This window comes from Gossypium hirsutum, chromosome D11, assembly GCF_007990345.1.
Source record: "Gossypium hirsutum isolate 1008001.06 chromosome D11, Gossypium_hirsutum_v2.1, whole genome shotgun sequence".
In the NCBI taxonomy this organism is placed as follows: domain Eukaryota; kingdom Viridiplantae; phylum Streptophyta; class Magnoliopsida; order Malvales; family Malvaceae; genus Gossypium; species Gossypium hirsutum.
Window position 1 is genome coordinate 69653636 of NC_053447.1, and position 60948 is coordinate 69714583.

The window sequence follows — 60948 nt, forward strand, 5'->3', positions numbered from 1 at the left end:
TCGATTCATTTCTAGTTCAAACTATTTTGAAATTTGCCAATTGAGTTGTAGAGTCTAATTATTTTAGATTCTTTTTTTTATTTATTCATGTTTAATACTTGAACTTTCGTCATTCGAATTATTTATTCAAAAAAAATTATCGTTCTAAATTTGAGTAAATTAAATTTAAGCAGTCATTGATTTAAATTGAATTAAATTTAATTTTCAAGTTTTTAAATTTGAATTAAATTAATTTTCAAAATTTTCAAATTTGAATTAAAATTGAAATGTGTAGTTAGATTGCCAATAAATTTTCAACTTTTAAGATTTTTGTTTTTTTCATTATTGTTGTTGTTTTGTGCCTTATTTTACCTGTTTACTAGAGAAGAGTTTAATCATCTTTTAATGAAGACAAATGGGGTAGTCTGCCCCTTCCCTAGGGTTCAATAATATATGATATTTGGCTATTAATATATTTTCCTTCTAAAGATTAACAAAACTCTTTTTATAAAAAAATAATTAATACCTTCGGTCATCTAAATAAACAAGAATTAAACAGTCTTTCTCTCCTCTCACTACCCACCCTACATGCTATCTATCATTTTAGATACCTAAAACTAACATTGAATCGCTCTGATCTGAAGCAATCTTACTCTGCTAGCTATAATCGAATCTTCTAATCTCCTCTGGCACCGTATTGATGGACCTCAATTGACTTGAAGAGTGGATTGTCCCTCCTGTTCCACTAGTCTCTAAATCACCGTCGGGTCATCCTCCACCCACCAAACATCACATTTTCGGCAAAACCCCTATTTGAGGTGAGCAACCTGATTGCCCCATCTTGATATGCTAAAATTTACATATCATAAAACCCAATACAATCTGTTTCGCTTCCTATATGTGGTTAATAATTTTTGATTGATCAATGTATGTCGCTTAAAGATTCGTTATAACCACCAAGAAATCCCCCTCAACCTCCATTGTCGAAATCCCAACTCCTATGGAAACCTCAAGAATTTTTTTCAAATAAATAAGATAAATGATTTGCATTTTATTAATTCGGTCAATTTGAATGATTTAATTTTATACGTTAAGAATTGAATAAATCAACTAAATAAGAAAAATAAATAAATTGCACAAATTATAATGCTAAATCAAATCAACCGATTCGTTTAATCGAGAATATTGAGTTTTTTAAAATTCTCCATAGTAAGTATTTATTTTATTTTAAGTTTAGGTATGTAAATGAATTTTGAATTTAATAATTAAAATTTACTCAATTTATTCAATATAAAAATATTTTAAATTTAATTCTATTTAACGTATAAAATTAAAGCCCACAAATCTCTACCAAAAATGCATTTGACTCGTATAATTTGCCAAAATGAAAACAATAGTTCCGATCACAAAGAAAGCTAATTAAAAACTAAAAAAGGCTTTATTCATTTATTGGCCCCTAAACTATACCCCAATTTTCAGATAGATCCTTAAAAGTCTTTTTTTTTTGTGAAAATGGTCCTAAACTATCAATTTTGTACCCAAAAGACAATATATCAGCCAATAAAAACATAATCTGTGGTATATTCTTATCGGATGCCACGTCATACGCTTTTTGGGTAAAATGGGGGCAAACCAATAGTGTAGAGGTCATTTTTGGCCAAAAAACTTTAGAGACTAATCTAAAATTGAAGTATAATTTAGGGCTCAATTTAATAATAAAGCAAAAAATAAATATAAAAATCAAAGGGATTTTAAGAAAGAATAACTTTTTGGTGGAAAATTACCCAACAAAAGAGGTTCTTTTCTTTCCATGCATGGACTCTTAGTTTCTTTCCCTAAAGCATTGCTTCATTCCTAGGTCTTCCAATGCAATAATATATACTCTTCCTAGCTTCAAAGTTTCATTACTCTTGGGGTTACCTATAAAAATCCCTTATAAACCCTCATTTTTACTTCAAATTTTCTATATTCAATTTCCATACAAAACACAAGCTTCCCAAGAAAAAAAAGAAGATCAAGATCATGGGCCAAAACACATCATCTTTTGGTATTATTCCTCTTTAATTTTCCTCTCAATCTCCTCCATTATATAAATAGTCTATATGTGTGTATATGTAGAGAGATTTTGTTTATGTTGAATTCAAGCTTATCATGTTATTTTCTTTTTGAACATTAATCTTATTATACTTTATTATCATATCTACTCTTTTTTATGCAATGCCTAAAACTATCCATAGCCCTTAACCTTTAAATAGAAAGATAATGCGCTTCAACGCACTCGAACCTACGTCCTCCTGCACTGACAACAATGTCCACGCCAATCGAACTAAGACTCAATCAACTTCTTCATTTCTAGTCTTATCATGAGTGAATTTTGTCCAATTATATTCCCTTTTTTAAATCAAATATGTACTTAGAGTTATATTGTATTCGTTGTTGTGAACTCTAAAAATTAGGAATGGGAATGCAGGAAATAAAAAGCGAAAGGAAATAGATTCCACAATAGAGAGATGTTACAAGACATATTTTGAAGGCAAGACAAATTGGACTTCAGCTACATTCTTTCGAGCCATATGCGACACCGTCGAGTAATTTAACTCTGCCTTTTAACATTATAAATGTTTTATTTTTAATAAAAATTGCATTTAGTAGTGTTGATTAAATGTGTAATTAGAATAACATGTTTATATATCAACAAGTCCTTTAGTTAATAGCAAGTCGAAACTTTAAAAATTTTAAGATCGTAAATTTGAGTCTTTAGATTGTTTTTAGAAGAATCGAGATAAAATGATAAAATCTTGTGGGATTAAAAAGTAAAAAGTTTGTACTAAAAAGATTAGATTAAATTCAATGTTGTGTTGTTGGAACCAGATTGGTTGAATTGGGAATCGGCTAAAAAATCGGTTGAATGGGAATTTTTTTAAATTTTTTTAAAATTTTTTTGTCAGACCTATTAGATCAGTGAACTGGTGGCTTGACCAGTTCGGTTTAAAAAAACATTGATTAAATTATTACTTTTTAGAGGGGTTAAAAATATGGGGGTTTTTTTCCATTTAATTGAAGGATGAAATTTGCTAATTTGAATGTTTTAATTTTTTAGGAGGGGCTGAAAAACAATATTCCCATTTAGCCAATTGTGTTAAAAAAAGCTTAAATTAAATGATTAATTTTTAAGAGGGGTTAAAAATACAATTTTTTCTTTTTGAAGTGTTAAAAAAAAGCATGTATTTAAATGCATTTACGTAATGATATGATTTTTACAGAGAACTGAACAAAAAGCTTGGAAGCCCTCAATTAAGTGCACCAAAAATTACAACTCTCAATGTTGCCTTTGAGGTTAGTATTTGAGTACTCCCAATTAAGTAATTCGTTTTTAAAAAATAAAAATAAACATGTAAATTTTTATTTTTTTAATTAAGTGGCAATCCCTAATTAATTGATAATATATAAATTCTTATGAACATAATTTTTGGGGTTTTTTTGGTAGTGTATAAATTTATTAGTCATTAAGGGTTGATTTAGATGGGCGATTGGGTGCTGTGCGGTACAGTACGATGTGTTTAGCTTACTTTTCGTCTCACATTACAGTATCTAATCTCACTACTACCACTATTTTTACACTAACCTCAACTAAACACACTTTTCTACCTATGTATATGGGATAAAGCAACGTTTAATTTTTAAATTTGATATTTTTTTAATTTGATCCTTAAAATTTTTCATCACTTCAATCTTGAAACTTAATAATTTTTCTTAATTTAACTATTAAAATTGAATTTCATTAAGTTATAATTACGTAACTCTTTAGAATTATATCTCATCATCACTTAAAATTTTACAAAAGTTATTAACCATCGTACAAGTATACCAAGATAATTATTGCTCAAAAAAATACGGGTACAAATATAGGGATAAAGCAATATTTAGTCCTTAAACTTAGTAATTTTTTTCAATTTGGTCTCTAAACGTTTTTTTTGCTCCACCATTGATAACTTGACAACTTTTCTTAATTTAGTTTTAAACTTATGGACTGTAAGTAAATCTGAGATCTATATTGCTTCCCCCTCCCAAAAAAAACCGGATACAAATGCAATGATAAAGCAATATATAATCCTTGAACTTAGTAACTTTTCTCAAATTGGTCCATAAACTTTTTTCCCTTCACATTTATCTCAAAACTTGACAACTTTTACTTATTTTATCCCTGAACATTTTGAGATTATACTATATGATCACCTAAAACATTCAAAAGCTTATAGATAGTCATGTAAGTAAATCCGATATCATTATTGCCTCCTCCCCCAAAAAAAAAAAACAAAAACAAATACAAATGTAAGGATAAAGTAACATTTAGTCCTTGAATTGAATAACTTTTCTTAACTTGGCCCCTAAAGTTTTATCTTGCTCATGATTTGATCCTTGAACTTGGATTTATTAAGGTGTAATGACCTAAAACTCTGAAATTATATCATGCCATCACTTAAAACTTTAAAAAACTTACAGACAGTCCTGTAAGTAAATCCGATATCATTATCACCAACAGAAAAGAACCTAAAACGTTTTTCAAAATTGAAATTTGATGGCAGAAATACAAAGCAGCAGCTGAAGGAAAAGAAATATCAAAAGAAGGGTTTCAAGAGGTACTACAAGAGGTGCTAATAGAGTCAGGGTTTTCTGGTCTAGGAGCCAAAGACATATTTTTGTACCTGTTTGGTGTCCCAGTGACTGCTTTGATGATCAAAAGGCAAGCTAACCTTAAAATCCACGATGATATATTCATCCCCGCCATCACTTCTGCTACTGTTTTCCTCCTTGCAAAGCTCAATAAAATTTGACCAATTTGTTTGTATTTATATGAATTTCAAAACTATTTGTATTATGTTTGATAGTTGGTTTGATTGGTTTTAAGGATGTAAAAAAAAATTCAAAAATTTTATTTTATTTTTATCGGTTTGTGATTTGGATTGTTCGAGCTTAGACCTATTCAAGGATATTGGGTTATCTAAGTCTGAAGGTTCATTTGAAATATATAGGAAGGTTTGGACAGAAGTATGAGATTAAAAAAATGAGTTTTAGCAAAATTAAGCCAATTTAAAATATGAATTAAATTTAGGTTCTAATATTCAAGACTCGAGTTTTGCCCCATCCTTTTTACTTTGCAATATATTTTATTATTTTAGTTATATATATTATGTAATTTAAATAAAATAAAATAAAATGTATAATACAACAATGTAAGCCCTAAAATATATGTTAAAGTTGTCTATGTTTAATATATTAATAAGAGAAGAAAACGTGAAGTAATAGATATTACATTAAAAATAATATAAATTATTAAAATATTTATAAAAATATGGGGAGGCTTAAAACGGATTGGGTTAGCCATTTTCAAATATTAGCAGGTTTGAGTAAAATTTGAGATTTATATTTTGAGTCGGGTCGTACTTGGGTAAGCATAAAATGTGCTAATATCAAACATTTTGAGTCAGGCCGCATTTGGGTAAAATGTGCTAGGATCCAAAACACACTTTTCTTTGATATGTCATCTCCTTCAGCCATATGGTTAAATGTTGGTGTTTTCATCCGTGCGGCCCAAATTTATTTGAAACAACAATAATTAAAAAAAACTAAATAACATCAGAGAGAACTCAAATTTAAGCCACATAGATAAAAACATTAACATATAACTATCCAACCAAGAAAAATAATACATTACAAGGAAAAAAAAGCGCATTTTGTATAAAGTGTTTTGGATGCGTTTTTGCCCTATCAAACATAACAGCCTATTTTTTAAAATAATAAAAAAGTTTGGCCTAAATCTCATTTTACAAAAAAAGAAAATTGATATATATCGATAATTTTGCCCCCATATATATAAAAGCTAAAAAGACTTTCTCAGCCCCTTAATTTCTAAATTGAGCAAATTAGTCTCTCTAAAAAAGTTGGAGCAATTTAATCTCGGTCAATTTTAAAAGTGAGTAATTAAGAACAATTAATCATATCATTAATATCTTTTGTCAACATACATAATTTTTATTGGTATAATAACAAATTTAACCCTCGATGTTTACATATTTTATTAAATTGATATTGGTTCTAAAAAATTCAACAAATGTAACCTCAATATTTATAAAGTATTACGGGTTAAATTTATTAAATCATGACTAAATTAATAAATGTGTAAATTATAATAGCTAAATTTATTATTATACTAATCAAATTTATATAAAATTAAACGTTAACATTGCAATTAATCGTTTTTATTTGCTATTTTAAAAATTAATATTAATTAAATTACTTAAAAAATTTTACTTATATAAAACAAAACAAAGGGAAAGGATATGAGGGTTTGACCTAGGCCGCCAGGTGGCGTCTAAAATTCAGAAGATTCATGCATCAAGTCTCCTTTGCGGTACGCCACACTGCTCGAGGACCTACAGCTAAACCGGCCCCCCCGCCCCCCCTGCATTACAAGTGGTGCTCTAGGCCATTTTAATTTTTTCATTAATTGCATTGAAATATGTATAATTTATATTTTTAGATAACTATACTCAAGAGGAAAATTAGAAAATTTTTTATGTAAGAATTAAATTTTAAATATTTACGATATTAAAAATATAATTTTATCATTTAAATAGTTTATATATCTTTATAACTTTAAAAGATTAAATTAAATTTTTTATATTTTTAATAGAGCTAAACTATAATTTTATCATTATTAATTTAAAATTTTATAAATTATAAAGAGACCTAAATAAAAAAAATTTATTTTAAGGGACTGCGGCCCCTACCAACTCCCTGAATTCACCACTACCGTACTTATATACTAAAAATTCCATAAATTTAAAATATAAATATCCATTTAAAAATAGCATACAATAAATAATATTAATACTTTATTATTACTTTGATATAGATAATATCAATAGAAATGTTAGTCTTTTAATGAGATCTTTGTCTTTCCATGCATTATCTATATTATCGAGTTTGTCTCGATTAATCAGTGATATCAACTCAACAATTTAGTCAAAAGTTTAAATCACAATATAAATAATCAAAATTATATTTATATGTATATGTATATTATTAAAAAATTAATATATAAATATCTAAAATTATACATCAAAACATATTAATATCGATATATCAAAATGAAAACGGTTTAATGATAAATTTGACCACTAACGTCATATTTTGTCAAAAAATTAACTCAGTAGAAAAACCTCATGGTAAACAAACGTATAAAGATTGAAATATTGAATTTATTCACTAAATCTATTAGAAAAAACAATTTGAAAAATAAAAAATCAAAGGTTGATGACTAAAAAATACAATTAGAATTATTTTGACAAAATATACAAACATTGGTGATCAAATTTATCATTAAACCGAATAAAAACCATACGTCCACAGATGCAATAACTTCGCCTACTAAAGCCTTCAACCATACTACTGGTTTTTCATTTACTCCTTGCTTCAACTACTTTTCTCTACTCTTTAAAAATTATAAGGTTAAATAATGTTATAGGTCTTTGTAATTTTCAAAACTTCAGAATCTAGTCTCCATATTTTTATTTCCAAGATTTAATTTCTTAATTTTCTTGATTTCAAAATTTAAGTTTGAAATAATAATAAAAACTCACTTAATAGCAATGTAACTAAAAAAAATGGTGTTGTAATGAACCTGAATTTAATAAAATAATTTTTAGAGTTAATAGTTGGATTTGAATTTTGAAATTTGAAAAGTAGAGGGACTAAATTTCTAGAAATTAAAGTGTATAGACTAAATTCCAAATTTACTAAGCATAAATAGACCTGTGGCATAATTTAACCAAAATATAAACTCTTAGTTTCCTCATTTATTGGTATCATTTAATTAGTTCAGTTACTTGTTTCTACTATGAATTATCTTAAATTTCCATCAATGTCAGGGATTAAAAAGAAAAGAAAGAAAGAACGCTAACCAAAATTAAGAAAGTAAAAATTATTAATGAGGGCCATTAAACATTCATTTAATTAGAATTTATAAGCTATTAATACCAATTAACTACAAACTTTGAATAATTTCTTTTCCCAAATAAAATAAAATATTTTTAAAAACCCCCTCAAATCTCAATCCCAAACCAGCTATAACGATAGTTTTTAAGAAACGACTGGAAATTTATAAGGGTCAAATTGTTGTTTTAACCCCTTTACTATATTTCTGTTTAAAATTTAATTCGTGCACTTTAATTTAATATGATTTTGTTAGTTATATAATATAACATCATAAATGTAGAGTATCTGCAAAATAAAAATACAAATTCATAACTAGAAAGCTTGTCCGCACCTTTTCTAATCGGGACTAAAACTCCGGAAATTAGAAATGTCAAAATAGTAATAACATTTGATATTATTACGAACTCCTATCAAAGCGAAAAATAGATCGGATTAGTCTATTCGACTTGAAATTCATTATTATCAAGTCATCAGCAACTGTTTGTTTAGTTAAAAACAACAAACCAGTTTGATCAAGTCGTTTAGTTCCATTTATTTGTTGCGTTTGATCGAATTTGAACTTTGAAAAGTAAAAGTATTAAATTACTGAAAATAAAAGTAAATAAATTAATTTTAAATTTGTGAAGAGTACAGAGACTTGCGATATAGTTTAACCTTAAAAAAACTATGACATGAACCTTGAGCATGAAATTCTTTTTCAAGTGAAACTATCAAAACTCCGGAAATGATCAAAGTGAAAAATAGATCGAATTAGTCGATTCGACTTGGAATTCATTATTATCGAGTCATCAGCAACTGTTTGTTTAGTTAAAAAAAAACAAACCAGTTTGATTGAATCGTTTAGTTCCATTTATTTGTTTCGTTTGATCGAATCTGAACTTTGAAAAGTAAAAGTATTAAATTACTGAAAATAAAAGTAAATGAACTAATTTTAAATTTGTGAAGAGTACAAGGACTTGCGATATAGTTTAACCTTAAAAAAAACTATGACTTGAACCTTTAGCATGAATCTCTTTTTCAAGTTTCATGAATGTTGAATGGAGTATTTGTTAGGGATATTGGTTAAAATAAATAAACAAAATAATGGAGTTTATAGAGCTTCTTAGTCATCAACGGCGTTCGATATGGAAAGAAAAAAGAAACCAAAAGGAAATGCTGTATACATACATCAAACGAAAGTGAAATCAATGTTGGGTTCCAACGACGGCGAAAACGCCAATGAAAACAGCAGCACCATGATCAACACCGGAACCAGCAGCATCATCCACGGCGGCGGCGGCAACGGCGGCAGCAACAGCGGCAACACCAGTAAGGATAACGTTAAAAGAACCAAGACGATGACTGAAGTTACGGTGAAAAGTTTGATGACCATCAATGAATAATAATAATAATAATGAAAAAAAACGCTTTTTTCTCAGAAGCCAAACAAATTAATATATACCCACCATTGACGTATCGTCTGCTTGATAACATTTTCTATGGGATTAAAAAGGAAATTGAGAGGAGTTGAAGGGTATTTATGGGATTTAAGAACAAAAGGGTATGCTAGGGCTATGGGGTCACTATCAAATCCCTACTTTGTTAATGTCTCAATTCAATTAACCTTAACCTAAAATCATAGTTTTCTAAGTCCTATTGGGTTAAAGAAAATTATAAATTTTGGTACAACTATGGCTGTAATAGCCCGATTTTAGGCTTAGTCGGAACAGTGGTTTCGAGACCACAAATCCGACGAAAAAAAAATGTAATGGCTTGAATTTTCAGAGGTGTCGGAACGGTGATTCGAGATCACTAAATTCGACAAATTGGTAGAAAATATTATTAATTTAGTAAGTATAAGTTAAATATGAAGTTAGGAAAATTTTTGAAATAGTGAATAGTGCACTAGAAATAAATATTAAATAATTAGAATCGAAATGAGGTATCAAGACCTCGGGGATTTTAAACTGAGCCATAAATATTTTTATAAATATTTATGGAGTGTTAAAAAGTTAGTATTAAAGTTTCGTTAAGAAATTTTAAAGTTCCGATAATTAATTGAACAAAAAGGACTAAATTGTAACAAATGCAAAATTTTGGGAAATGATTAAATAGCTTAAATGATAAAAGGAAGAGGGCTTAAAAGGAAAATAGACCCAAGGTCTATTTGGGCTGGACGGCAGAGGCATGAAATCAGCAAGAAAGTAAGGAGAATTAAGGGCAAAATTGGAAAATTGCAAAATTTGCTTAATAAAGTTAGGACCCAAGTGAAATTATCTAGATTTCTCTTCATTTTTCTGAATTCTCATCAGCTAAAACACCATGGAAGGGCTTCTTCAAGCTGGTTCTTCATATTTTTATTACAAGTAAGTTCAATTCTTGACTATTTCTTGAAATTTTTGTATTTTTATGACTTTTACAACTAGGCCCACTTGTTAAATCCATTAGTTTTTGATTTTATGAAAGAAGTTGAAAGTTGATATGAATATGTGCTGGAAGTATATGATGATTTAGCATGAAATTAGAGCTTTAAATTGTTCATATGCTGATTTTATTGAAAGAATTGAATAGAAAGTGAATGTTTGGGACCTAATAGTAAAAGAGTTTGAAGATAGAGTTATATGTGGAAATTCTGAATTTCAATAGTTGTGTAACAACTTATAATGTCTAGTAAAGTACTAATTGAGAAAATTAGATTAATTGAGGGGTTAATTGAGAAAGGACCGAATTGTATAAACTGTGAAATTTGGGGCAAAATGGAAATCAACATTTTGCACTAAAGCAGTTTTGGACAGCAGCAGTAGTGTAACTTTGAAAAATCACCAAAAATTGTAGAGATTGAATTAGAGGATGAATAAAATATGAAACTAAAGCTTATTGAGTCTAGTTTCTTATAAAAGAAATGATGTGAGCAATGGAATTGTAAATCATGAGATATAATAGATTTTGTGAGACAAGGTCAGAATGAATTCGGGTTCCCCTGTTCTGACTTTGGAAAATCATTAAAAATTGTACAAAAATGATTATGAGTTATAGTTTATATGGTTAGAATCCTTAATGAGTCTATTTTTAGAAGAAACAAGCTAAAACATCATCCGAATTCTGTACAATGAGATAATTAATTTTTAGTGAAGAGTGGTCGGAACTGTCAGACAGCGAAACAGGGGAAAATTTAAAGAATAAACTGTACTATTTGGCTGAACCAAAAATTATGAAAATTTTATGGTATGAAGATATGTGAGTCTAGTTTCAGGGAAAATTAACGGATCTTAATTTGGAGCTCTGTAGCTCCGGATAAAAATAATTTAGTGACTCTGACTCGGATAAACAGCTTTGAATATACATGTTAGTGAATATTGAAATTATGATTAATGTTGTTTAAGTGTGTTATACACATTAAGGATGTGGAATGGAGAGGAGGAGGAGGAAAATTGGGAAATATATGAATGATTCGTGTATAAATGGTCATATGTTTGATTATAACTCATAAACGATGAAATATGAATGATGCTTATTTTTGTGCATTATTGGTCATGGTTTAAGCTCATGTGTGAAAATAAAGTTTCATAGTATGTGTGTATGGTATATTCAGTATATGATTTGGCATGAAATAATACCATGAATGGTTTATGAATTAACACATGTTGGTAAGCCTGATATATGAATAAATGATCAAATTGAGCGGAACGTCGGATTTGAGTACTTCTGATCAAATGACAAAGTGATAAGTGGTAGCTTTAGCTACACTTATCTGATCAAGTGACAAGTGGAAAGTGATAAGTAATAGCTTCGGCTATACTTATCTGATCAAGTGACAAAGTGATAAGTGATAGCTTCGGCTACACTTATCTGATCAAGTGACAAGTGAAAAGTGATAAGTGATAGCTTCGGCTATACTTATCTGATCAAGAGACAAAGTGATAAGTGATAGCTTTAGCTACACTTATCTGATCAAGAGACAAAGTGATAAGTGGCTACACTTATCTGATCAAGAAACAAAGTGATAAGTGGCTACACTTATCTGATCAAGAAACAAAGTGATAGGTGGCTACACTTATCTGATCAGGGACAAGTGATAAGTGATCATACGTAAGACCATAGTTATACTATGGCAAAGTGAAAGTGAAGTACTCAATTTTCCGTGACCGTTCCCTAATTTGATTAAGGATGGTAAGTGACAAATGGGCCCAAAAGAATTAAAGTAAATGGATAAGTGGTAGTGTATTTATATCAGGACGATGTTGTTATTCAAACTAAGGTGATATTTTCATTGCTAAATTGAGAATTTCATAAATGTGTTATTGAATGGTATAATCAATAAACATTGAGTTAAATGGTAAATACGTATTAGTTTTGAATTTGATGTCATTGAATTGTACGTGAATTAAATGGAAATTGCTAGTGATATGATTTAAATTATGAGCATGAGAAATTGCGAATTGAATGAAATGGAAATGAAGCATTAAATTGCATGAGTATGTATCGGGTCTCGCAGGCCCTAATTATTATGATTATAATATTTTGAGGATATATTGTGAAAAGTTATAGAAACATGTTAATTATTTTGAAAGTTTTAATTTTGATGAAATTTTATAACTCGGTTAAATACGTTTACAAGTGTATGTGTTTTGGTAATGCCTCGTACCCTATTCCGGTGTTGGATACGGGTAAGGGGTGTTACAATGGCTACTTGAATGTTTTATATTGTATTTACTTTTCAAAAATATTAATTAATTAAATTGTTTATTTGAATTTTGAATGCATAATATAAATAATAATTATCCATATTTTTTTGAATTTTTTAATTAAAAAAATATTTGTTAATGAAATCTTAATTTAATGACCATATGAGGATTCGAAATAGATTTGAGCCTCAGCTATTATAAATCACTTGTAAATCCTGTTTAAATTTATTCTAATTTAAGTATGAATATATTTTATTTATCGGTCCGATTTAACATTGTGATATTGATTCTAATTGTGATTATTGATGTATTGATTTGTAAATTTAATTATGTTTGCACTATTTTTATTCTTATGTTACTTTTTTTTGGTGAAAGAAATAACAATACAATGTAAATAGTCTTGGCAAGACTATCGACAATTAAGTTCTCTTCTCTAGGAATATGCTAAATTTTCCATTGCTTAAACATTTTAAGAGTATGATGAATTCTCTTGACTAAGGCAAAATTTGAATTACCCGAAGAATCCTCCATGATGGCGTTAATGGCTTCGATACAATCTGTTTGAATTAGAGTATTCTCGAAGCATTTATCCAAAATAAGGTTCAATCCATTCAATATCTCCCAAAGCTCTGCCTCTAACATTGTACAATTCTCCAAATATCTGGAGAACCCAATAATCCACTCGCCATTATATTCTCTCACATAACCTCCATAAGCTACAAAACCCTCATCGACCCTTACCGAATCATCTGTATTCAAACACACCCAATTGCTAGATATAGATCCCTTAATTCATATGTTACTTTTATATAACTCAAAAATACATTTTATAGAGGTGTATTGAAATTCCAATAATTAAATAATTAATTTATATAATCTCTATTAATTTTATTTTTGCAAGTATTTACATAATATTATGATTTTACCAAATTTAAAAGTTAGACCTAAGTTGGGTTAATTTCCCCTTCAAATTAGAAATAATATATCCGAAATCCAAATAACTATAATTAGAACCTAGTAATTAAAATATATTTAGATTTAAATTAAAATAATTTTAAAAAAGTTCTTACATCATGAAATTTAAATCAAAACGATGTTTATTGAATTGGATATACATATAGCCAACTAAGTCCTTTACTGTTGTAATAATATATATATTATCCAGGTTAATATCATACAGGTTATTTTGACCATTTATATATATATATATATAAATTCTTTTTTTTGAAACAAATATATATATATATAAATTCATAAAAAAAAGAGAGTGACTAAATTAATCCTTTTAGGCAGAGATGATAAGTGAAAAAGTAATAATAAACAATATAATCTGCAAAAGAATATTCTCCATTTATGCAATATTTTTGGTTCTTAAAAGAGAGAATAATTAGATCTTAGAGAGAACAATGTATCAGCTCCATCATTTTCTTAGTGGAAAAGAAAAAAAGGGTTAATATATAATTTGGTATTTATGATTAAATGTAGAATTAAGTGTTTCTCAAGTCTTCTCTTAGTTTAGATTTTAGACTTTCCTTTAGTCTTTTATTATTGAACTCTTAAAGTAGGGCAAAACTCTCCTAACATTGTTTTTTTATTTCATAAGAAGTGCTGAAACTTGACATTATAGTTTGGAGTTTATTAAAATTTTTATAGATTTTGAGGTCTAATTAATTTTTAAAACTTTTTTGGGGGGTTTTGAGAATTTTCAAAAAACATATCTAGTTAAAAATTTTAAAAATTAATGGAAATTTTCAATAATTTAGAGGGTTCAATTAAAAGTGAAATCACTCCGCCGAGTGTCGGCTGATTTTGGGATTATTTTCCAGCACCGCCGGAATTGATGAAAAAATGAGAAAAATATTGAAGCCCGTCAAGGACGAGGAAGTTGATTAAAATGATGGCAATGGGTGTCAATTTCAATGGCAGGGAAATTAGTGCAGGTCATGATCATCTTGCTTGCAAATGGTTGAGAGAATTTGTTGTTTCTTTTGTAGCAATATCTCCACTTGTGATTGTAACTCTGGTATGTATTTCAACATTCTTGAAACTGTGGCCGGAATGCTCAACCTTTTCTGCATACATTTTTATTCGAATTTAAAAATTTAGTTGGATTAAATTGAATATGATTTAATTAGGTTTGGTTATAAAAAATTAATAATTTAAATTTATTTAACTCGAACTCAGTATTGATCAGAAATTAAAACTAACTCGAAAGTCTTGAATTTGTAATAATCTAAACTCGAAAGGACTCGAACCTAAAATATTTTAAACTGGAAATGAGCAGAATGTGCAGTAGCAGAACATAATAGAAGCTAGAGGGTCTTGAATCCCTAAAAATTTAGGAAATTTTTCATTAAGCCGTTTGAAAATTTTAAAAAGTTTTAATTAGATACCCTTAGATTTTTAGAAATTTTAGTTAAGCCTTCCAAAAGTTTTAAAATTTTTAATTAGATCTTCCAAAATTTTTGGAAATTTTAATTAGTCTTCTTAAAATTTCCCAAAATGTTTGGAAATTCTCATTAAACCCCTTAAAACTTTTGAAAGTTTCAATTAGACCCCAATTTTCTTTTGAAAATTTTAATAAGTGCTCTCAATTTTTTTGAAAACTTTAATCAAATCCCTTAAATGTTTGGAAATTCTCACTACGCCCCTCAAAATTTTTGAAAGTAACAAAAAATAATTCAAATCTAAAGCGACAAACCCCCTAAATACATTATCCAAAAAACCAAAATGAATTGAACCCAAAATGGTCGGAACTCAAAATGGTTTGAACTTAAAATAATTTAAACCACAAATTGACTCAAAATCAAAAATGATAAAAAACTTATATATATATATATATGATGCCAATTCATACCGTTTGCTCAGATGGTGGGAGCATTGAACGAAGTGACGAGTACAAGTCATTCATCTTTCGTCTCCGGACACGCTCACTCGCGTTGTGGTTAAGCTTCTTGTCAACGGTAGTTGGGTTTTCATCACCGGTATCTCCGGCAGAGAACATTGGTCGATCGAGCTGGATTCGAGGCAGATCATCAGGGAATGTAAAATGATGGAAACCTTCAAAGCTTTCAAAGCTTGCAAAGGCACCACTGATGATATGTTGGCGGCCAATAGGAGCATCTAAGGGCCATTCACATGCTGGAAACAAAGCACACATGCTTGATAGATTGTGCTATATAGTTTAACCTTAAAAAAACTATGACATGAACCTTGAGCATGAAATTCTTTTTCAAGTTTCATGAATGTTGAACGGAGTAGGAATATTGGTTAAAATAAATAAACAAAATAATGGAGTTTATAGAGCTTCTTAGTCATCAATGGCGTTCGATATAGAAAGAAAAGAAATGCTGTATACATACATCAAACGAAAGTGAAATCAATGTTGGGTTCCAACGACGGCGAAAACGCCAATGAAAACAGCAGCGCCATGATCAACACCGGAACCAGCAGCATCATCCACGGCGGCGGCGGCAACGGCGGCAGCAACAGCGGCAACACCAGTAAGGATATCGTTAAAAGAACCAAGACGATGACTGAAGTTACGGTGAAGAATTTGATGATCATCAATGAATAATAATGCAAAAAAACCCTTTTTTTCTCAGAAGCCAAACAAATTAATATATATTCACCATTGACGTATCGTCTGCTTGATAACATTTTCTATGGGATTAAAAAGGAAATTGAGAGGAGTTGAAGGGTATTTATGGGATTTAAGAACAAAAGGGTATGCTAGCTAGGGCTATGGGGTCACTATCAAATCCCTAGTTTGCTAATGTCTCAATTCAATTAACCTTAACCTAAAATCATATTTTTAAAGAAAATTATAAATTTTGGTACAACTATGGCTACTTGAATGTTTTATATTGTATTTACTTTATAAAAATATTAATTAATTAAATTGTTTATTTGAATTTTGAATACATAATATAAATAATAATTATCCATTTTTTATTTGAATTTTTTAATTAAAAAAATATTTGCTAATGAAGTCTTAATTTAATGACCATATGAGGATTCGAAATAGATTAGAGTCTCAGCTATTATAAATCAGTTGTAAATCCTGTTTAAATTTATTCTAATTTAAGTATGAATATATTTTACTTTTCGGTCGGTTTAACATTGTAATGTTGATTCCATTTGTGATTATTGATGTATTGATTTGTAATTTTAATTATGTTTGCACTATTTTTATTCATATGTTACTCTTTTTTTTTTGGTGAAAGAAATAACAATACATTGTAAATAAACTAGACCCTCAGCGAAGGATCTTCAAACAGTCTTAAGTCTATTCTCCTGGTTTGAATAATCTTGGCAAAACTATTGACAATTAAGTTCTCTTCTCTAGGAATATGTTGAATTTTCCATTGCTTAAACATTTTAAGAGTATGATGAATTCTCCTGCCTAAGGCAGAATTTGAATTACCCGAAGAATCCTCCATGATGGCGTTAATGTCTTCGATACAATCTGTTTGAATTAGAATATTCTCGAAGCGTCTATCCAAAATAAGGTTCAATCCATTCAATATCCCCCAAAGCTTTGCCTCTAACATTGTACAATTCTCCAAATATCTGGAGAACCCAATGACCCACTCACCATTATATTCTCTCACATAACCTCCATCAGCTGCAAAACCCTCGTCGATCCTTACCGAATCATCTGTATTCAAACACACCCAATTGCTAGATATGGACCCCTTAATTCATATGTTACTTTTATATAACTCAAAAATGCATTTTATAGAGGTGTATTGAAATTCTAATAATTAAATAATTAATTTATATAATCTCTATTAATTTTATTTTTGCAAGTATTTACATAATATTATGATTTTACCAAATTTAAAAGTTAGACCTAAGTTGGGTTAATTTCCCCTTCAAATTAGAAATAATATATCTGAAATCCAAATAACTATAATTAGAACCTAGTAATTAAAATATATTTAGATTTAAATTAAAATAATTTTAAAAAAATTTCTTACATCATGAAATTTAATCAAAACGATGTTTATTGAATTGGATATATATATATATAGCCAACTAAGTCCTTTACTGGTGTAATTCATTTTCAAATTTTAGTTCACATAAAAAAAATCCCAATAATCCCTTCAGTGGAGGCAAGGTTCCGGTCTCCTAAAATGAATTTTTTTTATTTAGGTTATTTTATAATTTATAAAATTTTAAATTTGTAATGGTAAAATTATATTTTGGCTCCCAGAAATAGTAAAAATATGATTTAATCTTTTAAAAATTATAAAGATATAGGCTATTAAAATAGTGAAATTCTATTTTTACTATCGTAAAAATATACAATTTAATTCTGACCCTCCCCCTAAAAAAATTTCTAGCTTCACCGTGAATCCCTTCCTTCTCTTTAATAGATGACCAATAAAAAATATATGGTTTTATCCTTTTCAACATAAAATTGCACATTAGACCAGAATTCAAGTATAGTTTTGAGATTTATCCTTTTCTTTATGATCAAAATTAAGTTATATATTTCTATGAGAGTTAAAATACAATTTCACCATTGCATTAACTTATAATTTTATAGTTTTTGAAAGGAAAAAAAATCAATTTTTTTATCAATTTTAAGAATTAAAATATAATTTTACCATATATTAATTTATACTTTTATCATTTTAAAGTGTCCATGTTGCAAATTTTTCATTTTAGAGAATCAAAGCCTTTGCCTAAGATTGGAGGTGTTCATGGGTCGTATCGGTTCTAAACATGATATTAAAATACTTTATGTTTGCCCAAGCCCAATCTAACCCGAAATATATGAGTCTAAAATTTTGCCGAAACTAGTCCATATTTGCAAAAGATTAACCCAAGCCCATTTTATGCCCACTAATATTTTTTTAAAAAATATTTATTTTATTTTAATATTTAATAATTTATACAATTTTTATTATTAAAAATTTTTATATTGTCATCTTAACATTGTTTTAATGTTAAAATTAGAGTAATATTATATATTTAGTATATGTTTTTTTAACGTGTTCTAAATTACATAATATATAAAAAGAATTTAACATAATATAAAATATTATAAACTTAAAAATGAGTTGGGTTGGACCGGGCTTGGGCGTTAAATATTCAAGCCCAAGCCTAACCCATATTTTAAACTGACCCTTTTTTGTCCAGACCCATTTTTCGAGTGAAATACTTTTTCTCAAACCCTCTGAAGTTTCGGACCGACCTTTAGACTTAAACGAGTATTCCAATCCATAAATAGGTCCACCTGAAATCAACTTAAACGACAACATCCTAAACCATTGGCATTCATATATAACAATTCTATCATGTGTAATACTAATGCAAACAAATAAACCAATAATGCAAAATCGCTATTAACAAGACTTTCTAGGACAAGTTTTCTGTTCTTTTTTTATCTTCTATGAACACATTCATGGCATTGCCGCCATTGTTGATATTTCATGTAATTACAGTCAGTAGACAACCAAATCTCTGTTAGGTTGACATTTATTTTTTTGTCAGCTAAAAAGTAGTGTCTTGAGAAAAGCTTGCCTAGCTATATAAATGCTAAAGCTGTTAATATCATACAGGTTATTTTGACCATCTTTATATATATATATATAAAGAAAGTGACTAAATTAATCCTTTTAGGCAGAGATGATAAGTGAAAAAGTAATAATAAACAATATAATCTGCAAAAGAATATTCTCCATGATCTATGCAATATTTTTTGTTCTTAAAAGAGAGAATAATTAGGTCTTAGAGAGAACAATGCATCAGCTCCATCATTTGCTTAAAACGTGGAAAAGAAAAAAAGGGTTAATATCTAATTTGGTACTTATGATTAAATGTAGAATTGAGTGTTCCTCAAGTCTTCTCTTAGTTTTAGATTTTAGGCTTCCCTTTAGTCTTTTTTTTATTGAACTCTTAAAGTAGGGCAAAACTCTCCTAACATTGTTTTTTTTATTTCATAAGAAGTGGTGAAACTTGACATTATAGTTTGGACTTGATTAAAATTTTTATAGATTTTGAGGTCTAATTAATATTTAAAATTTTTTGGGGGGTTTTGAGAATTTTCAAAAAAATATATCTAATTAAATTTTTTAAAAATTAATGGAAATTTTAAATAATTTAGAGGGTTCAATTAAAAGTGAAATCACTCCGCCGAGTGTCGGCAGATTTTGGGATTATTTTCCAGCACTGCCGGAATTGATGGCAAAATGAGAAAAATGTTGAAGCCCGTCAAGGACGAGGAAGTTGAATAAAATGATGGCAATGGGTGTCAATTTCAATGGCAGGGAAATTTCATTTAGTTTCCTTTAAAATTTATAAAAATTTAAATTAATAAAAATAAAATTATATTTTAACCATTTAAAATTGATAAAAATTTAATTTATTTCTTTAAAAATTATAAAGATATATTAAAATGGTGAAATTATATTTTTACTATAATAAAAATATATAATTTCTTTTCGACCCTTCATCCCTGCATTAAATTAAAAGGGTTTACAAATCAATCACATCCGATAGCAATCTTTATTTGGTTCAAGTTTGTTTGAGGTTTTAATTGCTCATCTTTAAAGATTTTTGGTAAGCCATTACTGAAAATATGTTAAAATTGAATTAACATTTCAATATACTTGAAATTCTCATAAACAAAATATTTATTTTTGAAGGAGTTTAATATTGAGAATATCTCTATCGAAATACTCTTTGATTGAAGACTTATTTGGCAGTTATTTGTGTAAAATTAGATATTCACATTGATTATATTTTGATTAGGTGTTTTGGGCTTAACATATAGGAATAAAGAGCACTTTATTTGTTCATCGAGGAACTGAATTTTAGTGCATATGTGTTTAAGCAAACTAAACCGTTCATCAGTTTACAACTAAGTTTCTTGGGAAGAGTGATCTAGATTCGAGTAAGAAGTGATGTTGCAACTTGGTTAATGAATTGAACTTAAATTATTACTTGTACTTATTAGTTTATATTGGATTAATCTCGGGGTAAGGCCCCACAAACATAGGAAGTTTCCAAATTGCGTAATCAAACTATTGTGTCCATCTCTATATCATAACTACTAGTAATTTTGTCTAGTTGCAATTGAACGAAAATTTGTAACACAAATTTGACGAATTTACAATAAGTAAGTCAAACTCAATATACAATCCGTCGAAATATTTAAGTGATGGTCAACCTAAAATTTTTGTTTGAAATGATTATTTAACATGCCACATCAGCTTATTGTTACACCATTAACAACAATTAACGCTCAGTAACTAAAATATTACAACACGATAACGTAAGTGACTAAAATGTAACCTAAGAAACAAAAGTGACTATTTTGATAGTTTACCCTTAATTTAATTCAATAATAAATTATGCTTCTAGAAATTTTTATACATGTTCATATATTAAAAAAGAAGAAGAAGAAGAAGAAACTATCTAGCTAGGGGCTATTCTGAAATTATAAAATAACAAAAAGAAAATTGCAATCAAGCTTTCCTTTTCTTATATAAGGACAAAAGCTTCTCATTCAAAACCAAAAGCATTGCTTCCAAATTATACGTTGTTTCCACCTGCATTATCAATAAAGAAAATAACATCAATTTTTTTAGATTTTTACTTTAGAAAAATAATCCAATATTTTGGGGGGGGGGGAGGGAAAATAGCATTATTAGTGTATGTATTTGTGTATTGGTGATGTGAAAATTGTATTTATTTTTAAGATTGTTAGTATATAGATTTATATATCAATGACATGATTGTAAAGAATAAAGGTTTAGTTGATATAATAGTTCAATTATATAAGTTGAATTTAACTTCGTGTGTTGGTTTGATATTTAGGATATTCATCATTCCAAGTGTGGAATTTGAGTTTGAGTTGCGCTATTCGCGCTGTTGTTGGGGCTTTGCTCTCCTCTTGTAATTCACTAAAAACAATTTATATAAGTTGAACTTTAAATTTGAGAACTAGTCAAAAATGAAAAGAAAAAAAGTTGTCAGAATGTGGTCTAACCAGTTAAGTTATCAGTTCGTCAATTCAATTGGTCCGTTCAATTCCCTAATCAACCGGTTCAATGCCTTCTCTAGACTAAAACCTCAACCTATTCTTAGTCCAATTAGTTTGACCAAACAATCCAATTTAGTTTGAAAAACCCAGTAAAGCTAATTTTTATTTTATTTTTTTAACCAAAAAAAATGGCTTTTCATATGTTGTTATGGCAGCACAGAGGTGCAAGTAGGGGCATTGACCCCAAAAATTGTAAAATTCTATGTTTAGTCCCTTTAAAAATTATAAAGTTATAATTAAATGTAAGAATAAAATTGTATTTTGACTCCAAAATTTGATAATACAATCCTAGCCCCTTATATTTTATTGCTTTACCCCTGATTTTATGTAAATATAAAATTTTAAAATTTTCTTCATTTTAGATTTTTATCTAATCAAACGAAAAAATTAGAAATTCGACTCAATGTATCAAATATAAACCCGAACTTGAAATGCATACCTGAAAATTCAAGTTATAGAACACTCTTCCACCAAAAGATTCAAAGCAAGAAGCATCCGTTAAAAAAAGACCATCTTCTTCTAATCCACGCAATATAGGTGACAACGGCGGAATCCCTTGAGACGTCGGCCCGAACGTTGAGATCTGAATCGTCGCTTCTGTATCGCTAACCTTAGTGCCGGAAACCGTGAACGGCGACACTTTAAACCCGTCCGATAATTTTGTTTTGTTTTGATGATGTTGATTACTAAGGTCATGATCATCTTGCTTGCAAATGGTTGAGAGAATTTGTTGTTTCTTTTGTAGCAATATCTCCACTTGTGATTGTAACTCTGGTATGTATTTCAACATTCTTGAAACTGTGGCCGGAATGCTCAACCTTCTCTGCATTCATTTTTCGAATTTGAAAATTTAGTTAGATTAAATTGAATATGATTTAATTGGGTTTGATTATAAAAAGTCAATAATTTAAATTTATTCAACTCGAACTCAGTATTGATCGGAAATTAAAATTAACTCGAAAGTCTTGAATTTATAATAATCTAAACTCGAAATGGCTTGAATCTAAAATATTTTAAACTGGAAATGAGCAGATTGTGCAGTAGCAGAACATAATAGAAGCTAGAGGGTCTTGAATCCCTAAAAGTTTAGGAAAATTTTCATCAAGCCGTTTGAAAATTTTAAAAAGTTTTAATTAGATACCCTAAGATTTTTAGAAATTTTAATTAAGCCTTCCAAAAGTTTTAAAATTTTTAATTAGATCTTCCAAAATTTTTGGAAATTCTAATTAGTCCTCTCAAAATTTCCCGAAATGTTTGGAAATTCTCATTAAACCCCTTAAAACTTTTGAAAGTTTCAATTAGACCCCAATTTTCTTTTGAAATTTTTAATTAGTGCTCTCAATTTTTTTGAAAATTTTAATCAAATCCCTTAAATGTTTGGAAATTCTCACTAAGCCCCTAAAAATTTTTGAAAGTAATAAAAAATAATTCAAATCTAAAGGGACAAACCCCCTAAATACATTATCTAAAAAACCCAAATGAATTGAACTCAAAATGGCCAGAACTCAAAATAGTTTGAACTTAAAATAACTTAAACCACAAATTGACTCGAAATCAAAATTGATCTGAACCGAAAAAACTTGACAATATAATATATATATGATGGCAATTCATACCGTTTGCTCAGATGGTGGGAGCATTGAACGAAGTGACGAGTACAAGTCATTCATCTTTCGTCTCCGGACACGCTCACTCGCGTTGTGGTTAAGCTTCTTCTCAACGGTAGTTGGGTTTTCATCACCGGTATCTCCGGCAGACAACATCGGTCGATCGAGCTGGATTCGAGGCAGATCATCAGGGAATGTAAAATGATGGAAATCATCAAAGCTTTCAAAGCCTGAAAAGGGACCACTGATGATATGTTGATGGCCAATAGGAGTATCTAAGGGCCATTCACATACTGGAAACAAAGCACACATGCTTGATGGATTGTGCTATATAGTTTCTTTTTTGTGTGTAAAATCTGAAGGTTTGTTGATTTATGATCGATATGGGATTTGAGTGTGTGTTTATATATATATGTATGTTAAACGGAAGGGTATATTTTGATGTTTTGGTATGTTCACACTGTGATAATGTTTAATTAATGGTTTGAAAAATGACACATTACCTTCCCCCATAATCTTGTATGAAATTAATAATTTAGTTTATTTTAAAATTATATTTGGAAAAAAAAATATAAGTAAATAAATTATGCTCTTTGTGGATATTAAATTATGAAGGGTAAATTACTAAAAATAGTCACTTTTGTTTGTCTCATGTTACATTTTAGTTACTTATGTTTGAAATGTTACGTTTTAGTCACTTATATTATCGTGTTGTAATATTTTAGTCACTAATCCGTTAATTTCCGTTAACGGTGCAACGGGAAGCTGACGTGGCATGTTAAATCATCATTTCAAACAAAAAATTTAAGTTAAATCCTACAATTTATCCCTATATTTTTTCATTTTGAGCGATTTAATTTTTTTTCTTTTATGTTGTTTTAACTTTCTTCTTTTTTTCCATTCTCTTTTGCTTCTCCATTTGTTTTCCTCCCTTCTTCATTTCTTTTAACATAGTTTTTTTTTATATTTTCCGTTTGTCAAAACTAGTCCACAAGCTCGCCTCACTCGAAAAAATTAAATTGTTCAAAAAGATAAAAGTATAGGGACTAGTTTTAACAAATGAAAAATATAGAATAACTACGTTAAAAGAAATGAAGGATAGAGGAAAACAAAGGGAGAAGCAGAAGAGAATGAAAAAAAAATTAAAAAAACATAAAAGAAAAAATTGTTTTTTTAATATAATAAAGTGGTGCCGACCACTTATCCCCCCAACCAAATTTTTTTTTCAAATACTGGTATAAATGTATACCAATGTGATGTTGTATGAAAAAAATACACAGGTGTCTGCCATTAAGTCCCCCAACCCTAAAAATTAATTTTTCTAAGCCTAACACAATCATCAGGCAATTTTTGGGTCCAAAATCAAGGTGGTGTCAACCATTAAGCCCCCAACCCCATTTTACCGTTCATTTCAAGTTATTTGGGTGATTATTTTTTAACATGGGCCATTTTTATAATTTTTTTGGGTCATTTTGGTAAAATAACCTGAAAGTGGAGATCATGAGTTTTAAAATATTCAAGCTCGAGTCTTACTATATGTAATTGCGATGTATGGATCTTCCATTTTACTGTGTGGGCATGCAATGTGTAGGTTTTGTTCAATTCTTTTCTATTTTTTATCCGCTATACTCAAATTGTATTTTTACTATCATAAAAAAATACAATTTAGTTCAATCCCAAAAAAAGTTTTCCTGTTCCACCACTATCTATACTTGTAAACAATTATAACGTAGAATCAAATTAATATAAAGCACAATAGATGAAGAATAAAAAAGAATCGAACAAAACCCATTCATAACTTACACATAATAAAACTCAAATTTAAATGTTAAAAAATCTAGAACTTCTCATTAACAATTTAGTCTTGTATTTTATATTACTGAGTATTCCTTAAAATATTATTATGATTATTTTAAAATGGGTGATTCAAAAGATTGATGTAGGAATCCAACATTCTTTGTAACATGAATGACAACATAATAATAGAGTTAAAGTAAGTAACTATTTTTTAACTTAAATATGGGCTTATGAATTGCTCATGAGGTGAAATGCCATGCACGAGGCTGAAGCAGGCTTTTTGCTTACTTGCGCATGCCTAAACAACTAGGCCACGTGCCTCATGAAAGCCGCTTATATGGATGGCAAGCTGGCAACACACTCAGAGCAGCTCCATTTTTGTTTAAAAAAATTGTCTCACTTAGATATTGAAAGGGAATTTTTTTTTAATATAAACTGAAAAAAAAAAGAAAAAAAAGGAAAAGAAAAAAGAAAAAGAAAAAAAATATAAACTGAAAAAAGAAAAGCCCCAAAATATGGAGGATGAAAAAGAAAGCAACCGTCAAGACTCGCCGGCGGCTGGTGGTAGTGGTTCTGGTAGCGGTGGTGATGAGTTGGAGCTTATTGTGGCTGAGTCGGAGCTTGGTGGCGGTGGGGGCAGTGGTGTTGGTGGTGGTGGTGGGAGTAGTAGTAATAATAATAATACAAGAGTGAAAGGGCCGTGCTCACCGGAGGAAGACGCGGTGTTGAGTCGGTTGGTGGCGAAGTTCGGGGCGAGGAATTGGAGTTTGATCGCCCGAGGAATTCCGGGTCGGTCTGGGAAATCGTGTCGGCTTCGTTGGTGTAACCAGCTTGACCCTTGCCTTAAGCGCAAGCCTTTTACTGGTAACTTTTTTCTTCTTTTATTTGAATGAGGATTTGGGTTTTTTAGTTTGGGTTTTGGTTGTTCTTAAATGGGTAGTTGTTGGTTCTTTGTTTTTTATTTTTGATTTAGATAGTGAAAAAAGATTGTGTTTTTATTTATTCTCTCTTTCTTTTTTTTGTTTACATTTGGATTAATGTTTGATTGATTGATGATGTTTGGTTTTTTAGTTGGTTTTAAACAAATGCTGCAACTGTTCCAAGTTTTGTTGGATTTTGGTACTTTATTTGTTACATTGTATTGTAAAGGTTGTATCTTTGTTTCTTAGAAGGAAATTTAAGTTCTAGAGTGTGATATCTATTAGTCCTTAGTGAAAATTGTTGTCTTATCGGCTTGTTCTAGTTCACGAAGATGTATTCAGTACAATGCCTGTTATCGAGAACACCATTGGTATTCTTTTCTTATGCCATTGGAAGCGAGTTGAAGCTGAAATCATCGCTATCGCCATATGCCAGTTCATTTTACTTGTAACCCTTTTCTGCTACATGTCGTATACTTAGAATAATGCATCTTTGCCTACTTGATCTTTGCTTCGAAGTTTAATAAGAAGATGATAGGATGTATGTAGGTCTTATGTTTGTATCTTGAAAGTCTTTTTTAAGCTCAACTGCCATTCCTTTTCCTTCTCGTGTGTAATGAACGTGTCTTTGGGTGCCATCGGAAGTGAGTTGAAGCTGAAATGATCACTCCCACCCACAATCTCACAAAAGAATGGTCGGGGTAATATGTACACTTTAGGAGATAAGTATCATATTGTTTGTTAATTATTCCCTGAGAGTGGAGATAAAGTCGGTGTGGTGTATGTAGAACAATGCATCTTTGTCTAGTCGATCTTGGTGACAGATTTCTATTGCCTTATGCATGCGCAAATCATCACTTAGAGCAACACTCCTAATTTCAGCTTCCTTTTCATTAACGGACCAGAGTCTTATGATACTAATGTTTGTGGTCATGCGTCCGAGTTTGCCTTTATGTTATGAAACTTAGAGCATGTTTGGTTGGGTGTATTGGATTAGCCAATACACCCCTAATCCGTGGGCCCCACTAATCCCCACTTAATCCCGTGTTTGGTTTGATGTATTGCCTATTACAACACGGATGTATTCCTCATTTTCTCTGCTTCAACAACGATTAGCCAATCCGTTTCAAAAGTAAGGATTAGCTAATCGTTTCTGTTTTACCCTCCCCAGCCAAAATCTGCTGCTCCACCCCACCCTCTCCCTCCCAACATCAACAGCAGTTTTCTTCGAACCAAATCTCCACCGTCTCGCGTTTGGGAAGCGAGAAAGTGCGAGAAAAATGAGCGGACCGGGGAAGAAAGTCGTCGATGTCGCGTTCAAAGCATCAAAGAACATTGATTGGGAAGGGATGGCTAAGCTTTTGGTCTCCGATGAGGCTCGCAAAGAGTTCGCTACTCTTCGTCGCACTTTTGATGAAGTTAACTCTACTTTACAAACCAAATTCAGCCAGGTCTTTTTCTTATATTCTCTCTAATCCCTAGCTCCTTTTTAGCATTTTTATTGATTTTTTTCATAGATTTGTTGGGTTAATCCGTTGATTAGATCTTAGGGTTTTAGTTTTTTAATGATGATTTTAATATTTTATATTGAAATAAATTTTCAATAAGGTTGAATTTTTTGTTCAAGGTTTGATTTTGGAACCTTTTTTTTTTCATTTTTAAGGAAATTTTAGTTTTGTTCAAGGTTTCAGTCCTATCTTGTTAATAATCCGATTTCTTAAGCAGGAACCTGAACCCATTGACTGGGAGTACTATAGAAAAGGAATTGGCTCTCGCCTGGTAGATATGTACAAAGAGGCATATGAGAGTAAGTTAATTTGATAGTCATCATATTTGGCCTACTCTCTATCCAATTTTCCAGTCATCCTATATATGGCTATGCTTAGATCAGTTGCAGGTCTGTAAAATCATAAATTGTTTGGCTTCCACATGTTTGTGTTCCTCATGCGGTGCCACTTCCTGAATTTGTTACTTTGAAGATCATCTCTATGGTACAAGGGAACTATTACTTAGTTGGATGCTGATATGGTCACCTTAAGTAGCTAGCTCTTTCCTTTCTTCACTCTCAGTTTTTGGGGTTTTGGAAGGGGTATTAGTAAAGTATGGATTTTATTGCTATTGCTTTATATTTCTCTGACTGTTTTTTACGGAAATATCAATGCCTGACCTATATCTGGACCATAGATATGGGGATATGACCCTTCAAGGACCCTACAAATTCTTGGAAAAAAGTCGAACATACCCATTTTGGACATTTAGCCTGATCTGACACTTGCACTCGAGTTTGCGTAACACAGTTATCAATCATTTTCCAGCTCCAGATCTCCTTGATCTTTCCTAGATCAGTTCCATGCCCCATACTTCACTGAAAGTTAAATGGAAATCAATTGCCAATGAGGACATTGTTTAAATTGGCTGCTATTTTGTTTGCAAATACAATTCTTATTTGTGTGCAATTCACTTGTTGAATGCTATTAGCATTTAACAATTTCAGATTAATGCCGTAGATGTTTCATTTCAATAATGCTATTATGTGATCAGATTCTTCTGGACACCAAAACTTGAGATACTCCTATACTTATGTTCAAAGTAGAATGAAGAAAATATAGACATCTAGCTACTCAATTCTCACTTGTCTGCAATTTCTAGCAGTCGAAGTAATCATATTTATCATGCTTGTTATAAGGTTTGGATGGAGTTTTGAGGGATTCACCGTTACAAATGTTATATACTCTTCCATTGCAGGTGTAGAGATCCCCAAGTTTGTTGACACCGTCACTCCTCAATACAAACCAAAATTTGATGCATTGGTGAGAATCAACAGGATAATTGACTCTCTTTTACCCTGTCTCCAAGTTTTTTCCTCGAATGATGTGCTATTTATTTGTGTTTATAGCTTGTAGAATTGAAAGAGGCAGAGGAGAAATCCTTGAAAGAGTCTGAGCGATTGGAGAAAGAAATTGCCGAGGTTCAAGAACTTAAGGTAATAAATAAAACAATGCCGAAATGTGTGTTGTTGTGTTCCAAATCACAATTGCTGAATTTTTTATCTTTTTTTATGAACAGCAAAAGATCAGCACCATGACCGCAGACGAGTACTTTGAGAAACATCCAGAGCTTAAAAAGAAATTCGATGATGAGATCCGGAATGACTACTAGGGCTATTGACATCTTTGTGAATTTAATGGCCAAGCTTTTGGTCTCGACTAGAATTTCTGAACCGTTTCTGTTGTTTTAACCCCTTTTTCTCTTGTGCGGTGATCTGGGTCGGAAAAATTAGGCTGTAATGATAAGAAAATAATTGTGTGAGAAAAATTTATCCAATCATTTGAGAAATAAGGTGGATCTTGTAAGACATGCATTCTATTTACCAGGCATCTGCAGTCATACTTTCACGGCAAAATTTTTACCGTCTGCCCTCTTCATTCCATTCTGTTTTATGTTTATTATTTGAATATTATCTAGATACAATTGAATTTGGACACCTATTTATCTAGATCCATTCTATATTTATCTAGATCCATTCTATATGTATTTTTTAATAAGTGGTTATTTATATTATTAGTATTTTGAAATTTTAAATTTTATAAATTAATATAAAAAAGGTTTTTACAGTCAAGAATGAATTTATTGATTCAAGTGCATCTAGACAATCATTTATCCAAATTCATATAAGAATATTAATTATTAAGAATTTTATTAAATTATATATTTTAATTATAATATATTTAATAATAATTATGTTAATTTATATTTTATAGTATCATATATTATGATTTGAGTAAATTCATATAAGAATATTGATTATTAATAATTTTATTAAATTATGTATTTTAATTATAATATATTTAATAATAATTATGTTAATTTATATTTTATAGTATCATATATTATGATTTGAGTAAATTCATATAAGAATATTGATTATTAAGAATTTTATTAAATTATATATTTTAATTATAATATATTTAATAATAATTATGTTTAAATATGATTAAATTATTTATTATTGATATTAATAATCTTATTAAAATTTAAATAACAATAACAATAATCATTTACCAAAACAAATTTATGGTAAGGGTATTCTGGTTATTTTAGTTTTTTCCATTATGCTATTACACCTCTATTCCATTCAACCAAACACAAGATTACTATTACACCTCTATTCCATTACATTCAACCTATTACACCTCTAATCCATTACACCTCTAATCCAATACAGCGAACCAAACGTGACCTAAGTAAGAGATATGATCATACTTGTTTAATGGACTTGGATTTGATGTTGAAAAGATTTATTTAACTTGTTTCGAAATTTTACATTATATACTATGAATTTATTTTTTTTAAATTAATCTAAATATATAAAAATGAAAATAATTAGAAAAGATATTTTATAAATACTAGATTTTGATGATAATATTTCATATTAAAAGAGCATATCTATAAATATATATTAACAAATTATTATTAATAGAATGGCACCAATTTTTATATGAATTTATTACTTTTTCTATTCAATTTTCAAATGATATTTTTCACTTATTTTATTTGAAGATTATATAAAAACATAATAAGATAAATATATATTTATAATAATACTAATTATTCTTTAAAATAAAAATATTTTAATGAAATTCATGATTATAACTCAATCAACCACTCTTTAATAATATAAGCATTTGTCAATCACTAATCACACAGCTGAACTGCTAAAGCCTCTATCCAATATTATACATATAAGTATTATTTTATCCACTCTTCACAAACATAATTAAGAAAACTATAATGCGTCATTGATTTTAACATATATTTACTTTGTTATTTACTTGGTCCACTTGTTCTAGATTTACCAGTCGTTGACTTTTTTCGTTTTTTTTTTTTTTAAATTTCAATTTCAACAAGATAGATTTGCTGAGTGGGCATAAACGGAGAAAAAAAATGGTTTATTCTATTGTAGATCTTGAATTCTTTATCCAAAAAATTTGAAGTTCATTTACATCGGTGAAATTTTAAAATAATTTTTTTTGTAACCTTTTTAATAATTATTGTTTTAATGAACCAACCATCATAATTATTGTTCCATTCATATAAATCATACATGTTAAATTTGACATAAATTAAAAATTTTTAACTATTTTTTCATGTAAAAAAGTTTCAACAATTCAATGAATATTAATATATACACTTTTTAAATCAATATGATAAATATTAAATCAATTCAAAATTTTACATACATAACAAATATAATTATATAAATTTTAGATTATTAAAATATTAATTATATAAAAAATTATGAAAAGATGCAAAATTACTTTAATTTTATACCGACATAAATAAATCCCTCCCCATTTTAATAAATTTTGATACTTTGTATAATACATGACTCATTTTCATTTAAGAAATAAAAAAATTTAATTTTCGAATTTTCAATCTAAAATGTACACATCCACCACCATATCATCATCTAACATCAACCGTGGCATATTTTCAAATTAAAAAGAAATTACTTTCCTTTTTTTTCTGTTAGCAAAATATATATTATTTTGACCTTCAATAACAATATTAATGGACAAGGTAATAAGTGAGGAAGATGCAAGTAAGCTTTCAATGGTTCTAAAAATGATTAAATCTCAAAGATGGAATGTACAAAAATCAGGTTAAACTAATTAAATCCATCCAATCGGTTTTATTTAATCAGTTTTAGTCGGTTCAATTATAAACCGGTTTGAAATGTCAGATAAAACGGGTTGTATTTGGTCAGTTTCAGTTTTGAAAAACTAAAATCAAATTAATTAAATTTTAAAATATATAAACCCAACAATTAAACTCAATTTAAATGTAAAAAATACCTTTCACCTTTCAATAAAAAATTAAAAGGCTAAATTTTAAATAAAATACATAAAAGATTCTAGCTTGGTTAAGATTTATTAATTTCTATCAAAAAGTATGTTATTAATTTATATATATTTTTTAAAATATAATAAATTGACAAATTTTGACAAAAACTATCAATTATACTTATTGGACTACGATTTACAAATTAAAAAGAGTAAAAATTTTAAATTACAGGGACTAACAACATATATTAACCTTCTAGCTTAATAGAATAAGCTGCCCTTTTTTTTAAAAAAAAAAAGTGGGCTGCCCCTTTTCTATTTTAATTGCTATTAGTGATTTATATAATTTTGTTTTAAAAAAGAAAAATAATTTTATTAAATGTACTACTATATACTACTAGTTAACTTGGTGTTTGAATCAAAGACATTTTTTTTTGCCCCTATGGTAAAAACCATCAACTATGCATTTCAAAAAGGCAAAAGGACAATTTAAAATGACCTCTTAATCAGTGCAACAAATAATGCAGTTCTAAAGTTATTAAATTTGGAACACTTACAAGGGAAGGGAGAGATGATTGGATTATTGGCTTGAGGCTGCAGAAGCAAGCTGCTTCTTAAGATTGAGTACCTCAATTGCCTTTGATGCTAACCTTTCCTTCAAGTTCGTCGAAGCTTCCACGAAGTTCCGGTTCATGATATCCGACTCATCCATGGCTTTTTTGTATCGGTAACGGAAAGCATCCAACTGCGCTTGCGTTCCACGAAGCCTCATTCTAAGTTTTGCCATTTCCTTGCCATTGTTGACATGATCCTGTATAAAAACAAAAAGAATGTACTATAGTGTGAGAGATGGAGAACAGGGAAAATAATCGGAAACCACACGGAAATGGTTTGAGTTACTCGCATGAAAGGATGACAAGAGAGTTCGTATTTAGCATCATCCATTCCATGTAATTTTCAAATTAATGCGTGCCCGATAAATGAAAGTGTGTGCAGTTAGCCAGTTACTTACATTATGCATCTTGACTTCCATGCAAGATACTCTGCTAGCCAGTTCCTCGACTCGAACTTTAGCCTCAACTAACTGTCAAAACAATCTCCCATGATATCAGATAATTCCTAAACTAATTAGATTGGTAGCGAAAAAAAATGTCATTTTTTAAACAACCAACCATGTCATTAGAATCATTTTTAAGATTTCCCGCTTCGACGCAGGATAATCTGCTAGTCAGTTCCTCGATTTGTGTCTTTAGTTTATCCCTTTCTGTTGAAATGTCCAGAAGTTGATCTTTAAGATTCTGCAAAGAATGAAATAAACTTTTCAGTCTCTAAGAAATAAATTCCCAACCTAGTTAGATTGCTAGCAAGAAAAGAGTCATTATTAAAAATAACCAACCACATCATTAGAATCGTTTTTAAGATTTTCCTTTTCGAGGCAGGATAATTTGCTGGTCAGTTCCTCGATTTGTGTCTTTAGTTCATCCCTTTCTGTTGAAATGTCCAGAAGTTGATTTTGAAGAATCTGCAAAGAATGAAATAAACTTTTCAGTTCCTAAAATGATGATTTCTTATGATTGTTTTTGATAGATTATTTTGCAATGTGCAGAAGAAGAAAACCTGGAGCTCGTCCGAGAGATGAGGCTCAGAGACCAACTGTTCAATTTTGGCTGATAAATTGTCTCGTTCTCTTTTGATAATACTCAGCTCCTCTTGCGCATGTTGAAGCTCCAAAGAAAGCTTTTCCACGTTTGACTTCAGTGTCTGCAATGAAAATTAGTGTTAACTGTGCATCCCTTAATGATATTATGTTGTGTTTTGATTATGAGCACATGATGAGATACAGAAATTACTTGCTGGGTTTGTTTGCTTTTGGCGTAAATGTTTTCTATGTCACTTTTAAGCTGGTCAATCTCCGAAGACTTCTCAATACTGCAATAATAGAAAGTGGCTTTTTAATTAACTTCACAACCATAAGTTCAGGGTGTAAAAAGCTAGATACTCGTAAATATAGCAAAAAAGGGCAATGTAAAAATGCTAGAACCTTAGGTACAATAATTTCAACTGGAGACAGTATTTCATATTTTTCTAAAGGGATAAAGCAACATTTAATACCTGAACCTGGCAACTTTTCCCAATGTTAATCCATGTGATGGCATGGCCCTCTAATATTGTGCCACATCATCATAGGGACCAAAAAAAGTCCAGGGATCAAGTTAGGAAAAGTTGCCAAGTTCAAGGACTAAATGTTGCTTTATCCCTTTTCTAAACAAAATCGAATGCTCCATTTAGAGTAAAAGAACAGAAATGAGGTGGCACAAGAGCCCTACTAGAAATTACTTTCCTTCTATTAACTTTCTGTCAAACTCATATAGAAAGAAACAGATGCCATATCATGCATTAAACAAGAAGAGTTGATAGAATAGAACAATGTATTCAGAGAGGTTTATACAAAAGGGATTATGCGTAATCCAACAAATATAGCACTAAACACCCACCAAAAACTCATATCCACACAATTAGATATATAATATTTCTAGCACAATATTTAAGTTTGTTAGATCAATATTGCAGCAGATACCATTCCCCCCATCAGCTTTGCCATTACACATCCCTCCAAGCACCTTTTCATTATTTTGAAAACTTCGGATTTGTTTAATTTAGCATCCAAAACAAAGTTTTCGTCTATTATAGCTACCACATGTAATGCAACCAAGTTTCCATTAAAAGCATACAATAAAGAAACCCAGGAGACAAACCTGCATTTTTTCTCCAGTTCTGCTCTTTCATCGCAGTCTGTTAATCTTTCCCTGAGGTCATTGCATTCTTTTCTGCACAACTCCAACTCTTCCGTCACCTATATAAAACAAAATCATAATCATCTTAACAAATGTCCGTTCTAGATTTTAACATCCAACACCATGATAACAAATGTACATGAAATATAACTGCTCGCTTGAGTGAATCAAAGCAAAACATATATATTTGTGCATTTTCTTCCCTGTCTATACACATAAATACAAAAAGTTTAAGATATATGATTTTGATAGTAAACTAAAAATTGGTTCGGTTTATCCTGCAAAACTTTCGTTTCCTTTTGATGTTCAATATGCATCCTTTTTTCTTTTTCTTCTGCGGTTGAATATAGAGTTTAAAATCATACTCTTTACTAGTCAATGTACATTTAATGAAAATAAAACAAATTAAAGAGAACTTCCATCAAGAGTGGCTTTTATACGTCTACTGCCTTACAAAAACGTATGCCTAGGTGCAGCAAGCATGTGTCTGATTAAATGTGCCTCGCCCAAAAGGGTTGCAGGGCCTATGCACAAACAAAACTGGTTTTTACTAATACTCAATGTTCAGAATTACATCTTGCCTAATCAATTAGAACCAGAAATGACCCTACAGAGTCCCATCTAATTGCCATCTATACACAAGACACTTCAATGAAGAAGCATCAACCAACGATGTCACCCAATAAAACCCACCCCTACCTACACGCAAAATACCATGAATGCAAGGATTGATCAATCCTATAGTTGCAATCAAAACGGCATTGAAGTAAAATATTACAATGGCACATGAATTTTTTTACTGTTTCTTATTCCAAATGATAGCTATGTGCCTCTGTTTATACAACGTACAACAGTTATTCTGGAAAGAAATTAAGATCTTATAACAAAAATTAGCCTATCCCTGCAAATCAGTCTTTGACTACAAATCCGGAACAATTATAGCTAAATAATAGGAGATTTACAGCACTATCATATTTACATGTAAAGAATCCATGAGATTCTCCAACAGCAAAGATAGAATATCAAAAAACATTAATAGACGGATAAATAGTCAAACTAGTAGAGTTAGTATATGCATGTCAGGCAGGTCTAAATGCTGAAGGAGCTCAACTTCCGCTGAGATGTATCTCCAGCAGCAAAACAACTAAGAATTAAACATTACCATAAAAAGAAATTGGATCGGCAAAGTGAGAGCACCTGATTCAAATAAGATGATGAATGAAAGAGACTGAGACCTTTGCAGTCTTCCACACAAGATAAGAAGTATTATAACAATTCCAGTTATCAAAGACACAAAATGAGATCGAAAAAGATATGGCAAATCACAAATTCCACAAGCAATTTGTTAACTGCGGTGCAAGGGATAGCATGATGAAAGATCAAATAATATAGAAAAATACTACACAGAAAATAAATAAATTGCTGATCAACAAAAACTTGCAAAATTAAAAATTAAGCCACTTTCAATAATTCAACTAAAGTTCTAAAATCTCCAATGATAAACTTAAGACTCTTACCTCAGACAATTTTTCTGATAACGATGTTATCTGAGAATCGTATAACTTTCTTTTCTCTTCAATAGCTTCAATTGAAGCCTTCTCTCTAGCACACTGTATTGCCTTTTCTTCCTCCATTTCCAATAGTGAATTAGTAAGTTGCTGCAATATCAAAGGCACGGTCCAAAAAACACAATTAGACTACCAAAGACACAAAGCTTTCTTCATAACCAATGATATATTAGACTACCATTGCCAATTCTTCCTTTTCTGCAAGCAAACTCTTAATGGAGGCTTCCATTCCTTGCTGGCTAGAATTAGATTGTTCCAAACTAAGTTTCTGTGCAGTAAGAGAACGTCACATTTAATATTTAAACAAAAATAAGCATGCCACCATTTAACCTTACAGAGGGATAAAAAAATTGAGAAACCAAGGGGATATACTGAGGAAAGCACACGAAGCTCACAAGCCTAGAAAGTTCTTCTTGCAGAGCATTTATTTCTGAGCTTGATATATCCAATTTTTCTGTCAGGACCTCAAATTCTAAAGCCAAATCTTCACTTCTAGATATAGCCTCTTCCCTGTCCCTGCATGCAGCTGCTAATTCCTCTTCCAAGGAAGCTATAGTTGTCTCCATTTCAAAAGCAAGAACCTCCAACTTTTTATAATCTTCCTAAGAGCAGAAAAATAAAATAGGATTCACATTTTAAGTTGAGAAAAATGAAACTAGATAACAAATAACAAACTGGATCCGTAAGCTATGGAAAGATGTCTGCTGATTCGCTCTTCATAGTGAGAATACGTATCATAATTACTATGTAACACAACCAAGCACATTAAACTCTTAAGACATTTTAGTTCATTCCAAATTATACTAGAAATTTATGGCACTAAGTAAAACCACCCTGCAAGTTAGTTTCATGAAGAGATAACTATATTAAAAGATCACATAGAAGTATATAAGGATTATACAAAAAAGAACTGCCTGGTCTCAGTTAGATCTTATAACTTGGCCTCACTGGAAAAGTAAGTTCATTATTAGAAAAATGCAGAGAAAGAAAAAGGCCAAATGTTTAATTTCCATTCAGAATTACCACATTTAATTACTTGCCTTTTGCAGTTAGATATTCATTACAGAACCAAGAAAAAAAGATGCATCTTCATCACCTGCATTATCTGCTCAGCTTTTGCCTTTTTTGGATCAAACACCTTTGCATTCCTATCAAAAACTGAATCACGCCTTCTACCAGCTAGTGATTCGCGTTTGTTGATGTCACGCTCAAGAAGAGTCTTTTGACCAAGCAATCGCTTGATCTCTCGTTCAGCAATTGCTTTCTCCCCCTAGAAATGAAAGCAGGTTAATATAGATTGTAACTTAGTGAAGTCAAACTTTAAAATTCAAAACAATTGGCATTGAACCTCAAGTTTTGTCTTCTCCTGGATGATATTCTTAAGCTTGGATTCAGTGTCTTTCAACTTCAATTTTGTTTTCTCAAGATCTTTACTCAAACTCTGATTTTCTCTTGCCATGGAACCTGATGAAAGATATGATATTTCCTTTTCAAGACTCTGAATATGAGAAAGATACTCCAATTTTTCCATGTCATGCTTTTCAAAGAGTTCCTGAAACAAGACTGCTCATGTCAGAGAATGGTATTCTCATAGATGCTATGTATATTATAAAATTGCTAAATGAGACATAAAAATCTCACTGTTAAGAACGCTTCATGGTTTTTAGCCTTTTCTCTTAGTTCCTGCACTTGCTTCTGCAGATCAATGGATTGGTTGTGCAAGAGAAGCTGCAAACAAGGCATCAGCTTACATATTTTATCTTGGAATCCAGATATTGACAATGATTTCATATAATAGATAAGTTTTTATGCAATTCAGAGAATACGTGGTTTGAGCATGTGAATGCAATGTGTCTCACCTTATCATTTTCAAGCTTCAAAGTCCTTTGATGTGTACGATTCTGTAATTCCTTGGTATTTGTAATAATTATTTTTTGTTGTTCAGAGCTCTGACACATAATATCCTTGAAATCCTGGATAAAATGCATAAAACTAAACAATGAGATGGAGATAGGATGCAAGCGCAAATGGTAAAAATATTGACTTTAGCAGTTATCTTTCAAAGTTAGAATTATCATTCAAAAAAACTACTGCTGATAGGAAGGGAGGTTCTCCCAAGATGTTTCGGGAACTCACAAGAAATTCCTTAATTGTAGCAGAAAAACTCTGAAAAGCCTCATCCACAAGGGATGATAGCTTTTGAGCTACTTCTTTTGACCCTTGAGCTTCAGAAATCAGATCTTCTACTTCCTTTGACAGCTGAATTACAAAATCACAATCCCCCTAGAAAGCAAAGACCCAAAATCAACTTGATGCATTTGACATGAGATTATTCACACAAGATAAAGAACCTGTGTATCCGATGTTATTAACAAGAGAAAAGGAAAAATGCATGCAAAAATGAAGACACGCATGCACATTAAAGGTTGCATAAAATCTTACATAAACACACATGCACAATTTATAGAACACTTACATTCTTTCTTCCCCCAGATTCGTTGTAGGCAAGTTCTTCACGAGCCACTCTAGTCTCCTCTCGTGCATTAAGAAGCTCTTTGCAAATCTATAAAGTATTGCACCAAATAGAAACTGTTTTGAAACTAGATTGAAGAAAACAAACCATACCATAGCTTCATAAAAAGCAGAAGGTTCAACTGTTAAATGATAAAGGTGATACTGGCATACACATTAGGATACATGCACATTTGACAAAGTCATTAATATCTAACAATCCATCCAATTAACTACAATAGATGCAAAAGTACTATATAACTTTGATACAACCACTAACGAGCAAAAGATGCTAATGAAGTCCATGATAGACATGTGTGCAGAACCTCTTTTATCTCAAAAAGATGAGAAAGATGATCTTTGGCATCATTGGAAGTTTCATGAAGAGACAAAAATCATTAAAGTTCAATGCCTTACATTTGATCTTGATAAAAACTCCAACTAGAAAATAAATTATTAATATACATATATCAACTCCATAACAAAAGCAGTCCACAAATTATACAGATACTTACTTTCCTATCAATTTGCAACTAATACATGAAAAAGTTTCAGGAGTCCTTAAGTAATTCCAGCAGATTACCGACCGCAAAAATGAGTGAAGCAGATAATTGCTTGCCAGCTACCCACAGGATAAGCATATGATGGTCATAAATAATTGGTTAAATTATTACCTCATCAAACTTCTCCCTCGCACTTATATTCTGCTCTGTAGCAAGTTCGACAAGACAATTCAGATTTTCTTGGCTTGAAGACTTTTCTGTTTCCAGTATCTCAATCTAAAAGGTAAAAAAATATACACAAATAGACAATAAATAAACCATCAATCTACAAATTCTTGACGATTGCAATGAAAGATGATTTAAGGGGACAAAAGGAGAGGGAGAGATAATTATTAAAAATAATAAAATAAACCTTTTCTTGAAGTTGCTTGATCACAAGAATAGCTTCAGATTCCCTCAACCCAGTATTCTTGTCAGCATAATTTGTTTTGTTCGCGTGAAATGCAGAATGGTCACTAGACTCACTATGTTTCATATTATGAAGGGATTCGGCCTCAACCAGCTTTCTCATTAAGCAATCAATTTGTATATCACTCATGGTTCTCTGCATAAAGAAAGGAATCAGAATACAGAATGATGACTTTGTGCGCAAATTCATTGCAAATTAACAAGTATAATGAGTAACCTGAGTTTCATATTTCAAAAGCAAATCCTCATATTCTGTTTGCAGTTCCATTAATTCGCTGTCCTCCTGAACCAATAATACATATGAGGGTGAAAAGTTCAATTCAAGGACATCTATACAAAAATGCACAATACAAAGTTACAAACCACAAAGGAGCTTTTCTTTTTTGGTTGTCCTTTTCTCCTGTTTGTTACATGCAGTAACGCACATGGATCAGGAAGATTACAATCTTCCAATACACTAGCCTTACAATCTTCATCTTGTTTGCATGGGTAGTCATCTTCAGTTTCATTTTCATTCACCAACTCCTCAAAAGCAAGAAGTGGTCCCATATAACGCTTAGATTCAGTCGGTTTAAGTGCGGATGAGTTTGATTGAACACTTGAGCAGGCCTAAAGCACAGAAAATTGATGTTAGCAGGCACCCAATGAGAAAAGATTGATTGTTAGCGCAACAAGAATATTTTTCCAGCAAACAGAAACAGAGCAGGGAAGGCAGCCAGACACTGAAAGTCACTACTTGACAAAGGTCCCAGTTACTCTTCTCATCCCTGCCTACGGGGATAAAAACTTCCTCAATCCTACACACATGGAGTTCCGCATGAAAGAGGCCCATTTTTTCCTTTAAAATATTTATTTTCTGTTACCATGCATCTTACAGAATAACAACTGATCAAAATATCAAGCCTTCTGATTCCAGGACAACAATTTAGATCCATGTCGCGGAATTCAATTCAACTAAAGCAATAAGCCACTAAAATAATAACATATCATACATAATCAAAATGCATATACCATAGTATGATAGGAACCAATATCAAACTAATGTACATCAACTCAACCCCTGTTTTATGAATATGTCTTGTAGAGCAGTGTTAAGTTAGTCCAGTTTTATCAACATAGAGGACAAACAAGAAAGAGACATCTCCAAAAAGCAATTTTCACCTTTAGGAACCGCCTTTCAAATTCTGTTAATTAATACGGACTATCTAATGATACAAAAACTTTAACATACTATATTCAATTAGAATGTAGAATAACACGTCTTCTCGTAAAATGTCTACCATTATCCTATGGACCTATACAGATTATAGCCAGTGTAGCTCCACGTCTTCTTTTCCTTGAAGATAATGTTTCTAGCACAGCTTAGAAAGGAAGATCCATCCCTCCAAATGTAATGAAAATCTTCAAAAATCAAGATTGACCATATTCATGTCAGACATACACTGGTACCTGGCACTCACCCTTGACCCGATTACCATAGTATGCAGAAGTTTCGTATAGCCTATTTAGTTCTTTAAAGACATGAGTAGTTTTAAGAGGAGGATGAGGATAGAAAGAAAAGTTCCATGTCATCCCAACAAATTTCCTACAGTGAACTTTTTCTCAAACACAACATTCTGGTCCCCCATACAGTAGAAATATCCAACAACAAGAAGAAAAAAGAAGAAAATCTTGCAATCATCAATGTCCTCCACGTGCTTATATCATCATAAAATATTTCACACTTTTAACTATCAAAGGAATCCAACATCATAGCCTTTTGCACAAAAACACACTATAATGCACAATCAAACTAGCAAAACCCCTACATCAATGATCGTGTATGTGAGGTACAATAAATCTCACATTGATCAGCTCAGTCCCATAAGGAAATAAGAAATTCTAAAATTCAAGTATATTACAATGCCTAAGTTTTTTACCCAGCTAGAAGCAAGAAACATAAAAGTTACCTCCTTAAGAGCCTCCCTTGCAAGATTTCCAGGGCACCATGTATCTCGCCTCTTTTCCTATAGCCCAAACAAATGACTCAATCAAGAATTAAGATGAATGGGCAAGATATGCATGTATGTATACGAGAGCAGATTAACTATGATATATGCAGTATACATCGAACAAAACCACCCAACAATTTCTAAGATACTAAACTTTAAATCAAGTACAATATTTGGTAGTTGCAAGGTTTATCTGCAAACCCTTACTTGATGTACTCAAAGTACAACTCCATCAGAATTGAGATAGCAAAATTCATAATCCCAAAATTCTCTAGGTTGAACTGAAGAACTTAAATTTATAGTTGGATTTAAATTTTTTTTGCTTATGACTCTGAATTCTAAACCCTTCTTTTGGACTTTAGATAGATCTAGAAGTTGAAATTGAACTTTCAAATAATCCTAGATTTGATGAGAGAACTGCAATTTAGCTGAAATTGTAATACTAACTTAAAAAGATAAATTGAAATATGCGATTAGGGCCCTTTAAAATTCAGAATATATTTGACCTAAAATCAGATCCCTTTAAAATCAAATCAAATTCAAACAAAAAATTGGGACTTCAAAAATCCAAACTAACCCCTAAAAAATATAGTTCATCATGTTGAAATCTACAAACCAATTTAAATCATGCTTGTCACACAAAACTAATGATTCTCCAATTTAGATTTCCATTATAGATGACCTAACCCTTTACATTCCTCATTTTATATATTAAAACACAATCAGCTCATCTGATTGCTCTAGCATGAGCTTATGATAGCAGGATTAGATAAACTAGCAAAACTTGAGAGCTTATGTAAAAAGCAAATAACATGCAGAATGAAAGAGAAAGAGAGTTACCCATCCAAAATAGAAAAAGGTACAGTTATTTAGACAAACCTTTTTAACCTGATCTCGACTCTCATCTCTACTTGAGTACAAGACCATAGAGCTCAAGTTTTTTATTTTCTTAGCTTGCTCTTGCAACACCCTTTCACGTTCTACTTGTGCTTTCTTTTCCTCCTCTAGTTCCAAAGCTATCCGCTCTCTCTCCACTTCAGACTGTCAAATGAGCTTAGCAACTTCCATAACATACTCAAACATTCTTTGAAATATAAATAAATCATCAGGTGAAAACTAAGTACCTGCAATAATGTGTTTCGCAAATTGAGTATCTCTTCTTCCAAATGTTCTGAGCGAGAACCCTGGAACAAACAAAAACACTCAATGATTCACTATTCTAGAAAACTTCTTTTCAGACATCAAGGAAATCACAAATATAGTTGCAAACCTGCAATTTGGCTCGAAGCTCCTCTATCTCTTTCTTTTGCCGCTTTAGCAGAGCAGCATCAGTTAATATCTAACACACCAAAAAACAAGTTGCGGTAAGATTCAAGTTAACATACATGTTAGACTTGAATTATGAACTTGGTCCATAACAACACAAAAAATTTCCAGTGATTTGACAATCCACTGAGTTCAAAGAAATACCATCAAAGCCAGCAGCAAGAATAAATGTGAAAAGGAAAATCAAAATAAACCTCATTCACACGAGCACAATTTGTAACACGCAATGCCCTGCTTGCAAACTGAAGACTGCTCTTAGTTTCATCTGCATGAATCTGCCGTCACAAGAGATTGATGAAAATGCAGCATTGCAAGTACACATAAACTAAAAATGACATTGTAAGTAGCAAAAAATGTTGACAAAGTTCAAATTCATAATAATAAAATCATGACAGCCAGGCACAGCAGAACAGTTTTTTGCTCGCCCCAACCATCCGAACCCGCCCCACCCTAAGTTTTATCTAATACCCCCCAACCCCAACTCTGAAAAGAGTTTTTGATGCCAACCGACTCATCCCAAAATTTTAAACAATGTTTTATAATTTAATAAAAATAAACCAAATTTATGTTACAAAATCTTATTAGATTAAGAAATTGTAATTAAAATATATGAAAAATATTTATAAATTTAAAATACAAAAACAATAAATTATAATTTATGAAAAGAAATTAAAACTAAAAGAAGAGCATTTCACTAAAACCTATCCCGAACCAAATTTGAAAAATGAAAAATCCCTTATAGTGTCGGGGGTAGTCAAAACCCAGCTGGTACAGGGTTTTGTCACCCTAAGAATGGGTATTTTATATGCATAATAAATTTAAAAGTAAAAAGTCTTTTGTACTAATTAAACCTTCTATCAGAATCATACGTCAAAATTATGGAACTGAACAGACATTTTTAATTCTAACTTTCCCACTTTATCTTTCTTTTTTCATGTTTTATAACTCCTTGACTCTATGAAAACTCAGCAAGTGACAACGTCCAGCCGTCCAGTTATATTAATCTTCGGCTCTTAATAATGCATATAAAGAGAAACGTATGAAGCTCTAGTGGAACATACACAAAGATGATATCAACTACAAACGATTTTAAAGATTACTACCTGTGCAAGTGTGATATTGCATATTATAGCGGTATTTGCATTGCCTCCTAAAGCAGGTTGCAATATACGTGTAAGTTTGCTATCTCGATATGGAACGTGACCCCTGCAAAATGTTCTTAATGTCATTAATATTTGAAAATAATAGCACTTCAATTTAGTTCTCAAATTCTAGAAGAACATACCCTTGACTTTCAGCACCTTCACTCAATTTTTTAATCACAGTTCCTAATGTCATCAAGCTTTTATTAATATGGGAACCTTCCTTTAGTCGAACACCTTCTGCACCAGTTTTAGCAGCACGTTCTGATCCAGCAAGGTCTACTAAATTCTACAAGAAAAGAACAAAAAAAAAATTGAAAACAAATGTTATTAGCATAAATAAGACTAAACAAGATACTCATTGACAACTAGCAAAACATTTTATCAATCTATTAGTCATAAAAGAAGAAATATGTTTTTCATTTTAATACATACCAACACTGATACTCGAACAGCATCGCAAGAACTAACTGAATCTCCACCTCCGTCTTCAGTTCTATCCCGACTCTCAATGATCTATATATAGCTACTACAGTAAGACAAATATGCAAGTGTAATCGTATTACAATTAAGATGACAGAATACTAATAACTTACCATGCGAAAAATGGTATGTGATCGACTACTGTGTAAGTTCATGTTTGTCTCGCCAATATGCCTGTGGGCTGAATTTTGGAACACAAAAATAAATAAATAAATAGAATGTAATCAAAGAAGAGAAATTAAAATTTTTAAGCTGCCAATTGATCAATAGTTCAATTGGCGCAGTTGCTATTGCAACAACTAGGACGACGTGAGTTCGAGCGCGCTTGAACACGTTTTCCTCTGGTTTAAGGGTTGGGGAGGGAATATGGGTAGAAGTGAGCATTGTATAAAAAAAATTACAATCTAACTCTTCCTCTCTTTTTTCCTGTGTCACAATTTCCTCCGTTTCTATTTCAAATACAATCATCATAAAATATCTTTTCTTAGGACACCAATGACAATTTAACTCAAAAAGTATAAATTAAATGAATTTCAAAAAAAAAAGCATGCAAAAATGAAGTTCATCAAAAAGATGAAAGAAATACATTCTCCAAACTCCATCAAGTCAAGCACTTGCTGAGGAGAGGCAACAATCTCTTCTCGTAAGCCAGCAACATATATTCCCCTCTACATTTATGAAAAGAAAATTATTCACTACTAAGAAATAGGAAATTATGTAGAAAACACGAACTGTGAATTTTAATACCTCTATACTTTCATGAATCTGTAATTTTCGATGCTCAGGGGCTAACAAGTCATTTATTTCTTCATTATATATTTCCATATAAGACATTCGAAGAAGAAACTCTCGATCCACACCCTGAAACAAAAGAAATAAAAGAAACACCTTCATATGAACACAGTTTTAAAATATTTTAAGAAAATTCTGCTTAACATAGAAAGTCAGTTACTAGATAGTCAAATTTAAAGAAATTTGTATTTGTATGTTTACTTGATATCACTTCCCTTGCTTATTTTATGTCTGCAAACTGAAACTTCATCATTTGAATGCAAAATAGCTTAAGATTTTCATAATGTTATAAAAAATAAAAATTTATGAAATCATCATTAGCTTTCCCATAGCTGAGGAAAAGCCAAACAATTTAACCACAAGAATAATTACAAAGCACCAAGCTATTCCCATTCTTCATTGCGTTGTTGTTTTTCATTGCTTTTGAAAAGTAATGTGAAGAAGTGCTTTTGAAAATTTTAGTTTAAATTTTAAGTGTTTAGTATTGTTGTCAAAAAGTGTTTTTGAAAAATAAAATTTCTATTTTACACATGATGTTGTAAAATAAAAAATATGCATCTAAATGATGTTAAAGTTCATTAATATTATGATATTTCAATAAAAATATAAGAAAAATAATATTATTAATATTTTTATATATGAAATATAAAATTTAAATATTTTTTAAGCAATTAATATGAATTGTTTGTAAATTTTAATTTGAATATATAAACTATATTTTAAATATTAAAAAATAATTAATACAAATTCAATATATAATATTATATATTTGAAATAAATCTCAATAGGAAAATAATTGTATACCCAATATAAATATTACAAAGATACACTGGATTATAAATGAGGGTTTAAAATGTTATTTGAGTCTAAAAAGTGTTTTTTTCTAAATTTCTAGTTTTTACATTTGGGTTGAAATGCATTTTTAACCACCTTTTTCTTTATTGCTTATGGTGCCAAAAGCGTTTTGGCTCCAAAAACATTTTCGTGTGAAGAAAAAAATCAAAATATTACTTACCATTGCAATAATTAGAACAGTAGCATACATTCTTCTAATTTCATTTTCTTCCATTCAAATTTTCCAAATAGATTATTCAAGTTCCAAACACATACATAACACAATATTTTGATAGCTAATGAGTGCTAGTATGCCTTACCTGTTGTATTATGTCAAATAAATCATGCACAGCACGAGGAATGACCCCGGGTTCAGTAGCCGAACCCCGCATTGTATGGGTCTTTCCACTGTTAGTTTGTCCATATGCAAACACTGTACCTAAAAGAAAAACAATTAACTTGAGAAACCACAAGAGGCGCATATCATGAGTACAACGCAAATTTTCATGCAGTCAGACTAACTTCAACTGATTAGACTTAGTAAATTACAGGACAAGGCATAAGACAGCACTTTTTTCTTTTCTTTTCTTTTGCTTTTTCTTTTACCTAATTGAAGAAAAAGCATTTCAAGAAAAGAAATCTAACTGAAAACTCTATAATACATTACACCGATTCAGCACTAGAAAAGGCTCCTTAATATTTGGCGGCTCATGCTAAAAAGCTTCTAATACTTAGAATGAGTAACGTTAAGCATGCACCCTAAACCAACCAAAGACAAGGCCTTATCAAATTCTAAACTTAACAAATGTGAGACAAAAGCATTCAGGGGTAGCAAATAAGAAAAGCCACGGCAACAAGTTATTGTGACTGTGATACCATATTAAGCATTGCCTACAACAAATTGGCGATAAGTGACTGTAATACCAGAGCAAATTGTAAGTCTGTAACCATAGCCAACATGGGATAACACTACAACTACAAGCACTCGCTCCAATACAGAATTAGGAGACTATAGATGGCTCAAAGATAATGTAATAAATACTAGTAAGCTGGATTCAAGCTGCATCGTTTAATGCCAAGGTTCCAACCAATGTTTTTGGAACTGGACCAGTGGTCGAACAATTCTAACCACTGGTTCCCGGTTCAACCAATCCATCCGGTTCAAATCAAATAAATTATTAAGAAATTCATAAAATTAAAAAATCCAGTTCAACCAGTTTTTTTGCCTTGTTTCGGATCAGTGTAACAGCCGGTTCCCAGTCCAACTGGCAGATCCAGTTCGGTTCCTATAGGATTTAGTTAGAAAATAAGCATTGCCCACCTCAACCCCCCCCCCCGGGCATCCCCAGAATAGCCAAATTATATGTTCAAAACCCAAATTCGAACAACTTGTTGGAACCTAATATTATTAAAACACATAAAGAAAATCTTCCAGTATTCGTACTTTCAAACTTCAAAATCAAATAAATTAAATGGTACCATTGAATCCACGAACTGCGGCCGCCACAATCTCTTTGGTACGAGCTTCGTAAACCTCTCCAGTCTTACAATCCTCACCAAATATCCGATCTAGATTTTCAAAAAAAAAATAGCAAAAATGCCAAAAAAATTATAAGAAAAATGAACTTGAAAAATAGAATGCAACAATTGATTATTTAGAAAGTAAATTTAGTACCAAATTCGAACTTGGTGGAGTGATTGGGGATGAAAATGGAATTGGCTGAGATTCTCCAAGGGCTTGTCTTTGCGTCCTCTGAAGATAGCGGTCTCGACCGTACGGTCACATGAATTCTCTCCATTTCCAATTTCACGGTTTATCAGTTCAGAGAGGAAAATTGCTGCTAAAGAGTTTGAAATTTTCCCTATTTGGGACTTTTGCTTTTATTTTCCCGCCTTGAAGATTTTCCGCCGAGTATGGGGAGTGTCGAAATTACCATAATGGTCCTATGCTTTATATTTTTCTTTTGGGATAAAGCAATGTTTAGTCCTTGAATTTAACAACTTTTCTCAACTTGGTCCTTACGCTTTTTTCCACATTAGTCTTGGAACTTAGAAATATTTTCTAATTCGGTCCCTGAACTTAAATTAACACTTTTAAATAGTGCCATGTGATCACTTAAAAATTTTATATAAAATCCATTTTTTAAAATTAAAAATTAGATGATGACATGATACAATCTCAAAATGTTATGTCATCATCCCATAACAAAATCCAAGTTTATGTACCAATTTGAGAAAAACTATCAAGTTTCGTGGCTAATGTGAACCAAAAAAGTGCAAGGACTAAAGTGAAGAAAAACATCAAATTCAATGACTAAAGGTTACTTTATTCTTTTTTATAATTAATATTTAAAAAAATAAATTATATTAATTATATTAATAATCTAATCTTTAATAAAATTTTATTTAATTGTTTATTTATTAACTCACCCTTCTTTTTTGTTATTAGTATTTTAGTTACTTCCTTTACTTTATTTTTTTCTCTTTTTTATTTATTATATAAACTATTATTTCTTTATTTCTTTGTTATTTTCATTGTGCATAAGACTAGTACTTAAATAATATTCGATATTTTCTTCTTTTTAAGAAGTTGCTATCATTTTATTGCAGGGAATTAAGAAGTTAAATTTATTATTTATGTTAAAATAAAATTTTATATTATATCAAAGATAGGGTTAAACTGATCACCGACTTAGTCCATGTACTTTTGTTTATTGTGATTTAATCTTTTTTACTTTTTCATATTTCAAATCTTTTTTTTTGTATTTTCGTTACATTTTCTTTTTACAAATGTACAATTATTATTATTAAAAAAATTGGTAATGGAGTTTCTTAATTACACCAGAAATTATCACACATCTAAGAAATGAAAAAAAAAATATAATAGCATTAAAGATACCGTTAATATATCAAATAATAATTTTTCTTATTACTGTTGAACCAATGAATACAACGTTTTTGTTATACCAAATACTAATATACAACAATATCAATGTCTTTCCATAAATGACTTATTACTTATATTTATAATCTAATTTCTAGTTTGGCATTGAAATATACCCAAATTATATGCATATTTATATGTTAAAACATAAATATCAATTTTTAAAATGCTAAACTGACTTCAAATATCAAAATAATGTACCAAAAGATGTCAAAATATATGAAAATAGTTGAAGCAAGTTGTAGGTTTCTAGATATTATTTGACATTGATTTATGACTGAAACAATACATATTCCCATAATTGTGGTTTAATCTTGATGGATTTTCACAATTCAAGTGCTAAAAATATTATGGAATTCAAGTGCTACAAATATTATGAAGGTCATTATACTATGAGTCAAGTTATATTTTACTCTTTTTACTTCAATTATTAATTACTTTTGCACATTAAATCAAAGAGCAAGCATATTATTCTGTTAAAAACACCATCAACTTCTATTGTTAAAACTTATCCATACTTCTCAGCATGAAATACGCGTGACATAATTATTCCGTCAACCACATTAGTCGTTATTAATACAAATGATTAAAAATTTTAACAAAAATGACAAATTTACGTTTTAATCTAACACACAAACTAATGTACCTATTTTTTTAATAAATAGAACAAATTGTCCTAATATAAGAGTCTCTATGGTGCTTTTACCCAATTTAGGCACATACCAATATTTGCAAGCAGGTATAGATCAAATGATGAACAAAAACTGTCTTTTGGTAATTTAGTAATTTTATATTATATGTTCTCAACCTGAACCATGATAGCTACCTCATACCAACAAAATGTATGTATAGCCTCAACATCTTATACATTTTCCACACACTACATGAAACAGAAAATTTGTAAAAAGCCTGTATCTCATAACAACTGCAAAACAAAGCTGTACAGTGTACATGCATGCATATATATACATACATACATACATACATATATGCAGCAAGAGCTTCCAAGTACTGATGATTATCCTCTAGACCTGGACCCCTATCCTTTGAGCAACCTGCCATAAAATTTGGTGGTCATCTAAATGTTTTATCAAAATAAATGAAAGAGGAAAAGTAGATTTGTTTAAGGGTCAAGTTATTGAATGGTCGAGTCTGCTAACTCGAGCTTGAAAAGGTCAAATTTTAACTCGGGTTGGCTTGAGCTGGTTCAAACCAAAGTTTTAATAATAAAACTAATTTTTCTTATTTAAATTTTATTGTAAGAATATAAAAACAATTAAATGGGTTATTTAGATCTATTAGTGCTTAGCTCAAATAAACTTAGTGAAATAAATTAAAAAATCTTAAAGACACATGGGGAGGATTTGATATTGTTAAATTAAAGGCTTAAGTACAAAATTCACTTTCAAACTATACCTTTTTTTTTGCTACCTACATATTTCTTTGATTAAAAGTGATAATTGAACTATTAATTTGTCTCATTTTACCTAAAACACTGTACTAATACTAGTGAATAAGAACATGATATGCGACACGTTTCTATTGTACGATGTACACTTTTTGAGTAAAAAATAGACAAAATCGATAGTTTAAGCATTACTTTTGTTTTAAAAATAACTTTTAAATACGCATGTGAGAAAATGGGTATAATAACTTGAGGGTCTATTTTGTGGTTAAGCCTAAATTAAAAGAATGAATTATGGGATTGGGAGATACCTCTTTAAAGGAGTAAACATCAGAACCCCAAAGCCAAGCATCACAACCGGCATCTCTGGCACCCCATACATCATTCCTACGGTCATCCCCTACATGAACTGCTTCCTCTGGTTTTATGCCCAACAGCTCACAAGCTTTTACAAATATTGTTGGATTTGGCTTCTCTGCTTCTACCTGTTAAATTTTTAATCAAATACGTAAACAAAGTTTTATTTTTGGTAACACCCCAAATCCAATATCTATGATATATGATGATAAATATTTAGAGACTCAATTTTATATTTATAAGATGGTTTTTTGTGGGACAAAACTGCAATGTTTGGGGGGCTAAAATAACAATACTTCATAAGCTAGCCTCCAAAAATAGGTGAAACTTTTAGGCCGAAATGATAATATCTCGCTGATTCGCAGCGGGTTTCTAATATTATTTCCAAATTCCAATATAAATCACAATTAAATCAGTTAATTAAATTCCACTCGACTTATTTTGATCATAAAAAGTCAATATCCATTTTGATTTTGAAAATGACCCCAACTCAGAAGTGTCAAGCTTAGAAACAGCAAATAACCTTAAATGACCCAACTGAGATACTCAAAATGATCTTGAATGGACCTAAACCCGAAATGATACCCAACTGACATATCCAAACGATCTGAATTAACCTAAACCCGAAATAAAATTATCTAAACACAAAATGATATGAAACATTTAAAACTCGAATCGCCCCTATCCATATTGATCCAACTCGACAAATTTAATCATAACATTAACTCGTTCGAAAGAGAGAAACAGAGAGTGCCACTTACTTCAGCTGACACAGCAACAGCATCGAACCAGTGTTCACAATTCAGAGCCCTTAACAATGGTCTTAACCGAGTATCAAAGTTCGAGACAACGGCTAATTTTACACCAGCTTTTCTAAGAGCCATGAATACTTTCTCAGCCTCAGGATCACATAGATGCCAAGCCTTTACAAAAGCCAATTAATTGGGTAAATATATATTCATAAACTTAATTAATCATTGTACTTGCAAATTATAAATAATAATCAATAGTTAATTTCCAACCTTGTCAGTGGTATAGTAGTTATAAACTTCTTCGAAGTACTGAGCATCTGAGCAGCCTGTGGAAGAACTCACAATGTATTGCCAGAAGGGTCTCCCGTCATTCACATATCTGCAATTAAACAAAATTATTTTTCTCGAATTTAGGTGCGTGTTAGATATAATTCAAAACGAGTATGTTTTGTTTTTTTATTGTATTTAAAAATTACTACGATATTTTATATTTAAATATACTAGATTATAGAACACTCACAATGCCGATCAAAGGCAAGGCGAATGGAGGGGGTAGGCAAGAGCTGTAGCCCACCAAAATGGAAAATTGCTACTCTAGACTCCCAAAACTTATAAAATCTTAAGTTAATATATGGTAAAATTATAGTTTGTCCCCTAAAATGCTAGAATTTCAATTTAATCCTTTTAAAATTATCAAGATATAAATCACTACAATGATGAAATTACATTTAAGCTCTCATAAAAATATATAATTAATCTTGGTCCCCTTTAAAAGATTTCTGGCTTCATCCCTAATGTGGACAGAAAATTTTATATAACAAATTTATAAGAAATTAACATAAAAAACAAATGTTGCTTATAGTGAATATTATGATTTTTAGGGTTTATAGCCCTTCATGCTTATGTATTTTTTTAGATTTAACATAAAAGACAAAAAAAAAAGCCTCTCAAAATAATATTTATTGCTGGTAAAATTAAAAAATATATTAGTAATTTCAAAACTAAATTGTGATCTTATTGATGGGTGAAAATGATAATAATTCAATCAAAGTTTTAAATAATAATATATATCCCAAATAAAAATAAATAAATGGTTAGATACAATTTTTAAAATAAGAAGAAAAAAAAACAGTTTATGACCAATCTATGAACATAACAAACAAGTCAATTCATGAAAACGAACTTAACAAAGAAGTTATCAGATTATATCATATCACGTAGTAATATTATTAAAATTTTAATTTTGTTGAGGTTATAAGTATAATTTTTAATTATTAATTCAACCACAATTATAATTAATACAATCCAAATAACTAGATATTATATGCTCGGATTAATAGTCAAAATGAATTTGAATTAAATTAAAAAATTTTAAATAGAGCACATACACAATAGATTTTAATTAAAATAAATCTAAAGAAAATCCACAGTAGTTTAGATACAATAAGATCTGAACATGGGATTTCAAAAATTGAGGACCTCATTTACCAAAAAAAAAAAATTGAGGACCTCAACTTTGTCGTTAAATTAAAGCATTATAGGCATAATTCTTTTATTATTTAACTATCACAAATAATATAATAAATAATAATTAAATCCTAATAATTCACTTAACTTTTTTAGGAAATGACAAATAAGAAATAACAGTGTATAAAATTATCAGCTAAATATTATTTCTTAAAAATATTTTTTTTGTAGAAAAAACACTTCTAAAAGAAAAGATTGACGCACAGTAACTGTCCATTCTCGAGAAAGTGACATGCCGGCATGAATAAGAAAATCAAAGAAATTAACATTTATTTTTTTTACGTTTTTAATATGAGAACCATCCAAAAGGGAAACGCAAAGAAGAAAAGAAACGGAAGTAACAAAGAAAGCAATATACCTGAGACGAGATTTACCCCATGGTTGAGCATAAGCCCTTCGATATCTATTCAATATCTCAGCTTCAGAGTACTGAACTCCATATTTCTCACCAATCTCTCTATAAATCTACAACCAAAACCAAAATTTAAACAAATTTTTATATGAACATCAATAGATCACGGATATACTCAGCAAACTCGCAATGAATCAAAATATAATGGAAGTAATTAAGTAAAAAAAGGACCTGTGCCATAGGCTGAGATGGAGCTAAGAGGGTTCCAGCAGCATCAACAAGGAGAGCTTTATGTGTGATGTCTCCGTAAAGAGATCGTCTATAATCCTCGTATTCTTTAACTCCCATCGGCTCTCTTTGAGGCAACACCGCTGCGGCTGCGGCGGAGGAGGAGAAGTTGCGGTGAACTGGTGGTGCCTCTGGCCGCCGAATCGAGCCGTTGAAGGCTATAAATCCCGGTCGTGTTAGTGTCCGGCTTAAGAACCTAGATAATTGGGCTCGTATCGTTGCCATTAACGCCATTTTTGAAGCTTCATTTAACTTTATTTTTGATTTTTTTTTTTCACTTACAAAGGTTCAAAGCAGAGAGAGCTATTAGCAGAAGAAGAACCTGAAGGAAGGTTTTTGAATGAAACAAATAAATTTGTTTTTCGAGGTCACTTGATTTAAATGCCTATCTGATTCATTAATATTACTATTTTACCCTTTGTTCACTTTTAACTAATTTGAAATGTTCTATTTAATTAAATCCCACAATTTTTTTAAATATATATTTGAATGGTATAATGATAAATTTAGTTCTTAATGTTTATATTGTCTGTCAATTTGGCCCTTTTTCTTTTTCTTTTAACTAAATTTTACTTTTAAAATAATTGAATTTGACCATTAACTTTCAAAAAAGTTTAAATGTTGCTTTTTTAATAGAAAAATAGACTAAAATGTTAATTTTTTAAATGTGACAATTTGCATGGCAACCCACATGTACTTCATACTATTTTTTAAAATTTTTGTTTGAATTTTTATATTTTTAAAATTATTTGTTGACGTGAGATATAAGAATAATATCGTATCAACGTGAAGTACACGTGAACATTCACATAGGTTGCCAATCAATTTTATTAAAAAATTGACATCTTAATTAGCATTTTCGTTTAAAAAAAGTAATATGATTTTTTTTTTTGAAAAGTTAATAGTTAGAATTAGTTAAAAGTTAGGGGTCATTATAATAAAATATGTAAATGTTGATGACTAAATTTATCATTTAAATTTATTCTATTTCAATTTTTATTTAATATATCTATCTTGAACTCGATCTCAAAATAGCTTTTTTGATATCGTTTTGATTTACCTTGAAATTTTAGATAATGTTTTGCAATTAATTAACTTTTACAAAATTAAATCAAATATATAGTATAATGATGCATATAATTTATTTAAATTCTAAAATATGTTGTAAAACATTTTAAAAATAATTTTAAAATTTTAAAAAGGGACATTTTAGTAAATATATCAAGATAAGTAGAACGAATTTCACCTAAACCAAACTTTAAGTCGATCTTAAAATTTTTAATGGGAAAACCGCCCCCTCGAAACTTGATTTTCCCAAAATAAAGGAGTTTGCATGTATAAGATCGAGGTCGATCAATACTAACTGTTTTTGTTATTTTTGTCACCTTAATTTTATTTTTAAATAAAATGTCAATTTATGGTAATAATATTGTCACTTTGCTTAAATTTGAGTTGAGTTTGGTATTTTTTTATTCAAATTAATTAGTCAAATTAAATAATACATTTAATTATTTTAATTAAAATGCTAATATACTTTTTTTTCTTAAAAGATTCTTTCAAATTCATCTATTCTTTGTTTTTAAGAAAAATATATTTAAATATATTAATCAAAATAATTAATAATATTACCTATTTAAACGTAAATTAAAATATATAAATTAAATCTTAAATATCGGCGCATTTTAATTTCAATAAAAAAATTGTTTTGTGCGAAATCTTATGGATAAAACTCACATGTATATCCATGGAATAATTATAATTTAATGAAGTATTGTTATTTGCTAAATATATTTAAGAGTTCATTAAATTTATTCGCTCTATTAAATATAATTATGGACTTTTATTTCTTCTCATTAAATATTTTTTTAGGGATAAGTCTTGAAATTATACATGAATTTTGATTCTATGTAATTTTATATATGAAATTTTGATTTGATCCAATTCTTATAAATTATTAACACAATTATTAATATAACATTATTTTATGTTTATATATTGTATAATAAATAATTATATTATCTAATATAAAAAGAAATTAATGTATTTAATTTTTTAAATGTGACGATTAAATCAAAATTAAAATTTCAAGTATACATTTAAACCACAATTAAAATTTTCATGTGTATAATTGCACCAAATTAAAGTTCGTATACACAATAGCAAATTAAATCAAAATTCATATATAATTTTGAGATTTATCCCTTTTTTTCGACTTTCGGTTAATTTTTATATAAAGTCGTGGTCTTAATTTAATACCACAAAGAATTGCTAATTTGCTTTTGAGATTTTTTTTATGTATTAACTATTGATAAATTATTAAAAAATATGAATAGAATTTAAATTTTAAAATTATTACATTATTATTTTGTAATCTATCATTATGTTGTAACAAATATTTTTAAGTAGTTATAAAATTAAAAGAGGGACATTTTAATAAATATATTAAAATAGGTGCAGCAAATTTCACTTAAACCAAACTCTTAACACGATTTTAAAATTTTTAATGGAGAAATCGTCACACCTCAAAATTTGATTTTCCAGAAAGAAAGGAGTTTATTTGTATAAGATCGAGGTGGATTGAGATAGCAATTAGTGATTTTTGTCAACCCTAATATGATTTTTAATAAAACTGTAAAATTATGGTGACGATCCCACTATCTTGCTCAAATTTGAGATTTAGACCTTGTAATTTATTTTGACATTTTTTTAGTAATTAGTCCAAATTGGTAACACAATTAACTATTTTAATTAAAATGTTAATATGTTTTTTTCCCTTAAAAACAATCTTTCTAATTTATGGCGGTGATAACATTTTAACCGAAATAATTAACAAGGTTACCTACTTGCACGGGCAATAGGAGAGAGAGGTAGGCAGGGCCTTACCCCTAAATTGTATAGATTTATAAAGCAATAGGAGAGAGGGGTAGGCAGGGCCTTACCCCTAAATTGTATAGATTTATAAGTTAATAAGTGATAAAATTACAATTTGACCCTAAAAATAATAAAATTAAATTGTATTTTAGCTCCCATATAAATATATTACAATCCCAACTCCCTCGGAAAAATTGTTTACTTCACCCCTACCTACAATCACAGAGGCAAACCTAGGGGGGCTAACAGGGACCCTGACCCCTCTAAAATGAAAAATTACTACTTATGCCATTGATTTTTTTAAAATTTTAAATTAATAAAGGTAAAATTAAAATTTGCCCCCTTAAAATTATAAAAATTTGATTTAATTATTTAAAAATTATAAATATATAGACTATAAAAAATTAAAATTTCATTCGGTCCCCTAAAAATTTGTTCTAGCTTCACCTCTGTACAACCATGTCAAATTAGTGTATGTGGATTAAATCTCGATTTTAAGTAATAAAGACACCAAAATTATCATTTGTCATAAATTAAAAAAAAAAAGAAAAAGAGTTTTGTACCTAATCTTATACACACAAATCACATGTATCCATGGAATAATTATAATTTAATGAAATATTGTTATCTGATAAATGTATTTAAGAGTTCATTAAATTTATTCTTCATTGAACTTTAGTTCTTCTCATTAAATACTTTTTGTTATTTTTTTATGAACCTTCAATTAAGTCTTCTTCTTCTTTTTTTTTTGACAAAGTCCTGGTCTTAATTTAATACCAAAAGAAAAGCTAATTAAGTTTAATACATCAGAAAAGGTTTGATGAATTATTAAAAAAAATATCAGTTGATTGAGTTTTAGTTCAATTGGTATGGGTATTGTTGTCAATGCAGAATGATATGGGTTCAAGTGTGCTTAAACGCATATTATCATTTTATTTATGGGTTGTAGATAGAGCTGATTATGGGTAAATTTTTAAACCCGTTTTCTAGGTTCGAACAAAAAATTGGGTCTAAAATTTTATCCAAGTTCGAGTCGAATATAAATGTCAAAATTTGAATTTAACCTGACCCAACCATGTTAAATTTTGATTTTAACTTTTACATAGGTATAATTTTGTAAATTTTTTAATTATAAATTAACTTAACATTTTTTTTATTTTGATTAATTCAACCCACAATCTCATGACAGATTAAAATTTATCTTGATTTTTTTGTAATGTTTAGTTGAGAATCTCCTTAGCCTTAGGTAGGTGTGAAACCATAAAGAGTCTTTTGATTTTGTTGTTTTTGTCCTTTTTTAAATGTTTGCAAGAATAATTTTTTATAGAATAAAATTTGGGACATTAGCTGTGTGAGTGTGAAATAATACAAAATTATCAAAAAATAAATAAAAGAATGACAAGATAAGTGTATGTATTATTTCTACATTTAGAATTTAATCACTTTATTTTTTATTTTAATGAATTTAATTATTTTATTTTTTAGATTTAAAACAGTAAGTTTAATTATCAATTTTGTTTAATTAAGGTTCGTTATTTGCTATCAAGTGAGGTTCTTTTTTTTTTCAAAATGTCAAACCAACAAATTTAGCAAAGGAAAAGTGACTAAATTCTTAAAAATTAAAGTTGATTAATTGAATTCGAAATGTACAAAATGTAGAGGAACTTCGAGTATACTTTAACTTGAGATTTTTAAGTGGGTAATGTAGATTCTATATATTTCGAGCAAGAGGGGGCTACGGGATATGCAGTCATAGTTCGAGGCTCTACGGGCTATGTGCTTAAAAGTTTTTTAGATTTTATTTATGCTCACTTTAGTCTTTCCATCGTTGAAGCTTTCGCCATTAGGGAGGCCTTGTCATGGTTAAAATCTTTAACATTCGATAATATTATAGTTGAGTCGGATTGCCTGCTTGTAATTTCGGCTTTATCACGCCCATCATACGATTTTTCTAAATCAAGTGTGTTGTTATGTGGTTGTTTACCAATGAAGAATCAGTTTCAACACCCGCCCTTATGTTGGATTCATCGATGTGCCAACAAGGCAACTCATTCATTAGCTCCAGCTACTTTGTTACATGCAAACCACATGGAATGGGATGGCTTTCCCATCATTTCTTTTAATGATAATGTTTCATCTGTAACTAGGTAGTATTGTTTGTGCATGCTGATGATAGGTTCAAGTGAATGAAGTGAACCTCTTAGCTTGGGTTTTAGTTTGTTTGTTTATTCAATCTGCTTGTTATCTTATTGCTTTTTCTTATTAATGGATTTCGTTTTTTTCTTTAAAAAAAATAAAATATTATACACAACATGTAATTATATTATTACCCTTATTTTTTTATAATTTTTTTAAATCACCAATTAATTTGACCTTACTTGGTTGGTAAGGTAAAACTCATTCCAATGCATTATAATAATATAAATTAAAAAATAGAAGCCTTCAAGGCAAACAATTATTAGAAGTTTAATTAAATTTGTCCATTAGTTTCATGGAATGATGCAAGTCAATATTTTTTTGGTTTTAAATTTGTTAATGGTACACGGCTGTTATCATTACCAATATTTTATTGTAGTAAATCTTAATTTATTATATGCATCACGTTGATTCCACATTAGAACATGGAGGGAATAGAAAATTAAATATATAGAATCACAAGCCATTTATAAGTTAATTCAGAGGAGTTGGAAAGTTCGTATACGTTACATTTTCAGAGTTTACAGTAAAGTTGAAGATTTTATGGCCAAGTACATCGTTATAGAATTCACAAATATCTAAGTGTTCTTCGAATCTTCTTAAGTTGTGCGGGATTTAATTTAAAAAATTATTAGAAGTTTTTGATTTTATGCTTGCTATTGTAATCGCTTAGTCCTCTTTTATTTACCATGTATATATATATACACAGGGTAATTATTTGATATATTGATATTGGGGTTTTTAATTGATTAAATTATGCTCTACTTTTTGAATTGGTTAATTTTAATTTATGTATTTTTTAAAATTTAAAATTTTAATTTTAATTTAAACCGTAGTGGTTAAATTTACTTGGTTAAATTCAATTATTAGTTATGTACTATGCATAAAGTCGTATATTTTTTTAAATAATATAACTTTACTTAATGAATTAATAATTATTGTTCGATAAGTATTGAATTTTTAAAATTTTAAAAATACCAAGACTAATTTTGATCATATAAAAGTATAAGAATTAAAACCATAACTTTCGCAATGTGTAGGGACTAATAAAAAATTTTAACCTTTTTAATTTCACGTCTGGGATTAAATATTGTGTAAATATTACTTATTAATTTATAATTTTTAAAAAATAATTTAAAGATACGTTATGCTTACTCTATTCGTGGACAAATAAATATGCTAGATAATAATATATAAAATTAGAAAAAGGTGAAAAGATAGAAATACACTTATTTTGGCATGCTTGTAAAGCAATAAAAAAGTTGTAAAGTCCAATAGAGAGGAAATAGAAAGAAAAAAAAAAGTTATTTTATTTTTTTATTAAAGTACAAATGCTTTTGTAAATTAAGATAAAAAATAAAATTTTAAAAAATATAACGAACAAAATTATCAATATGCAAAGTTCATTCACATCTTTCATTTTTCTTTTCTTATTTTGGTCATTGCATTTTGAAATGATTTAATTTCCATCATCTTTGCATATCTAGTTTATATATACGTATCGTGTTTATGTAGTTCATGATAATGTTTTTATTTAAATAAATTTTCATACTTTAACTATAAATATTCATAGATTGATTTCTATTTGCTTATTAGTTTAGATCTAATAATTGTGAATAGAATATAAATTGTTGAGTCAGTTCGATATTTTTGGAGAAGTCATTAATGAAATGTTGTTTGTCAGGAGTTGACGAACCCCTTAATGGATCGATATTATCCCTAATGGAAGTTTTATCTCTCGATCCTGTCAAGAGCTTAAACGGATTCATAGAGTGATTTTGTTGAGAGCCCAAACACCTTAAGAAAATGGTAGGTTTACAGAGCAGCAACACCTCATTGGATAGATCAATAGTAGCATACTTACCTAGCAATGACATATAAGGGTATTGACTCAAATCCTGCAAAGCGTAAAATGTTGAGATTGTTTTAGCGGATGACAATGTGCGTACACACGATTTGCCTTCTCAAGCATTGGAC

The 60948-nt window shown here is 29.8% G+C and overlaps 6 protein-coding genes across 7 annotated transcripts; 2 read left to right on the forward strand and 4 right to left on the reverse strand.

Moving 5' to 3' along the window:
• The first annotated feature begins 1875 nt into the window (after nt 1-1875).
• LOC107925843 (uncharacterized) lies at nt 1876-4937 on the forward strand. The gene is made up of 4 exons (XM_016856572.2): nt 1876-2026; nt 2450-2567; nt 3243-3315; nt 4566-4937. The coding sequence occupies exons 1-4, from the start codon at nt 2002-2004 to the stop codon at nt 4812-4814; spliced, it is 465 nt and encodes a 154-aa protein (XP_016712061.1). The 5' UTR covers nt 1876-2001; the 3' UTR covers nt 4815-4937.
• Nucleotides 4938-14091: 9154 nt separating this feature from the next.
• On the reverse strand, nt 14092-16279 carry LOC107925846 (transcription factor ORG2-like). The gene is made up of 2 exons (XM_016856576.2): nt 15499-16279; nt 14092-14713 (listed from the first exon to the last, which is right to left on the reverse strand). Exons 1-2 carry the CDS (start codon nt 15799-15801, stop codon nt 14573-14575), a joined length of 444 nt encoding a protein of 147 aa, XP_016712065.2. The 5' UTR covers nt 15802-16279; the 3' UTR covers nt 14092-14572.
• A 4511-nt stretch (nt 16280-20790) lies between these two features.
• Nucleotides 20791-23675, reverse strand: LOC107925752 (transcription factor ORG2). The gene is made up of 3 exons (XM_016856475.2): nt 23316-23675; nt 22139-22522; nt 20791-21205 (listed from the first exon to the last, which is right to left on the reverse strand). The coding sequence occupies exons 1-3, from the start codon at nt 23616-23618 to the stop codon at nt 21122-21124; spliced, it is 771 nt and encodes a 256-aa protein (XP_016711964.2). The 5' UTR covers nt 23619-23675; the 3' UTR covers nt 20791-21121.
• Nucleotides 23676-25471: 1796 nt separating this feature from the next.
• On the forward strand, nt 25472-29426 carry LOC107925921 (ATP synthase subunit d, mitochondrial). 2 transcript variants are annotated; one of them, XM_041105101.1, is made up of 5 exons: nt 27195-27474; nt 27749-27830; nt 28769-28833; nt 28920-29006; nt 29090-29426. In XM_041105101.1, exons 1-5 carry the CDS (start codon nt 27304-27306, stop codon nt 29180-29182), a joined length of 498 nt encoding a protein of 165 aa, XP_040961035.1. In that variant the 5' UTR covers nt 27195-27303; the 3' UTR covers nt 29183-29426. The 2 variants fall into 2 exon arrangements, with proteins under 2 accessions (XP_040961034.1, XP_040961035.1); XM_041105100.1 differs by lacking the exons at nt 27195-27474; nt 27749-27830 and adding an exon at nt 25472-25967.
• Nucleotides 29037-48330, reverse strand: LOC107943825 (kinesin-like protein KIN-7O). Its single transcript, XM_041105099.1, has 35 exons — nt 47955-48330; nt 47759-47848; nt 46600-46718; nt 45401-45514; nt 45240-45321; nt 44767-44834; nt 44606-44686; nt 44314-44459; nt 44132-44234; nt 43223-43303; nt 42973-43041; nt 42827-42886; nt 42582-42743; nt 41661-41717; nt 40075-40320; nt 39929-39994; nt 39656-39847; nt 39415-39519; nt 38706-38792; nt 38366-38512; nt 38089-38202; nt 37871-37957; nt 37578-37781; nt 37326-37499; nt 36625-36831; nt 36408-36497; nt 36179-36319; nt 34623-34720; nt 33717-33795; nt 33484-33627; nt 33263-33388; nt 33039-33164; nt 32879-32950; nt 32424-32677; nt 29037-29304 (listed from the first exon to the last, which is right to left on the reverse strand). The coding sequence occupies exons 1-34, from the start codon at nt 48076-48078 to the stop codon at nt 32447-32449; spliced, it is 4092 nt and encodes a 1363-aa protein (XP_040961033.1). The 5' UTR covers nt 48079-48330; the 3' UTR covers nt 29037-29304; nt 32424-32446.
• Nucleotides 48331-49977: 1647 nt separating this feature from the next.
• LOC107925955 (haloacid dehalogenase-like hydrolase domain-containing protein 3) lies at nt 49978-54269 on the reverse strand. The gene is made up of 6 exons (XM_016856725.2): nt 53848-54269; nt 53623-53729; nt 52008-52116; nt 51747-51908; nt 50940-51113; nt 49978-50278 (listed from the first exon to the last, which is right to left on the reverse strand). Exons 1-6 carry the CDS (start codon nt 54136-54138, stop codon nt 50249-50251), a joined length of 873 nt encoding a protein of 290 aa, XP_016712214.2. The 5' UTR covers nt 54139-54269; the 3' UTR covers nt 49978-50248.
• Nucleotides 54270-60948: the final 6679 nt, after the last annotated feature.

Excerpts from the sequence above, each read along its gene's own strand:
- LOC107925752 (XM_016856475.2), bottom strand. The coding sequence starts at position 23,618 with ATGTGTGCTTTGTTTCCAGTATGTGAATGGCCCTTAGATACTCCTATT. Across the intron at positions 22,523-23,315 it reads TCCCACCATCTGAGCAAACG|AGAAGGTTGAGCATTCCGGC; the intron begins GTATGAATTGCC and ends AAATGAATGCAG. Across the intron at positions 21,206-22,138 it reads TCTATAACTTGAATTTTCAG|GTGGAAACAACGTATAATTT; the intron begins GTATGCATTTCA and ends TTGATAATGCAG.
- LOC107925955 (XM_016856725.2), bottom strand. The coding sequence starts at position 54,138 with ATGGCGTTAATGGCAACGATACGAGCCCAATTATCTAGGTTCTTAAGC. Across the intron at positions 51,114-51,746 it reads CTGTTGCTGTGTCAGCTGAA|GTAGAAGCAGAGAAGCCAAA; the intron begins GTAAGTGGCACT and ends AAAATTTAACAG. Across the intron at positions 50,279-50,939 it reads ATGTTTACTCCTTTAAAGAG|GTTGCTCAAAGGATAGGGGT; the intron begins GTATCTCCCAAT and ends ATTTTATGGCAG.
- LOC107925846 (XM_016856576.2), bottom strand. The coding sequence starts at position 15,801 with ATGTGTGCTTTGTTTCCAGCATGTGAATGGCCCTTAGATGCTCCTATT. Across the intron at positions 14,714-15,498 it reads TCCCACCATCTGAGCAAACG|AAAAGGTTGAGCATTCCGGC; the intron begins GTATGAATTGGC and ends AAATGTATGCAG.
- LOC107925921 (XM_041105100.1), top strand. The coding sequence starts at position 25,619 with ATGGAGGATGAAAAAGAAAGCAACCGTCAAGACTCGCCGGCGGCTGGT. Across the intron at positions 25,968-28,768 it reads TAAGCGCAAGCCTTTTACTG|GTGTAGAGATCCCCAAGTTT; the intron begins GTAACTTTTTTC and ends CTTCCATTGCAG. Across the intron at positions 28,834-28,919 it reads AACCAAAATTTGATGCATTG|CTTGTAGAATTGAAAGAGGC; the intron begins GTGAGAATCAAC and ends TTGTGTTTATAG.
- LOC107943825 (XM_041105099.1), bottom strand. The coding sequence starts at position 48,078 with ATGGAGAGAATTCATGTGACCGTACGGTCGAGACCGCTATCTTCAGAG. Across the intron at positions 37,958-38,088 it reads TGAAGCTTGAAAATGATAAG|CTTCTCTTGCACAACCAATC; the intron begins GTGAGACACATT and ends CCTTGTTTGCAG. Across the intron at positions 34,721-36,178 it reads TATCAGAAAAATTGTCTGAG|GTGACGGAAGAGTTGGAGTT; the intron begins GTAAGAGTCTTA and ends TGTTTTATATAG.
- LOC107925843 (XM_016856572.2), top strand. The coding sequence starts at position 2,002 with ATGGGCCAAAACACATCATCTTTTG. Across the intron at positions 2,027-2,449 it reads CCAAAACACATCATCTTTTG|GAAATAAAAAGCGAAAGGAA; the intron begins GTATTATTCCTC and ends ATGGGAATGCAG. Across the intron at positions 2,568-3,242 it reads GCCATATGCGACACCGTCGA|AGAACTGAACAAAAAGCTTG; the intron begins GTAATTTAACTC and ends TGATTTTTACAG.